We start from the raw sequence: 72089 nt of genomic DNA, 5'->3' as shown, positions 1-72089 counted from the left end.
CCGCCCTTTGATAGCACACACGGTCGGCAACTACGGCGTGGCATGACAAAACTACTCTTGGAAAACACACACGGTGGGCAACGTCGGGAATGGAATGATATCACCGCCCTTGGACAGCACACACGATCAAACGATGTCGAGCGTGGCATGACATCACCGCCCTTGGACTGCACGCACGGTCGAACGTCGTCGGGCGTGGCACGATATCAACGCCCTTGGATTGAACACACCGTCAGCAACGTGGAGTGTGGAATGACATCACCTACACTGCACGCACGATTAGACTACGTCGGGAGTGGCATTCAATTATCTCCTATGGGCAGCACACACGGTGGAACGACATCGGGAATGGCATGCCATCATAGCCCTTGGACGGCAAACACGGTCGAACGACGTCAGAAGTGACATGCCATCATCGCCTTTGGACAGCACACACGATCGAACGACGTCGGGCGTGGGATGACATCCACCGCCTTTGGACAGCACACATGATAGAACGACGTCGGGCATGACATGCCACCACTGCCTTTAGAAAGTACACACGGTCGAACGAAGTCAACTGTGGCATGCCAATTTCGCGTTTAGGCAGAACACACTCGAACGACGTCGGGCGTGGCATGCCATCATCGCCTTTGGGCAGCACAAACAGTCGAACGACGTCGTGCGTGTCATGACATCACCGCCCTTTGACAGCACACATGGTCGAACAACGTAGGGCGTGGCATGACATCACCGCCCTTGTACAGCACACATGGTCGAACGACATAGGGCGTGGCATGACATCACCGCCTTGGACTGCACGCACAGTTGAAAAACGTCGGGCGTGGCATGACATCACCGCCCTTGGACAGCTCACACGGTCGTCAACGCTGGGCGTGGATGACATCACCGCCTTTAGACAACACACATAGTCGGCAACGTCGGGCGTGGCATGACATCACCGCCCTTGGACAGCACACACGATCGAATGACGTTGCGCGTGAAATGACATCCACCGCCTTTGGACAGCACACACGGTAGAACGACATCAGACGTGGCATGCCATCATCATCTTTAGGCAGCAAACACGATCGAATGACGTCGGGCATGGCATGCCATCATTAGCTTTGAGCAGCACAAACGGTAAAATGACGTCAGGTGTAGCATGACATCACCGCCTTTGGAAAGCACACACGGTCGAACGACGTCAGGCGTGACATGCCACCACCGCCTTTGGACAGTACACAAGGTCGAACGACGTCGAGTGTGGCATGTCATCATCTTGTTTGGGCAGCATACACGATCAAACGACATTGAGCGTGGCATGTCATCATCACCTTTGGGCAGCACAAACGGTCGAACGACGTTGGGCGTGGCATGACATCACCACCCTTGGACAGCACGCACGGTCGAATGACGTAGGTCGTGGCATGACATCACCGCCCTTGGACTGCACGCACGGTTGGAAAATGTCGGGCGTGGCATGACATCACCGCACTTGGACAGCACACACGGTCAGTAACGTCGGGCGTGGCATGACATCACCGCCCTTGGACAGCACACACAGTCTGAAACGTCGGGCGTGGCATGACATCAACCCCCTTGGACAGCACACACGGTCAGACGACGTCGGGCGTGGCATGAAATCACCGCTCTTGGGTAGCACACACGGTAAGACTACATCGTGCGTGGCATGACATCACACCCTTTGGACAGCACACACAGTCGATTGACGTCGGGTGTGGCGTGACATCATCGCCATTGGGCAGCACACACGATCGAACGACGTTGGGCGTGGCATGACATCACCGCCTTAGGACAGCACACACGGTCCAACGACGTCGGGCGTGACATGCCATCACCGTCTTTGGATAGCACACACGGTCAGACTACGTAGTGCATGGCATGACATCACCGCCGTGGGACCGCACACGGTCGAACGACGTCGGGCGTGGAATGCTATCATAGCTCTTAGACGGCAAACACGGTCGAACGACGTCGGGCGTGGCATGCCATCATCGCCTTTGGGCAGCACACACGGTCGAACGACGTCGGGCGTGGCATGGCATCATAGCCCTTGGACGGCAAATACGGTCGAACGACGTCAGGCATGACATGCCATCACAGCCTTTGGACAACACACACAGTCGAACGACACCGGGCGTTGCATGCCATCATCACCTTTGGGAATTACACACGGTCAAAAGACGTCGGGCGTGGCATGACATCACTTCGTTAGGACATCAAACACGGTCCAACAACGTCGGGCGTGACATGACATCACCGCCTTTGGACAGCACACATGGTCAAACGACGTTGGCCGTGGCATGCCATCATCACCTTTGGGAAGCACAAACGGTCGAACGACATCAGGCGTGGCATGCCATCATCACCCTTTGACGGCAAACACGGTCGGACGACGTCGGACATTGCAAGTTATGACCGCCATTGGACAGCACACACGGTTGGATGACATCGGGCATGGCATGCCATCACCGCCCTTGGACAGCACAAACGATCGGACGACGTCGGGCGTGGCATGAAATCACCTCCCTTGGACTACACGCATGGTCTGATGACGTCGAGTGTGGCATGAAATCACCGCCCTTGGACTGCACGCATAGTTACAAAACGTCGTGCGTGGCATGACATCACCGCCCTTGGACAGCACACACAGTCAGCAACGTCGGGCGTGGAATGACATCACCGCCCTTGGACAACACAAACAGTCGGCAACGTCGGGCGTGGCATGACATCACTGCCCTTGGACAGCACACACGGTCAAACGATGTCGGGCGTGGCATGACATCACCGCCCTTGGGCAACACACATGTTCAGACTACGTCGGGCGTGGCATGACATCTCCGCCTTTGGACAACACGTACGGTCGAACGACATCGTGCGCGGCATGCCATCATCGCCTTTTGGAAGCACACACCGTCGGCAACTTCGGGCGTGGCATGACATCACCCCATTTGGACAGCACACATGATCGGCCAACGTCAGACATGGCATCACATTACCGCCCTTGGGCAGCATACACGGTCGGCAACGTCAGGCGTGGAATGACAACACCGCCTTTGGTCAGCACACACGGTCGAACGACGTCGGGTGTGGCATGCCATCATCGCCCTTGGGAACACACACGGTCAAACGACGTTTGGCGTGGCATGCCATCATAGCCCTTGGACAGCAAACACGGTCGAACGACGTCAAGCGTGACATGCCATCACCACCATTGGACAGCACACACGGTAGAACAATGTCGGGCGTGGCATGCCATCATCGCCTTTGGGCAGCACGCACGGTAGAAAGACATCGGGTGTGTCATGATATCACCGCCTTTGGACAGCACACAAGGTCGGACGGCGTTGGGCATTAAAAGCCATCACTGCCTTTGGACAGCACACACTGTCAAACGACATCGGGAGTGGCATGCCATCATCGCCCTTGGATGGCCAACATGGTCAAACGATGTCTGGCGTGACATGCCATCATCGCCTTTGGGCAGCACACACGGTCGAATGACGTCAGGTGTGGAATGACTTCGGCGCCCTAGGACTGCATGCACGATAGGACGACGTCGAGCATGGCATGACATCACCGCCGTTGGACAGCAAACATAGTCGGCAACATCGGGCATGGCATGACATCACCGCCCTTGGACAGCACACACGGTCAGACGACGTCGAGCGTGGCATGACATCACCTCCTTTGGAAAACACACATGGTCGAACAACTTTGGGCGTGGAATGACATCACCGCCCTTGGATTGCACACATAGTCGGATGACGTCGGGCGTGGCATGACATCACTGCCCTTGGGCAGCACACACAGTCGGCAACGTCGAGCATGGCATGACATCACCGCCTTTGGACAGCACACAGGGTTAAACGACGTCGGGCGTGGCATGCCATCATCGCTTTTGGGAAGCACACACGGTCGAACATCGTCGGGCGTGGCATGTCATCATAGCCCTTGGATGGCAAACACGGTCGAACGACGCCAGGCGTGACATGCCATCACCGCATTTGGACAGCGCACACAGTCGTATGACGTCGGACATGGCATGCCATCATCGCCTTTGGGCAGCACACACGGTCGAACGACGTCGGGCTTGGGATGCCATCATCGCCTTTGGGCACTACACCCGATAGAACGACGTCGGGCGTGGCATGCCATCATCGCCTTTGGGCAGCACAAACGGTCGAACGACGTCGGGCGTGACATGACATCACCGGCCTAGAACTGCATGCACGGTCGGACGATGTCAGGCGTGGCATGACTTCACCGCCCTTGGAGAGAACACACGGTTGAATGACGTCGGGCGTGGCATGACATCATCACCCTTGGACGGCACAGCAGGTTAGACGACGTCGGGCATGGCATGATATCACCGTCTTTGGACAGTACACACGGTTGAACGATGTTGTGCGTGGCATGCCATCATTGCCTTTGGGCAGCACACACGATCGAATGACGTCGGGCGTGGCATGACATCACCGTCCTTGGACAGCACACAAGGTCGAACAACGTCACGCGTGGAATGACATCACCGCCCTAAGACTGCACGCACAGTCGGACGACGTCGGGCATGGCATGACATCACCGACCTATGACAGCACACACGGTCAGCAATGTCGGGCGTGGCATTACATCACCGACCTTGGAAAGCACACACGGTCGGCAACATCGGTGTGGCATGACATCACCGCCCTTGGACTGCAGAAACGGTCGGACGACGTCAGGCGTGACATGCCATCACCACCCTTGGACTGCACGAATGATCAGACGATGCCGAGCGTGGCATGTCATCACCTCCCTTGGGCAGCACACACGGTCGGACTACGTCGGGCGTGGCATGACATCACTGCCTTTGGACAGCACAAACGGTCCAACAACGTCGGGCGTGGCATGCCATCATCGCCTTTGGGAAGCACACACAGTCAGACGACGTCGGGCGTGGCATGATATCACCTCCCTTGGACATCCCTTGGACATCACACATGGTCTAACAACGTCGGGCGTGGCATGACATCATCGCCCTTGGACGGTACACAAGGTCGGACGACGTTAGGCATGGCATGACATCACCACCTTTGGGAAGCACACCCGGTCAAACGACGTCGGGCGTGGCATGCCATCATCGCCTTTGGAAAGCACAAACGGCCGAACGGCATCGAGCATGACATGACATCACCGCCCTAGGACTGCATTCACGATCGAACGACGTCGGGCGTGACATGACATCACTGCCCTCGGACTGCATGCACAGTCGAACGACGTCGGGCGTGGCATGACATCACCGCCCTAGGACTGCATTCACGGTCGAACGACGTCGGGCATGGCATGCTTTCATCGCCTTTCAGCAACACACACGATCGAATTACGTCGGGCATGGCATGCGATCATCGCCTTTTGGCAGCACACACGGTCGAACTACGTCGGGCGTGGCATGACATCACCTCCCTTGGGCAGCACACACGGTCGGACTACGTCGGGCGTGGCATAACATCACCGCCCTTGGACTGCACGCACGGTCAAACGACGTCGGGCATGGTATGAAATCACCTCCCTTGGACAACACACACGGTCTAACGACGTCTGGCGTGGCATGACATCACCTCCCTTGGATAGCAAACACGGTCGAATGACGTCAGGCGTGACATGTCATCACCGCCTTTGGACATAACACACAGTCAAACAACATCGGGTGTTTCATGCCATCATCGCCTTAGGGCAGCACACACGGTAGAATGACGTCGGGCGTAGCATGACATAACCACCTTTGGACAGCATACACGGTCGAACGACGTCTGCATGACATGCAATCACTGCCTTTGGACAGCATACACTGTCCAACGACATCAGGTGTGGCATACCATCATCGCCTTTGGGCAGCACACACGATCGACAACGTTGGGCGTGGTATGCCATCGTAGCCCTTGGACGGCAAACACGATCGAACAACATCAGGCGTGACATGCCATCACCGCCTTTTGACAACACACACGGTTGAACGACGTTGGGCGTGGCATGCCATCATCACCTTTGGGAAGCACAAATGGTCCAACGACGTCAGGCGTGGAATGACATCACCGCCCTTGGACTGCACGCACGATCGGACTATGTCGTGCGTGGCATTCAATCATCGCCTTTGGGCAGCACACACGATCGAACGACGTCGGGCGTGGCATGACATCACCGCCTTAGGATAGCACACATGGTCCAACGACGTCGGGTGTTGCATGACATCACCGCCACTTGACAGCACACACGGTCGGATGACGTCGGGCATGGCATGCCATCACCGCCCTTGGACAGCACATACAATCGGACGACGTCAGGCGTGGCAGGACATCACCTCCCTTGGACCATAAGCATGGTCGGACGACGTCGGGCGTGGCATAACATCACCGCCCTTGGACTGCACGCATAGTTGGAAAACGTCGAGCGTGGCATGACATCACCGCCCTTGGACAGCACACAAAGTCGGCAACATCGGGCGTGGCATGACATCACCGCCCTTGGATAACACAAACAGTCGGCCACGTCGGGCGTGACATGACATCACTGCCCTTGGACTACACACACGGTCCGACGATGTCGGGTGTGGCATGACATCACCGCCCTTGGGCAACACACATGTTCAGACTACGTCGGGCGTGGCATGACATCACCGCCTTTGGACAACACATATGGTCGAACGACATCGTGCGCGGCATGCCATCATTGCCTTTAGAAAGCACACACGGTCGGCAACGTCGGGCGTGGCATGACATCACCCCATTTGGACAGCACACACGATCGAACAACGTCAGACATGGCATCACATCACCGCCCTTGGGTAGCACACACGGTCGGCAACGTCAGGCGTGGCATGACAACACCGCCTTTGGTCAGCAAATTTAAATAAAGAAGAACTTACAGAAATTTTCAAAGTTGCTTACAGAAATCTTAGAGGACCTTTATTTTATACAAAGAATAATGTTTACATAAAGAGAGAGCATTCAAAAAATTGTTCTGGTGAAGAATTTTCGATGCTTAAGCTGAAAAACTAAAATGCCTTTTATAGGCAAAGCTGAGAGACAAAGAGATTTTGAAAATCTAAAAGCTAATCTTCTGATTGGCCCTTGATTCTCATCCGTTGCTTTTGGTTAAAGCAAAAGTAAAGTGGTTGTCATCTTCTTCTTTTTGAAAAGCAAAGATGTCTGACTTAAAGTTGTTTGTCATCTTCTTCTTTTTGAATAGTGAAGATGCCTGACTTTGTCAGCCATGATGTGGGCCTTTGATAGCGAATTCCTTTCGTCGTGACTGAGTCAGCAAAAGATTCCGTCTTCTTTGAAGCTCCATTTTCTTCTTCCTTGGTAATTCTGATTCTATGAATCTCTACCTGGAAGACTAATTATTCTGGCTTTTAATAGCCTCAATTAGGACTCTTCAGTCAAAAGGATTTAGATAAGATCTGGCTAATGCTTTTGGATTAAGCATGTCGCCATTGTCATCACTTTGTGATGAGGCCTCATCAAGTAGCTGGTTAATAGCAGCTTCATCTGGATTTTCGTCAAGTTCTGAGAGAGCCTTTTCAAGTCTCTTTTTTAAGTCACACTTTGAAGGTGACGCCTGAGATATTTCCTTTCCCTTTGAAGGAGATGGATTGCCTTTTCTGGTGGGAGACCATCCTTTAATTCAGATTTCTTTGGACAAGAATTTGATCCTGTCAAACTCTGCAATAACAAACGTCCACGATAAAATATAAAATAAACGTCTTTTTATAAAGTACTTACAGAGCTTGATGTGCTCTGGGAGGGTTGATATGCCTTCTTCATCCTGGAATTGCGGATAATTTTCTAAAAATTGACGAGGCATCACTTGCTTATTTCCACAAAAAAGGCTCCACCATTCATAGAACCATCTTGGTATGATTGAGGCTGATACCTCTGGACAATATTTGATAAACCACCTTCTTGCTTAACCACATCCTTACTTGCGATAGCTTCAAGGATGTTGTTCCTGTTAGTTTCTGTAAGATAATTGTCCCACCAGTTTCTTAGCGTACCGGTGAAACCTGCAACTATCTTGTTAGCTGCTTGTTTATCAGTGCTTCCTTTCCACTTATAAGCTGTAACATTCATTCCCATTTCTTGGAGCTTGTTATAGATTTGACCATCCGCCATTCCGTCAATGTTCCATTCTGTTATACCAGTACCATCTGCAACACCTTGTGGATGCATATGGTTTTCTTCAAACTGGACGTCTGGAAAGGAAGGTCTGGGATAAAAGTTTTTGGAATGTGGAAGCCTATCTTTGATGGTTACAACTTTATCAACTTTATCTCCTTGAGAGATCTTGATTCTCTTAAGTTGTTCATTTATCCTTTCAAGGATTTCTGGGGTATTGCTAAACTCAGAGGTTGGTTTGGGAAAGTCTTCTGGGGAAAATTTATGGATTTTAAATATTGGATTAGTTTCAAGATTGAAACCTGATTTAGAAGAACAGGGTTTGCTGGCAATTTTGCTGGTGCCACTGTGATTATACGTAGATTCTTCAATCTGTTTAGAAACAATATGAAGCGCTTGGTTAGTATAATTATTCTGTTCGAATACCTTATTTATGTCTTCGACAGTCACTATAGAAGTTTCTTTGTGGACAGAAGGCCTTTTTAAAGGAGTTGCTTTAATGATCTCTTTTCGGTAAGGGATATCCATTTTCTTAATTGCGGAATTTAAATAAAGAACTTACAGAAATTTTCAAAGTTGCTTACAGAAATCTTAGAGGACCTTTATTTCATACAAAGCATAATGTTTACATAAAGAGAGAGCATTCAAAAAATTGTTCTTGTGAAGAATTTTTGATGTTTAAGCTGAAAAACTAAAATGCCTTTTATAGGCAAAGCTGAGAGACAAAGAGATTTTGAAAATCTAAAAGCTAATCTTCTGATTAGCCCTTGATTCTCGTCCGTTGCTTTTGGTTAAAGCAAAATTAAAGTGGTTGTCATCTTCTTCTTTTTGAAAAGCAAAGATGCCTGACTTAAAGTTGTTTGTCATCTTCTTCTTTTTGAATAGTGAAGATGCCTGACTTTGTCTGCCATGATGTGGGCCTTTGATAGCGAATTCCTTTCGTCGTGACTGAGTCAGCAAAAGATTCCGTCTTCTTTGAAGCTCCATTTTCTTCTTCCTTGGTAATTCTGATTCTATGAATCTCTACCTGGAAGACTAATTATTCTGGCTTTTAATAGCCTCAATTAGGACTCTTCAGTCAAAAGGATTTAGATAAGATCTGGCTAATGCTTTTGGATTAAGCATGTCGCCATTGTCATCACTTTGTGATGAGGCCTTATCAAGTAGCTGGTTAATAGCAGCTTCATCTGGATTTTCGTCAAGTTCTGAGAGAGCCTTTTCAAGTCTCTTTTTTAAGTCACACTTTGAAGGTGACGCCTGAGATATTTCCTTTCCCTTTGAAGGAGATGGATTGCCTTTTCTGGCGGGAGACCATCCTTTAATTCAGATTTCTTTGGACAAGAATTTGATCCTGTCAAAATCTGCAATAACAAACGTCCATGATAAAATATAAAATAAACGGTTTTTTTATAAAGTACTTACAGAGCTTGATGTGCTCTGGGAGGGTTGATATGCCTTCTTCAGCCTGGAATTGCGGATAATTTTCTAAAAACTGACGAGGCATCACTTGCTTATTTCCACAAAAAAGGCTCCACCATTCATAGAAACATCTTGGTATGATTGAGGCTGATACCTCTGGACAATATTTGATAAACCACTTGTGGGTGGTTGGCCTGACATACATGAAATTCATCCAAGCATTTTTATAATCAAACCAGTTGTAGGTTTGAGGGTTGAATCTCTTGGATAGATTGATCGGAGTTTGTAGATGGTCTACAGGCCAGTTATACGGAGATAAGATCTTTTTGATCGTCAATTTTGAATAGGCGATGCTTTCCGGGTCAGATTTATCTACCAATTCATATTCTATTTCTAGTGATCCGGTATCAATGAGAATAAACTCAAAGTACCTTCTGGTTTTTAAGGAATTGTCTGTCTCGATGTAATTCCTGTTGGTGTAGATAGGCTTCAAGAGATGTTTGACCTCATAGCCTTCATATTCCTTGTCGAGTGCAAGGATTGGGATGATATTTAGAGAAATCATTTCAAATTTCTCTTTCTCTCTTGGAGTCGTCTGGGAGCTACTTGGAGTAACTGCTTCTGCAAAACTTTGAGGCTGCTTCATTGTGTAGCAGTCACTTGTCTGTTTCTGAGAGAATCTAAGTTCTCCGCTTGGTGATGAAGAGGTGCTGGCTTCTTGATCCTTTGTAAAAGGTTTCTTTAATACCAGCATTCTGGTTAGTCGACTCTGTGGTAGTACTGTTTGATTAATGGGTGGCAAACTTGCCAAAGCTGAGTACCTGTTTACATCAGGTCTTGCTGGGTTAATTTCAGGCCTCCTTGCAAAGGGACCTGTACTGGCTGGTTCATTAGGATTGGTCCTAACTGGTTGTTTGCCTTCCATTGGCCTGATTTATGGTCTCATGTTTACCCTGCAAAAATTCTCTCGTTAGATAATCAGGCAAAGAAATATTTTCACCTTTAATGAATTCGATTTGAAAATCGAAGCTGGATAATAAAGCTTGCCATCTAGCAAAAATCTGTTTAGAAACAATATTTTTGACATCCTTTTGAAGGATTTCTTTAGCAGATTTACAGTCCACTCTAAGAAGAAATTCTTTGTTAACTAGATCATCTTGGAACTTGGTTATGCAAAGAACAATAGCTAGGACTTCCTTTTTGATCGTGCTATAATTCTTTTGGGTAGAATTCCAGGTTCCTGAATAATAATGGACCAGCTGCTCCGTAGATTTGGGGTCTTTTCTTTGATTAAGAATTCCATCATATCCGATGTCAGAAGCATCAGTCTACACAATCATAAAAAAGTCTGGGTTAGAGATACCTAAGCAAGGAAGGTTCTTAACCATATCTTTAAGTAGAACAACTGCCTTAGTATGATCGTTACCCCAGGGTGAAGGATTCTTCTTTAACCTGTCAAAGAGGGGCTTGCAAAAACGTCTAACTTTAGGAATAAAGTCAGCTACATAGTTAAGACTCCCGAGAAATCTCTGTAGTTGAGTTTTATCCAAGATGACATCTGGGAAATTATTTGAAAACTCAATAGACCTGCAAATTGGTTTATAGGTGCCTTGATAAAGATCATGCCCTAAAAATCTGATTTTTGTCTGAAATAATTTTTTTTTCTTAGCACTAATGACAAGACCATTGTGCTTAACAATTTTAAAGAAAATATTCAAATGTTTAAAATGAGAATCAATGTCTTCAGAAAAGATTAAAACATCGTCAATATAAATTATTGACATCTGGCTAATATGATTAAAGATGGAGTTCAAAATGTTTTGAAATTCTGATGGGGCATTTTTAAGCCCAAAAGGCATGACATTCCATTCATATTGTCCAAACGGGACATTGAAAGCTGTTTTATATTTATCTTTTTCGGCAACTTGAATTTGCCAAAAACCTGATTTCAAATCAAATTTGCTGTAGACATTTTCTTTAAAGGTTCGTTTTAAAAGATCCCTTTTGTTGGGAATCGGATAACAAATCCATTTTAAAACAGAGTTTAAAGGTTTATAATTAATCACCAATCTAGGTGACCCTCGTTCTTGTTCAGCTGCATTGTTTACATAAAATGCTGAACAACTCCAAGGTGACTTAGATGGGCGAATAATCTTACTTTTTAAAAGAGTAGTAATCTCTTTTTTACAGATTTCCATCAATTCATGATTCATTTGAGTAGGTCTAGCTTTTGTAGAGATAGCCTTTTCATTGAATCCATCAATGTATGGTAAATCAATAATATGAGATTTTCTCTCCCAAAAACTGTTTGGAAATTCAGAGCAAATTTCTTCTTCAAATTTCTTTTGAAGATTGTTAATTTTAGCAACCATAACCGGAGTTTTTAAAATTTGCTCAATTTTCTTAATTTGAATATCATCTTTCAAAAAACTAATTTGGTTTATTTTGGAAGCAGTTTGTTGACGTAAAAATTTATTTTCTTCAAGAGAAAGCGTGTTGATAAACGGGAAGGAAATTTGTTTTCCTAAAATTTTTGTTTTGATTGAATCAAAATCAGAAATATAAGGTTTTATCTGGGTAATAAAAGGTATACCAAAAATAATTTGTTCATTAATGTTTTTTGTTATGGCAAAATCATTAGCAAGGCATATACCGTCATTGAAGATATGAGCATTAGAAAGCTTATAATTTATACAGATACGCTCACCAGTCGCGCTGTATAGCTTGGTAGAACCCTTTTGGAGGTACTTGGTTGGGATAAGACCTTCTATTATGCAGTTACGATCCGCACCACTACCTAACAAAGCAATTTTGTTAAGTACAAAATTAGGACTAATTACAAGCTTAATCATAATGTGAGAACTCTGAGGTCTTACCTTAATGATCATGCTAATACCTGCGTTGTTTATACCTTTAGGAGATGAAGGGGCTGATTGATCTGAAGATTCTTCGTCTTCGGAGGTAGCAGTATCTTTTCCTTTAAGAGAAACCTTATTTTCTTCAAGAAATTGCTTTGCAAGCGCATCAATATCTATTTTGTGAAGTCTTGATTTAACTTCACGAACTTCTTCTTTTAGGAGTTTAACTTCTCCTCGAAGATCACTGATAGAAGGTTCTTCTTTTTTATTAGTGTACCTTTGCATGATTTGTTTCATGCTGAAGGGGGTTACATTCCTTGTAACTTCTTTATCCTTTTGCTTAAGGACCAGTTTTTGAAGTTCAAGGAGATAGTTCCTCCGAGCCTCATCATCTTTGATGTGCTCAATAGTTGAAAAAAGGATTTCGGCTGAGTCTTCAGAGAGTACTCTTATTGAATGATTGCCACAATAGCAAACTGCTCCTTCGCAGTTACAGCTATCTGAATCATTTTGAGCTACGTTGAGGAATTCTTCTTCCTCTGTTTCACTTTTTTCTGATGATTCTGATTCTGATTCAGACTCTGATTCAGATTCTTCTTCATTCAGGATAGCAAGAAACTTTTCTTTAGTTTCTTCGTCTACTTGAAGAAGGCTGATTTTCTTTCCTTTTTTCTTATTTCTTGGACAATCAGGAGCTCTATGTCCTGTTTTTCCACAAGTCCAACATTCATCGGAAGATTTGCGAGAAGTCCTTTTGCTTCTCTTATTTTTGGAAGTTCTTTCCCTTTTGGGAGACTTCTTCTTTGGAGACGATTTTTCTGATCGTTCATCCTTTTTAAGCTTCTTTGCTGAAGGTGGCTTAAGACTAGGAAATCCAAAGTCTTGGCAAAAACTTCCGAGTTAGTTACTCGAAAACTTTTGATCTTTCTTAAGCTGTTCTTTTAGCTTAAGGTCTGTGCATAACTCCATGGCTACAAAATGAATTAAACTTGTGTGATCACCATAAGTCATATCTGAGTATGGGATCTTTCCTTCACATCGATCTCTTATCTTAGATCGAACCTTTTCTGCAAAATGAGGGGGTAAACCACTGAGAAATTTTTCTTTCCAGTAATCATTATTGCAGTCATCTCTTAGCATGAATTTGGTTATAAACATATCCTTATACCATCTGAAGTCAGTTAACTTCTTGCAATAAAGATTGTTTAGAATTTCTAGACTCCTATCCTGGATAAGTCGTGGCTCTCCCACGAAATGCTTTGCTATGCTGTATAAAAGAGTAGCAGTAGCATCTTCAACTATTTCCCTTGTAGTGGTGGTTTGACCACCTTCTTACTTAACCACAGCCTTACTTGCGATAGCTTCAAGGATGTTGTTCCTGTTAGTTTCTGTAAGATAATTGTCCCACCAGTTTCTTAGCGTACCGGTGAAACCTGCAACTATCTTGTTAGCTGCTTGTTTATCAGTGCTTCCTTTCCACTTATAAGCTGTAACACTCATTCCCATTTCTTGGAGCTTGTTATAGATTTGACCATCGGCCATTCCGTCAATGTTCCATTCTGTTATACCAGTACCATCTGCAACACCTTGTGGATGCATATGGTTTTCTTCAAACTGGACGTCTGGAAAGTAAGGTCTGGGATAAAAGTTTTTGGAATGTGGAAGCCTATCTTTGATGGTTACAACTTTATCAATTTTATCTCCTTGAGAGATCTTGATTCTCTTAAGTTGTTCATTTATCCTTTCAAGAATTTCTGGGGTATTGCTAAACTCAGAGGTTGGTTTGGGAAAGTCTTTTGGGGAAAATTTATGGATTTCAAATATTGGATTAGTTTCAAGATTGAAACCTGATTTAGAAGAACAGGGTTTGCTGGCAATTTTGCTGGTGCCACTGTGATTATACGTAGATTCTTCAATCTGTTTAGAAACAATATGAAGCACTTGGTTAGTATAATTATTCTGTTCGAATACCTTAATTATGTCTTCGAAAGTCACTATAGAAGCTTCTTTGTGGATAGAAGGCCTTTTGAAAGGAGCTGCTTTAATGATCTCTTTTCGGTAAGGGATATCCATTTTCTTAATTGCGGAATTTAAATAAAGAAGAACTTACAGAAATTTTCAAAGTTGCTTACAGAAATCTTAAAGGACCTTTATTTCATACAAAGCATAATGTTTACATAAAGAGAGAGCATTCAAAAAATTGTTCTGGTGAAGAATTTTTGATGCTTAAGCTTAAAAACTAAAAGGCCTTTTATAGGCAAAGCTGAGAGACAAAGAGATTTTGAAAATCTAAAAGCTAATCTTCTGATTGGCCCTTGATTCTCGTCCGTTGCTTTTGGTTAAAGCAAAAGTAAAGTGGTTGTCATCTTCTTCTTTTTGAAAAGCAAAGATGCCTGACTTAAAGTTGTTTGTCATCTTCTTCTTTTTGAATAGTGAAGATGCCTGACTTTGTCTGCCATGATGTGGGCCTTTGATAGCGAATTCCTTTCGTCGTGACTGAGTCAGCAAAAGATTCCGTCTTCTTTGAAGCTCCATTTGCTTCTTCCTTGGTAATTCTGATTCTATGAATCTCTACCTGGAAGACTAATTATTCTGGCTTTTAATAGCCTCAATTAGGACTCTTCAGTCAAAAGGATTTAGATAGGATCTGGCTAATGCTTTTGGATTAAGCATGTCGCCATTGTCATCACTTTGTGATGAGGCCTCATGATGTAGCTGGTTAATAGCAGCTTCATCTGGATTTTTCGTCAAGTTCTGAGAGAGCCTTTTCAAGTCTCCTTTTTAAGTCACTCTTTGAAGGTGACGCCTGAGATATTTCCTTTCCCTTTGAAGGAGATGGATTGCCTTTTCTGGCGGGACACCATCCTTTAATTAAGATTTCTTTGGACAAGAATTTTATCCTGTGAAAATCTGCAATAACAAACGTCCATGATAAAATATAAAATAAACGTCTTTTTATAAAGTACTTACAGATCTTGATGTGCTCTGGCAGGGTTGATATGCCTTCTTCAGCCTGGAATGGCGGATAATTTTGTAAAAACTGACGAGGCATCACTTGCTTATTTCCACCAAAAAGGCTCCACCATTCATAGAACCATCTTGGTATGATTGAGGCTGATACCTCTGGACAATATTTGATAAACCACGTGTGGGTGGTTGGCCTGGCATACATGAAATTCATCCAAGCGTTTTTATAATCAAACCAGTTGTAGGTTTGAGGGTTGAATCTCTTGGATAGATTGATCGGAGTTTGTAAATGGTCTACAGGCAAGTTATACGGAGATAAGATCTTTTTGATCGTCAATTTTGAATAGGCGATGCTTTCTGGGTCAGATTTATCTGCCAATTCAAGTTCTATTTCTAGTGATCTGGTATCAATGAGAATAAACTCAAAGTACCTTTTGATTTTTAAGGAAATGTCTATCTCGACGTAATTCCTGTTGGTGTAGATAGGCTTCAAGAGATGTTTGACCTCATAACCTTCATATTCCTTGTCGAGTGCAAGGATTGGGATGATATTCATAGAAATCATTTCAAATTTCTCTTTCTCTCTTGGAGTCATCTGGGAGCTACTTGGAGTAACTGCTTCTGCAAAACTTTGAGGCTGCTTCATTGTGTAGCAGTCACTTGTCTGTTTCTGAGAGAATCTAAGTTCTCCGCTTGGTGATGAAGAGGTGCTGGCTTCTTGATCCTTTGCAAAAGGTTTCTTTAATACCAGCATTCCGGTTGGTCGACTCTGTGGGAGTACTGTTGGATTAATGGGTGGCAAACTTGCCAAAGCTGAGTACCTATTTACATCAGGTCTTGCTGGGTTAATTTCAGGCCTCCTTGCAAAGGGACCTGTACTGGCTGGTTCATTAGGATTGGTCCTAACTGGTTGTTTGCCTGCCATTGGCCTGATTTGTGGTCTCATGTTTACCCTGCAAAAATTCTCTCGTTAGATAATCAGGCAAAGAGTTATTTTCACCTTTAATGAATTCGATTTGAAAATCGAAGCTGGATAAAAAAGCTTGCCATCTAGCAAAAATCTGTTTAGAAACAATATTTTTGACATTCTTTTGAAGGATTTCTTTAGCAGATTTACAGTCCACTCTAAGCAGAAATTCTTTGTTAACTAGATCATCTTGGAACTTGGTTATGCAAAGAACAATAGCTAGGACTTCCTTTTTGATCGTGCTATAATTCTTTTGGGCAGAATTCCAGGTTCCTGAATAATAACGGACCAGCTGCTCCGTAGATTTGGGGTCTTTTCTTTGTTTAAGAATGCCACCATATCCGATGTCAGAAGCATCAGTCTCAACAATCATAAAAAAGTTTGGGTTAGAGATACCTAAGCAAGGAAGGTTCTTAACTATATCTTTAAGTAGAACAACTGCCTTAGTATGATCGTTACCCCAGGGTGAGGGATTCTTCTTTAACCTGTCAAAGAGGGGCTTGCAAATATGTCTAACTTTAGGAATAAAGTCAGCTACATAGTTAAGACTCCCGAGAAATCTCTGTAGTTGAGTTTTATCCAAGATGAGATCTGGGAAATTATTTGAAAACTCAATAGACCTGCAAATTGGTTTATAGGTGCCTTGATAAAGATCATGCCCTAAAAATCTGATTTTTGTTTGAAATAATTTTATTTTCTTAGAACTAATGACAAGACCATTGTGCTTAACAATTTTAAAGAAAATATTCAAATGTTTAAAATGAGAATCAATGTCTTCAGAAAAGATTAAAACATCGTCAATATAAATTATTGACATCTGGCTAATATGATTAAAGATGGAGTTCAAAATGTTTTGAAATTCTGATGGGGCATTTTTAAGCCCAAAAGGCATGACATTCCATTCATATTGTCCAAACGGGACATTGAAAGCTGTTTTATATTTATCTTTTTCGGCAACTTGAATTTGTCAAAAACCTGATTTCAAATCAAATTTGCTGTAGACATTTGCTTTAAAGGTTCGTTTTAAAAGATCCCTTTTGTTGGGAATCGGATAACAAATCCATTTTAAAACAGAGTTTAAAGGTTTATAATTAATCACCAGTCTAGGTGACCCTCGTTCTTGTTCAGCTGCATTGTTTACATAAAATGCTGAACAACTCCAAGGTGACTTAGATGGGCGAATAATCTTATTTTTTAAAAGAGTATTAATCTCTTTTTTACTAATTTCCATCAATTCATGATTCATTTGAATAGGTCTAGCTTTTGTAGAGATAGCCTTTTCATTGAATCCATCAATGTATGGTAAATCAATAATACGAGATTTTCTCTCCCAAAAAGTGTTTGGAAATTCAGAGTAAATTTCTTCTTCAAATTTCTTTTAAAGATTGTTAATTTTAGCAACCATAACCGGGGTTTTTAAAATTTGCTCAATTTTCTTAATTTTAATATCATCTTTCAAAAAACTAATTTGGTTTATTTTGAAAGCAGTTTGTTCACGAAAAAATTTACTTTCTTCAAGAGAAAGCGTGTTGATAAACGGGAAGGAAATTTGTTTTCCTAAAATTTTTGTTTTGATTGAATCAAAATCAGAAATATAAGGTTTTATCTGGGTAATAAAAGGTATACCAAAAATAATTTCTTCATTAATGTTTTTTGTTATGACAAAATCATTAGCAAGGCATATACCGTCATTGCAGATATGAGCATTAGAAAACTTATAATTTATACAAATACGCTCACCAGTCGCGCTGTATAGCTTGGTAGAACCCTTTTGGAGGTACTTGGTTGGGATAAGACCTTCTATTATGCAGTTACGATCCGCACCACTGTCTAACAAAGCAATTTTGTTAAGTACAAAATTAGGACTAATTACAAGCCTAATCATAATGTGAGAACTCTGAGGTCTTACCTTAGTGATCATGCTAATACCTGCGTCGTTTATACCTTTAGGAGATAAAGGGGCTGATTGATCTGAAGATTCTTCGTCTTCGGAGGTAGCAGTCTCTTTTCCTTTAAGAGAAACCTTATTTTCTTCAAGAAATTGCTTTGCAAGGGCATCAATTTCTATTTTGTGAAGTCTTGATTTAACTTCAGAACTTCTTCTTTTAGGAGTTTAACTTCTCCTCGAAGATCACTGATAGAAGGTTCTTCTTTTTTATCAGTGTACCTTTGCATGATTTGTTTCATGCTGAAGGGGGTTACATTCCTTGTAACTTCTTTATCCTTTTGCTTAAGGACCAGTTTTTGAAGTTCAAGGAGATAGTTCCTCCGAGCCTCATCATCTTTGATGTGCTCAATAGTTGAAAAAAGGATTTCGGCTGAGTCTTCAGAGAGTACTCTTATTGAATGATTGCCACAATAGCAAACTGCTCCTTCGCAGTTACAGCTATCTGAATCATTTTGAGCTACATTGAGGAATTCTTCTTCCTCTGTTTCACTTTTTTCTGATGATTCTGATTCTGATTCAGACTCTTATTCAGATTCTTCTTCATTCAGGATAGCAAGAAACTTTTCTTTAGTTTCTTCGTCTACTTGAAGAAGGCTGATTTTCTTTCCTTTTTTCTTATTTCTTTGACAATCAGGAGCTCTATGTCCTGTTTTGCAACAAGTCCAACATTCATCGGAAGATTTGCGAGAAGTCCTTTTGCTTCTCTTATTTTTGGAAGTTCTTTCCCTTTTGGGAGACTTCTTCTTTGGAGACGATTTTTCTGATTGTTCATCCTTTTTTTAGCTTCTTTGCTGAAGGTGGCTTAAGACTAGGAAATCCAAAGTCTTGGCAAAAACTTCCGAGTTCGTTACTCGAAAACTTTTGATCTTTCTTAAGCTGTTCTTTTAGCAGAAGGTCTGTGCATAACTCCATGGCTACAAAATGAATTAAACTTGTGTGATCACCATAAGTCATATATGAGTATGGGATCTTTTCTTCACATCGATCTCTTATCTTAGATCGAACCTTTTCTGCAAAATGAGGGGGTAAACCACTGAAGCTTCAAACCATTTGAAGAATTCAATTTCTATTTTGAATCTCTTCATATCTTTAAACCATTTGTCTTTGAACAAGACTCTTTGTTCTTTTGGGTATGTATCCACATACCAAGCTCTTTTTAGAGCATGCTTTGGGCTAACCCACCATTTGTTTATTTTCTTTAAGTCAGGAATAAACTTGTCGACTGACTTAATGGTTCCAATTGAATCTTTCCTTTTGTGAGAAGGAGCTTTCATCTCGCTGGGAGTGGGGCTACCTGTAAAAGAGGATTCATAATAGACCTTGGGGATAGTCTGGATGAAGTCTACCCCTCTGAACTTACCATGCTGTTCTGAAACTTCCTCAGTTTCATACAGGTGCTCATCTCCCTCCCGGGTTTTTGAAGTAGAAGGTCTTGAGGTGGACAACCTTCTGCTGAATGACTCAGGATTGGAAGAACTGGACCTGAGGAACTTTAGGTTCACCGATCCATCTGAAAACTGAAAGGTACTCTCTATGGAGGATCTATTGGGTTGAATAGGAAGTGGCTCCGTTATGGATTCAAACTTCCAACTTTCATCGGAAAGAATCTCATCCCACTTTAACATTCTAGGCACAAAAGTAGTGCTATGCTCTTGGTGTGATTCCATAAGCATAGTAACACCTTTGGTACTAGAGTTAATTGCCTTTGGGGCAATTGTGGTCTTCATTAGCTTATAATATATCCTGTATATTACTGCTAGATCTCTGGTTCCTAATTTGCTGTTCATGTTCTTGGTCTTGATGTTGAGGGTCAAGGTGTCAAGAATATGAGGATCTTCTATTTCTATAGAAAAGTTTGGATAACAATTAAAGTAAACTGGCCCATGAGCAAGATTACTCTCTAAGATTCCTAGTAAGGAGTCTTCGACATTGAGAAGTCTAGCATCTCTAAGCATAAGACAGATAGGAATATTTAGACCTTTTCGGAATAGAGGTTTAACAACAATCTGAACAAGACCAATGTGAAGGAATTTGAATTCCTTTTTGTACCTGTCAATGTCAGCTGCAACGAGCAATTTGATATATTCTAAAGAATTATTAATTGCAGAGGTTGATTCACAAGTTTTTATATTAAAACTTTTAAACATGCTAAAATTACCTATTTGGTAGATCTTATTAACAGGTTCTTTTGGAATACTCCAATTTTGTAAACGCATATCTTCTTTAGATATAGAGCAATTAACAGAGTTAACAATATTATTGTTATTCATGATAGTTAAACAGTTGTCTTTGGCCTGAAAGAATATCAAGGATAAGCAAGTTGGTAGAAATAATTTTAACAGAGATTATCTAAACTATAAAAAACTTATAATTGAAGTTTAGATTTATAAAATGAACTTAGAACTTAACTTGTAAGATTAACAAGATTAATAATGACTTAATAATCAGGCGAATAAATAATTAATATCTCACATATTGGATCTTACGTGTCTTTGGCAAGTCTTATTGTAGAACGGAACACCATACAGATCGGCGGCCTGCCTCTCACTAGGACTTACTGGACTTACAATGATCCATCTTTTAGGCTTATCCAAATTCTAAAGCCGGAAATTAATCGGCATAATGTTTACATAAAGAGAGAGCATTCAAAAAATTGTTCTGGGGAAGAATTTTCGATGCTTAAGCTGAAAAACTAAAATGCCTTTTATAGGCAAAGCTGAGAGACAAAGAGATTTTGAAAATCTAAAAGCTAATCTTCTGATTGGCCCTTGATTCTCGTCCGTTGCTTTTGGTTAAAGCAAAAGTAAAGTGGTTGTCATCTTCTTCTTTTTGAAAAGCAAAGATGCCTGACTTAAAGTTGTTTGTCATCTTCTTCTTTTTTAATAGTGAAGATGCCTGACTTTGTCTGCCATGATGTGGGCCTTTGATAGCGAATTCCTTTCGTCGTGACTGAGTCAGCAAAAGATTCCGTCTTCTTTGAAGCTCCATTTGCTTCTTCCTTGGTAATTCTGATTCTATGAATCTCTACCTGGAAGACTAATTATTCTGGCTTTTAATAGCCCCAATTAGGACTCTTCAGTCAAAAGGATTTAGATAAGATCTGGCTAATGCTTTTGGATTAAGCATGTCGCCATTGTCATCACTTTGTGATGAGGCCTCATCAAGTAGCTGGTTAATAGCAGCTTCATCTGGATTTTCGTCAAGTTCTGAGAGAGCCTTTTCAAGTCTCTTTTTTAAGTCACTCTTTGAAGGTGACGCCTGAGATATTTCCTTTCCCTTTGAAGGAGATGGATTGCCTTTTCTGGCGGGAGACCATCCTTTAATTCGGATTTCTTTGGACAAGAATTTGATCCTGTCAAAATCTGCAATAACAAACGTCCATGATAAAATATAAAATAAACGTCTTTTTATAAAGTACTTACAGAGCTTGATGTGCTCTGGGAGGGTTGATATGCCTTCTTCAGCTTGGAATTGCGGATAATTTTCTAAAAACTGACGAGGCATCACTTGCTTATTTCCACCAAAAAGGCTCCACCATTCATAGAACCATCTTGGTATGATTGAGGCTGATACCTCTGGACAATATTTGATAAACCACGTGTGGGTGGTTGGCCTGACATACATTAAATTCATCCAAGCGTTTTTATAATCAAACCAGTTGTAGGTTTGAGGGTTGAATCTCTTGGATAGATTGATCGGAGTTTGTAGATGGTCTACAGGCCAGTGATACGGAGATAAGATCTTTTTGATCGTCAATTTTGAATTGGCGATGCTTTCCGGGTCAGATTTATCTGCCAATTCATGTTCTATTTCTAGTGATCCGGTATCAATGAGAATAAAGTCAAAGTACCTTCTTGTTTTTAAGGAATTGTCTGTCTCGACGTAATTCCTGTTGGTGTAGATAGGATTCAAGAGATGTTTGACCTCATAATCTTCATATTCCTTGTCGAGTGCAATGATTGGGATGATATTCAGAGAAATCATTTCAAATTTCTCTTTCTCTCTTGGAGTCGTCTGGGAGCTACTTGATACCAATGGAGGGGGTGGAAGCGGATTTATAAATTGAGAGTAGAGAGTAGAGAGAAGATTGTTAGATGAAGGATTGATAATTTTATTTATGAGGGGAAACCCTCTATTTATACACAAAAATTACAGACTTTTGGCCAAAAATGGCCGACACATACTTTACACTTGGCCTCTTTATATTCGACCGACACAAGAAGACAAAATACTTACTATTACTACTTTACATAATGGCCTCTTCTTTATTTATGGCCGACATACACACTATTTTCTTTATGACTTTTACAATTGGCTTTTTAGAGCCGACAGAACACGACAAAAATAAAAACTATCACTTTTTACATATGGCTGATATTCAGCCGACACAAAATTTTAACAAAATACAAAATACAAAATACTCTTTTTTTTATTCGATTTGAACGTCTGGTATGACATTATCTTCTCCTTGACATTTTGAACATATATGGTCGGGGTATTTTTGTCCAATAATTTTGTAATATCTGGTCAATAATTCTTCCGAAATAAACCCTTTTCTTAATGCTCTTGTTGTTGGTTTTTGCTCTGGCTTGAGTAGACTAAGTATCCATTGGCGTATCTCTTCCATATCTTGTTCTCTGGTTTCTTTAGAATTTGAATATATCATAACTTGTTCTCGTACATAATAGCTCCATACTGAATTTTCGTTTAAATAATTGTTAGTTAGTTCATTAAGGATAGTTGCTATTCCTATAACTCTTTTGTTGGCGTAGAATTCTGGTATCTCAATCTTTTGTATTTCTTGTTGTATTCCGATATTTTTTGGAATTATCATATCTCTGGTCAAACCAATTTTTATAACTTGTATAATTGGTTTTATCTCATCAAATAATATCTCTGCTGGTGCTGAATAAAACTTTATATAAAACAATGTTCCTTTAGTAATTCTTTTATAGTTCATAAAGGCTTTGTATAGCTCTGGTATGGTAGATATTTCATCTCCTGTTTGGGTATAAACTGTATTAAGTAATCCATAACTATAACATGTTTTTACTAGATTTGCATTGGTGCCTGGTTGCGCTATTAACTTATTATATTCTTGTAGCTTTTGGGTTATAAAATCAGTATTAGGGTCTTTGGTAGTTGGAGATCTAGGTGTTGAGTTTAAATAATTTTGGATTTTATAAAGGTTTTCAATATATGAGCGGGTTATGTGGTTGTAGGCTTTTTTATCTTGGTTTAAACTTTCTGAGTAAGTATGTATTTGTGGTGGTATAAATAATGAGTCTTTTTGGTTCTTTGGAATAAATGGTTTATCGAAGATTTTGTTCATATTTAAATTTGTATATCTTATTCCACTGGCTCCTTTTGTTGTAGATGTGCTTGCTGTAGCTGCATTTAAACAAACATTGTCATGGGTTTTATGGAGTTTCCCAACGTCTCCTTCTAGTTCTGGCTTTTTACCGTCCGCCGAACGACGTAGCTCCGCATTTTTAGAGTCATGCTGCTGACTGTTAGCTTTCAGATTTTGTAACTCTTTTCCCATACTGTCCACCTTCGTAGAAAGTGTAGTAATTGCTTTGAGTATTTCTTCTATTGTATCTTGTTCAGTTTGAGTTCTTTTTTCTTGATAGGTAGTCTGCAACAAGGTTCTTGTCAGTCTTAATTACTTTAATTGTAAATGTAAAATTTAATATATTCAATACTAATCTCCTTATTTCTTTTGTTGTAACTGAATCTTCTAATTTTTTTGTTATCCACCATTTTACCTGTGTGTTATCTGTTCTTACAATAAATTTATTGTAAACAATATATGGTTCAAATGCTAATAAACATTTATATAATGCGAATAATTCTTTTCTATTTATTTCCTATTTTATTTGTGCTTCTGTATAAGATCCTGAATAATATCTACAATGGTGTTCTATTTTTTCTTTTTCATATTTGTATTTTAAAACTCCTCCGTAACTATGATCACTCGAATCTGTTTCAACAATGTAAGTAAATGTTTTATTTTCATCAGGAAAATATAGTTTTGGTAATTTTTTACATAGATTCTTAATAATTTTTATATGTTTTTTATCTTTATTATCAAAATGATATTCTACATCTTTTTTAAGTTTTTTATGTAATGGTTTTAAATGTTCTGCTAATTTTGGTATATATTCTCTTACCTGGTTTACTAATCCTAGAAAGGATTGTAATTTCTTTTTTGTATCTATATTTTCATCAATATTAATTATTTTTTGTACTATATGAGTTTGCATTTTTATTCCATTTTTATCTATTTGTATTCCTAGAAATTCTATTTGTGATTTCATAATTTCTACTTTTCTTTACTCAAACTTATACCTATATTTTTTACTATATGTATAAATTTTTCCAATAATCTTATATGTTCATCTTGTGTTCTAGAATATAACAATATGTCATCTATATATACAATACAGTTTTCTAGTTGGTTAAAACAGTTATCCATAAAATGTTGGAATCTACCTGGTGCATTTTTATATCCAAAAGGTAAAACATTCCATTCATAGAAACCTTGCGGTACTGTGAATGCTGTTAATTGTTTGGATTCTTCTTCTAGTTTTAGGTGGTAAAATCCTGATTTGCAGTCAAATTTGCTAAAATAATTATATCCTTGTATTTGTCTTATTTTTAGTATTTTGTTTGGTATCGGATAATTGTATGTTTTAGTTTTAGCATTTAGATTACGATAATCTATGACCATTCTACTTTTACCTCTTTTTTGTTCGCTGTGTTTTATTACTATAAATGCTGGACTTGCTATTGCTTTTTTGTATGTAATTATTTTCTAACAATTCATTTATATGTATTTTAAATTCTTCTAGATCATCAAAGTTATATTTTAATGGTTTCTGTGTTATTATACTATTTTCATCTATTAATTCAATTTTTACTTTTGTCTTATGTTTTTCCCATCCTTGTAATGGATCTTCACTATATAATTGTTCTAGTTGTTCATTAATTAATTTGACTTTGTCTATAGCAAATATAATAATTTCTAATTGCGTTATTTGTTTATTATTTATATTTTCCATTTCTTGGTTTATCTTTTCACTTCCTTTTATCCATTCCATAGGTTTTCGTTGTTTATTATTTACTCTTTTTGCTCCTATCTTATTTCCGCATGGTGTAGTAAGCCACCAATGTGTTTTTGTTATTATGTGTGGATAATATCTATCTAGAAATGACATTCCTAATAACATATCTTTTGTAGTAAATTCAAAATTATACATTTCTTCTATTGTTAGTATTTTATCCCATATTTGTATTTTTATATTTTTTACTTTGTATTTAATCATACTTCCTTCATTGTTAAATCCCGTTACTACCATAGGTGTTTTTAATTTTTCCCATTTATCTTCTGGTTAGCAATTATATTTACATATATTCGCTTCTGCTCCTGTATGTATCATAGGGGTATAATATCTGTTGTGATATCCTTCTACTTTAATTTTTGCAAGTATAAATATTTTCATTAATCATTTTGTCCTTTTTATAATTATTTTCTTATTTTGACAAGTTATTGTTAATTGTTCATTTTCTATATTGTATGGTTTAACTTTTTCTAACCATTTTATTCCTAATGTAATATTATGATTTCCTTGGTATATTTTAAATTGTATTACTAAGGGTATTCCTCCTATAATTATTTCTTTTTCTGTTGTTTCTTCATTCGTGTTCACTATCTCACTAGGTAGTCCAGGCATGTATGTCCTGTTCTTATAATTTCTTCTTCTAATACTAACTCTCTTGTTATATAATTTTCTTCTTGTCTTGTATTTATTAATATTTTATATTTTCTTTGGTCTATTATTCCTGTTATGAAATAATGATATGGTGTTTTTTCTTCTCTATCTAATAAGCTTTGTGGAATTTCATATTTTTTTTAGATGGACTCATCCTTGATGAGGTAGCTCTTGTCAATGTATTTGGTACGCTTGAAGTGCTTAATCTTTCTTTTACTATCCCTAAATCTTCTTCTATATCAATTTCTTTATAGCTATAGTCATTATTGTCTATTACAGTAATTATTCTTTCAAAAGGATTTTCTATTTTTATTTTATTTATTTTATTTCTTGCTGTTATTTTATGCTTTGTTGTTAATATATATAAATTTTTACATCTTGCTGTAAATAATTTGCTCCCTGGTGCTAGTTCTATTCCAGACATTTTCTAATATAGAACTAATGATCTATCTATATTTTTATCTGTTAATGATACTGTATAATTAGCACTTATTGTAAACTTAAATTTTTGATATATTAAGTTTCCTTTTACCACACTAATTATGCTTTTTTCTATAGGGTGTACAATTCTATCATCTACTAAATATATTTCTATAGGTGTATCTATTCCTTCGCTAAAGCAGACTTTTATTAATATTTCTGTTCCTCCAAAATGTACATATTTTATTGGTGTTTTAGCTTTTATATCTTGTATTTCTTTGTTTATCATTCTTTTATTTATTATAGGTATATATGCTTTTCCTCTTGTGTATTTACAATCTATGATATGTTCTTTTTGACTAACTACATAGTATTCTTCTTTTTGTCTTTTAAACCAATTTCTTAAAATAGGTATTTCTAGTACTTTTTCAACACTTAAATCTAATTCTTTTCCTTTTATTTGTTCAAATATTGTATTATCAAATATAATTTTCTGTTCTGATGATTCTTCATCTTGATATTCTTCCTTAGATATTATTTTTATTTCATTTTCAGACATTATATTTCTTCATCTGTTTCGTTATTATCTATGTCAATATTTTCTTCTTCATTCTCAGTTTCTATGTCTGATACTTCATATATACTATCATTTTCACATAATTCATAATCTATGTACTCTATTTGCATATATTTTTCATTGTCTATTATTAATTCTGCTATTTGTTTTCTTTTTGGATTTTTGGGTAATTTGCAATCTTTAGCTATGTGTCCTATCTTTCCACAATTATAACAAGTACATTGGGATATTTTTCTTTTTGGTCTGTATGGTCTTTTTTTTTAATGATTTTTTACATAATACCTTCGTCTTGGTTGTTTATATTTATATATAGTTTTGTTTTTTCTATAATTTTTATATCTTTTAGATTTTTGTTTTTTTAGTTGTGCATCCAAATTGTGGTGCCATTTTATTTTTGCAACATGATAAATTTTTATTTAATACTTTTTCCATTTTTAATTTTTCTTTTTGGTTTTCACATAGTTGTATTAACCATTGATTTAAAAATTTTATTATGGATCCTAAAGTATCTACCATTCCTTCATTATTCCAATCCTTTATTACGTTTGTACTAAATGGTTCTGGTAATTTTGTATAATATTGTTTTCTTATTTCCTTTGCTTCGTCTAAATTGTATTTAGCTTTGTAATAATATTCTTTAAGTGCGCAAGTATATTCTTCTAAGTAACACATTTTACATATAGCTAATTTTGTCATAAGTTGTCTATTTATTATTTTTTTCTCTATTTTGTTCTCTTATATCTGTAGTCATGCCTCCAAATTCATTTCTTATTGCTGATTCATATTTATCTAGTATATCTATATTTGTTGCTGATGCGGATCCATCCATTTTCTTATCATTCCTAAGTACTTCTAAACTTTCCCAGGGTAGATTTTCTATCCATAATTTTGTTGTTCCTACGAATGTTCTTTCTACGTATCTTGGTGTTTTCGCTGTTTCTATTTTGTTATCTATTAACTGTTTAGACATATTTCCTATCCATAACAATATTGCTTTATTTATATCTGCGACACAATCTAAATCTAAGAAATTGTATTGTTCATTTGCTGGTTTAGGTGTCCAATTTTTATTTAGTCTACTGTTCCATATTGCATTATTTCTGTCTGATTGTTGATAGCTTTTTGTATAATAAGTTTGTGGTGTTCTCCTAGGACTAACTTTAGGACTATTTTTGGGACTATTATATGGGGTTTTAACTCTTGACGTACTAGGTCTATTCATATCTCCTGTGTTTATTTCTAATTTTTTTGGTTTATTTATCTGTTCTAGAATTTCTGTATATGTTTCACTTATATCACTTATTTCTGATTGTTGGTCATTTTCATTTTCGTCTATTTCATTTACTTCAATATCTTCATTTAGATCTTTTAGATCTTCATTTAGCTTCTGTTCCATTTGTTTTATTTCATTTGTTAATTCTAGCTCTTTATCTTTTTGTTTTTGTTTATTTTCATATAATAATTTTAACCTAGCTAATTCTTTTTCTAATTCACTTATTCTTGTATTTTTTATTTCTTCTAAATTTTGTACTTCTTGTTTTGCTTGTGTTTTTATTTTTTCAATTTCTCTTGATTTATATATTTCTTCATTTTCTTTTGTTATTCTTACCATAGCTGTTAAGCTATCTTCTAATTTTGCTGTTTCTTTTTCTAGCATTAAGTATAAGTTATTTCCTATTCTCTTGTATCGTCTTCCTAAATTTGAAAATACTATTTTTATTATCATTTCATCTTGGTTTTCATATGTTTTTTCGTCTACTACAAATTCTTATTTATTCATTATGATATCAATTGATTTTTTCTATCATTATCTGTTTTGACTAGTTGTGATAGTTCATATTCTATATATAAAGATCTTAATTTTTTCCATATTTTTCTTACCTTTTTATCTATCTTAGTTCTTTTTATTTTAATATTTTTATTTTTATTCATCATAACCTTTTATATAATATTTTAAAAAGCTTACTTAATTTATCTGGATATGTAATCTTTTTTAATCTGTAATTTCTACCATATCGCCTTAGCCAATATTCAGTCATATTTAATCTCCACTATCTAAATAATCATATAAATCATACATGTCATAATAAAGCTCATCTTGTATACTTTGTATAGCTCTGGTATGGTAGATATTTCATCTCCTGTTTGGGTATAAACTGTATTAAGTAATCCATAACTATAACATGTTTTTACTAGATTTGCATTGGTGCCTGGTTGCGCTATTAACTTATTATATCCTTGTAGCTTTTGGGTTATAAAATCAGTATTAGGGTCTTTGGTAGCTGGAGATCTAGGTGTTGAGTTTAAATAATTTTGGATTTTATAAAGGTTTTCAATATATGAGCGGGTTATGTGGTTGTAGGCTTTTTTATCTTGGTTTAAACTTTCTGAGTAAGTATGTATTTGTGGTGGTATAAATAATGAGTCTTTTTGGTTCTTTGGAATAAATGGTTTATCGAAGATTTTGTTCATATTTAAATTTGTATATCTTATTCCACTGGCTCCTTTTGTTGTAGATGTGCTTGCTGTAGCTGCATTTAAACAAACATTGTCATGGGTTTTATGGAGTTTCCCAACGTCTCCTTCTAGTTCTGGCTTTTTACCGTCCGCCGAATGACGTAGCTCCGCATTTTTAGAGTCATGCTGCTGACTGTTAACTTTCAGTAACTCTTCCCATACTGTCCACCTTCGTAGAAAGTGTAGTAATTGCTTTGAGTATTTCTTCTATTGTATCTTGTTCAGTTTGAGTTCCTTTTTCTTGATAGGTAGTCTGCAACAAGGTTCTTGTCAGTCTTAATTACTTCAATTGTAAATGTAAAATTTAATATATTCAATACTAATCTCCTTATTTCTTTTGTTGTAACTGAATCTTCTAATTTTTTTTGTTATCCGCCATTTTACCTGTGTTATCTGTTCTTACAATAAATTTATTGTAAACAATATATGGTTCAAATGCTAATAAACATTTATATAATGCGAATAATTCTTTTCTATTTATTTCCCATTTTATTTGTGCTTCTGTATAAGATCCTGAATAATATCTACAATGGTGTTCTATTTTTTCTTTTTCATATTTGTATTTTAAAACTCCTCCGTAACTATGATCACTCGAATCTGTTTCAACAATGTAAGTAAATGTTTTATTTTCATCAGGAAAATATAATTTTGGTAATTTTTTACATAGATTCTTAATAATTTTTATATGTTTTTTATCTTTATTATCAAAATGATATTCTACATCTTTTTTAAGTTTTTTATGTAATGGTTTTAAATGTTCTGCTAATTTTGGTATATATTCTCTTACCTGGTTTACTAATCCTAGAAAGGATTGTAATTTCTTTTTTGTATCTATATTTTCATCAATATTAATTATTTTTTGTACTATATGAGTTTGCATTTTTATTCCATTTTTATCTATTTGTATTCCTAGAAATTCTATTTGTGATTTCATAATTTCTACTTTTCTTTTACTCAAACTTATACCTATATTTTTTACTATATGTATAAATTTTTTCAATAATCTTATATGTTCATCTTGTGTTCTAGAATATAACAATATGTCATCTATATATACAATACAGTTTTCTAGTTGGTTTAAACAGTTATCCATAAAATGTTGGAATCTACCTGGTGCATTTTTATATCCAAAAGGTAAAACATTCCATTCATAGAAACCTTGTGGTACTGTGAATGCTGTTAATTGTTTGGATTCTTCTTCAAGTTTTAGGTGGTAAAATCCTGATTTGCAGTCAAATTTGCTAAAATAATTATTTCTTTCTCTGTTGTTTCTTCATTCGTGTTCACTATCTCACTAGGTAGTCCAGGGCATGTATGTCCTGTTCTTATAATTTCTTCTTCTAATACTAATTCTCTTGTTATATAATTTTCTTCTTGTCCTGTATTTATTAATATTTTATATTTTCTTTGGTCTATTATTCCTGTTATGAAATAATGATATGGTGTTTTTTCTTCTTTATCTAATAAGCTTTATGGAATTTCATATTTTCTTTTAGATGTACTCATCCTTGATGAGGTAGCTCTTGTCAATGTATTTGGTACGCTTGAAGTGCTTAATCTTTCTTTTACTATCTCTAAATCTTCTTCTATATCAATTTCTTTATAGCTATAGTCATTATTGTCTATTACAGTAATTATTCTTTCAAAAGGATTTTCTTTTCTTATTTTATTAATTTTATTTCTTGCTGTTATTTTATGCTTTGTTGTTAATATATATAAATTTTTACATCTTGCTGTAAATAATTTGCTCCCTGGTGCTAGTTCTATTCCAGACATTTTCCAATATAGAACTAATGATCTATCTATATTTTTATCTGTGAATGATACTGTATAATTAGCACTTATTGTAAACTTAAATTTTTGATATATTAAGTTTCCTTTTACTGCACTAATTATGCTTTTTTCTATAGGGTGTACAATTCTATCATCTGCTAAATATATTTCTATAGGTGTATCTATTCCTTCTCTAAAGCAGGCTTTTATTAATATTTCTGTTCCTCCTAAATGTACATATTTTATTGGTGTTTTAGCTTTTATATCTTGTATTTCTTTGTTTATCATTCTTTTATTTATTATAGGTATATATGCTTTTCCTCTTGTGTATTTACAATCTATGATATGTTCTTTTTGACTAACTACATAGTATTCTTCTTTTTGTCTTTTAAACCAATTTCTTAAAATAGGTATTTCTAGTACTTTTTCAACACTTAAATCTAATTCTTTTCCTTTTATTTGTTCAAATATCGTATTATCAAATATAATTTTCTGTTCTGATGATTCTTCATCTTGATATTCTTCCTTAGATATTATTTTTATTTCATTTTCAGACATTATATTTCTTCATCTGTTTCGTTATTATCTATGTTAATATTTTCTACTTCATTCTCAGTTTCTATGTCTGATACTTCATATATACTATCATTTTCACTTAATTCATAATCTATGTACTCTATTTGCATATATTTTTCATTGTCTATTATTAATTCTGCTATTTGTTTTCTTTTTGGATTTTTGGGTAATTTGCAATCTTTAGCTACGTGTCCTATCTTTCCACAATTATAACAAGTACATTGGGATATTTTTCTTTTTGGTCTGTATGGTCTTTTTATTTTATGATTTTTTACATAATACCTTCGTCTTGGTTGTTTATATTTATATATAGTTTTGTTTTTTCTATAATTTTTATATTTTTTATATTTTTGTTTTTTAGTTGTGCATCCAAATTGTGGTGCCATATTGCATTATTTCTGTCTGATTGTTGATAGCTTTCTGTATAATAAGTTGGTGGTGTTCTCTTAGGACTAACTTTAGGACTATTTCTGTGACTATTATCTGGGGTTTTAACTCTTGACGTATTAGGTCTATTCATATCTCCTGTGTTTATTTCTAATTTTTTGGTTTATTTATCTGTTCTAGAATTTCTGTATATGTTTCACTTATATCACTTATTTCTGATTGTTGGTCATTTTCATTTCCGTCTATTTCATTTACTTCAATATCTTCATTTAGATCTTTTAGATCTTCATTTAGTTTCTGTTCCATTTGTTTTATTTCATTTGTTAATTCTAGCTCTTTATCTTTTTGTTTTTGTTTATTTTCATATAATAATTTTAACCTAGCTAATTTTTTTTTCTAATTCACTTATTCTTGAATTTTTTTATTTCTTCTAAATTTTGTACTTCTTTTTTTGCTTGTGTTTTTATTTTTTCAATTTCTCTTGATTTATCTATTTCTTCATTTTCTTTTGTTATTCTTACCATAGCTGTTAAGTTATCTTCTAATTTTGCTGTTTCTTTTTCTAGCATTAAGTATAAGTTATTTCCTATTCTCTTGTATCTTCTTCCTAAATTTGAAAATACTATTTTTATTATCATTCCATCTTGGTTTTCATATTTTTTTTCGTCTACTGCAAATTCTTCTTTATTCATTATGATATCAATTGATTTTTTCTATCATTATCTGTTTTGACTAGTTGTGATAGTTCATATTCTATATATAAAGATCTTAATTTTTTCCATATTTTTCTTACCTTTTTATCTATCTTAGTTCTTTTTATTTTAATATTTTTATTTTTATTCATCATAACCTTTTATATAATATTTTTAAAAGCTTACTTAATTTATCTGGATACCTAATCTTTTTTAATCTGTAATTTCTACCATATCGCCTTAGCCAATATTCAGTCATATTTAATCTCCAATATCTAAATCATCATACAAATCTACCCTCGGAAAGTTTAGAAGTACTTAGGAATGATAAGAAAATGGATGGATCCGCATCAGCAACAAATATAGATATACTAGATAAATATGAATCAGCAATAAGAAATGAATTTGGAGGCATGACTTCAGATATAAGAGAACAAAATAGAGAAAAAATAATAAATAGACAACTTATGACAAAAACTTTCTAAAGATGGTAATTATAACATTATTCAAACATGATAAACAATTATAATTAACAAGAGATTTTCAGGAATAAATTAATTTAGCTACTCATGAGCAAGATTACTCTCTAAGATTCCTAGTATGTGGATACATACCCAAAAGAACAAAGAGTCTTGTTCAAAGACAAATGGTTTAAAGATATGAAGAGATTCAAAACAGAAATTGAATTCTTCAAATGGTTTGAAGCTACAGGACAAATCGGTGAAAATAGCTCGTCACTTCAAGTCTTGGTCAACAAATGGCACACCAAAGACAAGGTTGTCGAGAGTATCACTCCACCTCTTGAAGGTTTGAATATCCCTTACCGAAAAGAGATCATTAAAGCAGCTCCTTTCAAAAGGCCTTCTGTCCACAAAGAAACTTCTATAGTGACTGTCGAAGACATAAATAAGGTATTCGAACAAAATAATTATACTAACCAAGCGCTTCATATTGTTTCTAAACAGATTGAAGAATCTACGTATAATCACAGCGGCACCAGCAAAATTGCCAGCAAACCCTGTTCTTCTAAATCAGGTTTCAATCTTGAAACTAATCCAATATTTAAAATCCATAAAGTTTCCCCAGAAGACTTTCCCAAACCAACCTATAAGTTTAGCAATACCCCAGAAATCCTTGAAAGGATAAATGAACAACTTAAGAGAATCAAGATCTCTCAAGGAGATAAAGTTGATAAAGTTGTAACCATCAAAGATAGGCTTCCACATTCCAAAAACTTTTATCCCAGACCTTCCTTTCCAGACGTCCAGTTTGAAGAAAACCATATGCATCCACAAGGTGTTGCAGATGGTACTGGTATAACAGAATGGAACATTAACGGAATGGCCGATGGTCAAATCTATAACAAGCTCCAAGAAATGGGAATGAATGTTACAGCTTATAAGTGGAAAGGAAGCACTGATAAACAAGCAGCTAACAAGATAGTTGCAGGTTTCACCGGTACACTAAGAAACTGGTGGGACAATTATCTTACAGAAACTAACAGGAACAACATCCTTGAAGCTATCGCAACTGAGGATGTGGTTAAGCAAGAAGGTGGTCAAACCACCACTACAACGGAAATAGTTGAAGATGCTTCTGCTTCTCTTTTATACAGCATAGCAAAGCATTTCGTGGGAGAGCCACGACTTTTCCAGGATAGGAGTCTAGAAATTCTAAACAATCTTTATTGCAAGAAGTTAACTGACTTCAGATGGTATAAGGATATGTTTATAACCAAAGTCATGCTAAGAGATGACTGCAATAATGATTACTGGAAAGAAAGATTTCTCAGTGGTTTACCCCCTCATTTTGCAGAAAAGGTTCGATCAAAGATAAGAGATCGATGTGAAGGAAAGATCCCATACTCAGATATGACTTATGGTGATCTCACAAGTTTAATTCATTTTGTAGCCATGGAGTTATGCACAGACCTTAAGCTAAAAGAACAGCTTAAGAAAGATCAAAAGTTTTCGAGTAACGAACTCGGAAGTTTTTGCCAAGACTTTGGATTTCCTAGTTTTAAGCCACCTTCAGCACAGAAGCTTAAAAAGGATGAACGATTAGAAAAATCGTCTCCAAAGAAGAAGTCTCCCAAAAGGGAAAGAACTTCCAAAAATAAGAGAAGCAAAAGGACTTCTCGCAAATCTTCCGATGAATGTTGGACTTGTGGCAAAACAGGACATAGAGCTCCTGATTGTCCAAAAAATAAGAAAAAAGGAAAGAAAATCAGCCTTGTTCAAGTAGACGAAGAAACTAAAGAAAAGTTTCTTGCTATCCTGAATGAAGAAGAATCTGAATCAGAGTCTGAATCAGAATCAGAATCATCAGAAAAAAGTGAAACAGAGGAAGAACAATTTCTCAACGTAGCAGTTTGCTATTGTGGCAATCATTCAATAAGAGTACTCTCTGAAGACTCAGCCGAAATCCTTTTTTCAACTATTGAGCACATCAAAGATGATGAGGCTCGGAGGAACTATCTCCTTGCACTTCAAAAACTGGTCCTTAAGCAAAAGGATAAAGAAGTTACAAGGAATGTAACCCCCTTCAACATGAAACAAATCATGCAAAGGTACACTGATAAAAAAGAAGAACCTTCTATCAGTGATCTTCGAGGAGAAGTTAAACTCCTAAAAGAAGAAGTTCGTGAAGTTAAATCAAGACTTCACAAAATAGAAATTGATGCCCTTGCAAAGCAATTTCTTGAAGAAAATAAGGTTTCTCTTAAAGGAAAAGAGACTGCTACCTCCGAAGACGAAGAATCTTCAGATCAATCAGCCCCTTCATCTCCTAAAGGTATAAACAACGCAGGTATTAGCATGATCATTAAGGTAAGACCTCCAAAAGGGTTCTACCAAGCTATACAACGCGACTGGTGAGCGTATCTGTATAAATTATAAGCTTTCTAATGCTCATATCTGCAATGACGGTATATGCCTTGCTAATGATTTTTTCATAACAAAAAACATTAATGAAGAAATTATTTTGGGTATACCTTTTATTACCCAGATAAAACCTTATATTTCTGATTTTGATTCAATCAAAACAAAAATTTTAGGAAAACAAATTTCCTTACCGTTTATCAAGACGCTTTCTCTTGAAGAAAGTAAATTTTTACGTCAACAAACTGCTTTCAAAATAAACCAAATTAGTTTTTTGAAAGATGATATTAAAATTAAGAAAATTGAGCAAATTTTAAAAACCCCGGTTATGGTTGCTAAAATTAACAATCTTCAAAAGAAATTTGAAGAAGAAATTTGCTTTGAATTTCCAAACACTTTTTTGGAGAGAAAATCTCATATTATTGATTTACCACACATTGATGGATTCAATGAAAAGGCTATCTCTACAAAAGCTAGACCTATTCAAATGAATCATGAATTGATGGTAATCTGTAAAAAAAAGATTAATACTCTTTTAAAAAATAAGATTATTCGCCCATCTAAGTCACCTTGGAGTTGTTCAGCATTTTATGTAAACAATGCAGCTGAACAAGAACGAGGGTCACCTAGACTGGTGATTAATTATAAACCTTTAAAATCTATTTTAAAATGGATTCGTTATCCGATTCCAAACAAAAGGGATCTTTTAAAACGAACCTTTAAAGCAAATGTCTACAACAAATTTGATTTGAAATCAGGTTTTTGGCAAATTCAAGTTGCCGAAAAAGATAAATACAAAACAACTTTCAATGTCCCGTTTGGACAATATGAATGGAATGTCATGCCTTTTGGGCTTAAAAATGCACCATCAGAATTTCAAAACATCATGAACTCCATCTTTAATCATATTAGCCAGATGTCAATAATTTATATTGACGATGTTTTAATCTTTTCTGAAGACATTGATTCTCATTTTAAACATTTGAATATTTTCTTTAAAATTGTTAAGCACAATGGTCTTGTCATTAGTGCTAAGAAAATAAAATTATTTCAGACAAAAATCAGATTTTTAGGGCATGATCTTTATCAAGGCACCTATAAACCAATTTGCAGGTCTATTGAGTTTTCAAATAATTTCCCAGATGTCATCTTGGATAAAACTCAACTACAGAGATTTCTCGGGAGTCTTAACTATGTAGCTGACTTTATTCCTAAAGTTAGACATATTTGCAAGCCCCTCTTTGACAGGTTAAAGAAGAATCTTTCACCCTGGGGTAACGATCATACTAAGGCAGTTGTTCTACTTAAAGTTATGGTTAAGAACCTTCCTTGCTTAGGTATCTCTAACCCAGACTTTTTTATGATTGTTGAGACTGATGCTTCTGACATCGGATATGGTGGCATTCTTAAACAAAGAAAAGACCCCAAATCTACGAAGCAGCTGGTCCGTTATTATTCAGGAACCTGGAATTATGCCCAAAAGAAGTATAGCACGATCAAAAAGGAAGTCCTAGCTATTGTTCTTTGCATAACCAAGTTCCAAGATGATCTAGTTAACAAAGAATTTCTGCTTAGAGTGGACTGTAAATCTGCTAAAGAAATCCTTCAAAAGGATGTCAAAAATATTGTTTCTAAACAGATTTTTGCTAGATGGCAAGCTTTATTATCCAGCTTCGATTTTCAAATCGAATTCATTAAAGGTGAAAGTAACTCTTTGCCTGATTATTTAACGAGAGGATTTTTGCAGGGTAAACATGAGACCACAAATCAGGCCAATGGTAGGCAAACAACCAGTTAGGACCAATCCTAATGAACCAGCCAGTACAGGTCCCTTTGCAAGGAGGCCTGAAATTAACCTAGCAAGACCTGATGTAAACAGGTACTCAGCTTTGGCAAGTTTGCCACCCATTAATACAACAGTACTCCTACAGAGTCGACCAACCGGAACTCTGGTATTAAAGAAACCTTTTGCAAAGGATCAAGAAGCCAGCACCTCTTCATCACCAAGCAGAGAACTTAGATTCTCTCAGAAACAGACAAGTGACTGCTACACAATGAAGCAGCCTCAAAGTTTTGCAGAAGCAGTTACTCCAAGTAGCTCCCAGACGACTCCAAGAGAGAAAGAGAAATTTGAAATGATTTCTCTGAATATCATCCCAATCCTTGCACTCGACAAGGAATATGAAGGTTATGAGGTCAAACATCTCTTGAAGCCTATCTACACCAACAGGAATTACGTCGAGAAAGACAATTCCTTAAAAACCAGAAGGTACTTTGAGTTTATTCTCATTGATACCGGATCACTAGAAATAGAACATGAATTGGCAGATAAATCTGACCCGGAAAGCATCGCCTATTCAAAATTGACGATAAAAAAGATCTTATCTCCGTATAACTGGCCTGTAGACCATCTACAAACTCCGATCAATCTATCCAAGAGATTCAACCCTCAAACCTACAACTGGTTTGATTATAAAAACGCTTGGATGAATTTCATGTATGTCAGGCCAACCACCCACACGTGGTTTATCAAATATTGTCCAGAGGTATCAGCCTCAATCATACCAAGATGGTTCTATGAATGGTGGAGCCTTTTTGGTGGAAATAAGCATGTGATGCCTCGTCAGTTTTTAGAAAATTATCCGCAATTCCAGGCTGAAGAAGGCATATCAACCCTCCCAGAGCACATCAAGCTCTGTAAGTACTTTATAAAAAGACGTTTATTTTATATTTTATTATGGACGTTTGTTATTGTAGATTTTGACAGGATCAAATTCTTGTCCAAAGAAATCCGAATTAAAGGATGGTCTCCCGCCAGAAAAGGCAATCCATCTCCTTCAAAGGGAAAGGAAATATCTCAGGCGTTACCTTCAAAGAGTGACTTAAAAAAGAGAGTTGAAAAGGCTCTCTCAGAACTTGACGAAAATCCAGATGAAGCTGCTATTAACCAGCTACTTGATGAGGCCTCATCACAAAGTGATGACAATGGCGACATGCTTAATCCAAAAGCATTAGCCAGATCTTATCTAAATCCTTTTGACTGAAGAGTCCTAATTGAGGCTATTAAAAGCCAGAATAATTAGTCTTCCAGGTAGAGATTCATAGAATCACAATTACCAAGGAAGAAGCAAATGGAGCTTCAAAGAAGACAGAATCTTTTGCTGACTCAGTCACGACGAAAGGAATTCGCTATCAAAGGCCCACATCATGGCATACAAAGTCAGGCATCTTCACTATTCAAAAAGAAGAAGATGACAAACAACTTTAAGTCAGGCATCTTTGCTTTTCAAAAAGAAAAAGATGACAACCACTTTACTTTTGCTTTAACCAAAAGAAAAGGACGAGAATCAAGGGCCAATCAGAAGATTAGCTTTTAGATTTTCAAAATCTGTTTGTCTCTCAGCTTTGCCTATAAAAGGCATTTTAGTTTTTCAGCTTAAGCATCGAAAATTCTTCACCAGAACAATTTTTTGAATGCTCTCTCTTTATGTAAACATTATGCTTTGTATGAAATAAAGTTCCTCTAAGATTTCTGTAAGCAACTTTGAAAATTTCTGTAAGTTCTTCTTTATTTAAATTCCGCAATTTTTCTTATAGGATTAATTTAGAATTTATTTTGGAAGTTAAACTAAGTTAATTCCGACTATTTAATCTTGTGAAAAATAATTTTATCTTGTTGAGGTTGTGTCTCTGCATAAGTCTGAGTATGCCGATTCATTTCCGGCTTTAGAATTTGGATAAGCCTAAAAGACGGATCATTGTAAGTCCGTAAGTCCTAGTGAGAGGCAGGCCGCCGATCTGTATGGTGTTCCGTTCTACAATAAGACTTGCCAAAGACACGTAAGATCCAATATGTGAGATATTAATTATTTATTCACCTGATTATTAAGTCATTATTAATCTTGTTAATCTTACAAGTTAAGTTCTAAGTTCATTTTATAAATATAAACTTCAATTATAAGTTTTTTATAGTTTAGATAATCTCTGTTAAAATTATTTCTACCAACTTGCTTATCCTTGATATTCTTTCAGGCCAAAGACAACTGTTTAACTATCATGAATAACAATAATATTGTTAACTCTGTTAATTGATCTATATCTAAAGAAGATATGCGTTTACAAAATTGGAGTATTCCAAAAGAACCTGTTAATAAGATCTACCAAATAGGTAATTTCAGCATGTTTAAAAGTTTTAATATAAAAACTTGTGAATCAACCTCTACAATTAATAATTCTTTAGAATATATCAAATTGCTCGTTGCAGCTGACATTGACAGGTACAAGAAGGAATTCAAATTCCTTCACATTGGTCTTGTTCAGATTGCTGTTAAACCTCTATTCCGAAAAGGTCTAAATATTCCTATCTGTCTTATGCTTAGAGATGCTAGACTTCTCAATGTCGAAGACTTCTTACTAGAAATCTTAGAGTGTAATCTTGCTCATGGGCCAGTTTACTTTAATTGTTATCCAAACTTTTCTATAGAAATAGAAGATCCTCATATTCTTGACACCTTGACCCTCCACATCAAGACCAAGATGTTGCTCTCCATCATCGCCCTTTGACGAAAAATACGGTCGAACAACGTTGGGCGTGGCATGCTATCATCTCCTTGGGCAGCACACACGGTCGAACGACGTCGGGCGTGGCATCACATCACCGCCTTTTGACAGCACACATGGTAGAACGACGTCGGGTGTGGCATGCCATCATCGCGTTTGGGCAGCACACACGATCGAACGACGTTGGGCGTGGCATGCCATTATATCCCTTGGACAGCAAACACGGTCGAACGACGTCGGGCGTGGCATCCATCATCGCCTTTGGGCAGCACAAATGGTGGAACGACATCAGGCATGGCATCCCATCATCGCCTTTAGACAGCATGCACGATTGGACGATGTCGGGCATGGCATGCCATCATCGCCATTGGGCAGCACAAACGGTCGAACGACGTTTGGCGTGGCATGCCATCACCTCCCTTAGACTGCACGCACGGTCGAACGACATCGCGCGTGGCATGACATCATCGTTCTTGGACAGCACACACACTCAGATGACGTCAGACATGGCATGACATCACCGCCCTTGGATAGCACACACGATTGGCAATGTCAGGCGTGGCATGACATCACCGCCCTTGGACAGCACACATGGTCGGCAATGTCAGGCGTGGCATGACATCATGGCCGTTGGACAACACACACGGTCGAACGACATTTGGTGTGGCAAGCCATCATCGCCTCTAGGTAGCACACACGGGTCGAACGACATTGGGCGTGGCACGCCATCATAGCCCTTGGACGACAAACACGATCGAACAACGTCGGGCGTGGCATGCCATCACCGACTTTGGACAACATACACGATCGAACGACGTCGGGCGTGGCATGCCATCATGGCCCTTGGACAGCACACACGGTCGAATGACGTCGGGCGTTGCATGCCATCATAGCCCTTGGACGACAATCACGGTCAAAAGACGTTGTACGAGGCATACCATCATCGCCCTTGGACGGAAAACACGGTCGAACGACATCGGGCGTGGCATAACATCACCGCCCTTGGACTGCACGCACGGTCGGATGATGTCGGGCGTGGCATGACATCACCTCCCTTGGACAACACACACGGTCTAACGACGTCTGGCGTGGCATGACATCACCTCCCTTGGACGGCAAACACGGTCAAACGACGTCAGGCGTGACACCATCACCGCCTTTGGACATAACACACGGTCAAACGACACCGGGTGTTTCATGCCATCATCGCCTTAGGGCATCACACACGGTCAAATGACGTCGGGCGTCGCATGACATCACCGCCTTTGGACAGCACACACGGTCCAACGACATCTGGCATGACATGCAATCACTGCCTTTGGACAGCATACACAGTCGAACGACATTAGGTGTGGCATGCCATCATCGCCTTTGGGCAGCACACACGATCGACAACGTCGGGCTTGGTATGCCATCATAGCCCTTGGATGGCAAACACGGTCGAACGACGTCAGGCGTGACATGCCATCACCGCGTTTCGACAACACACACGGTTGAACGACATTGGGCGTGGCATGCCATCATCGCCTTTGGGAAGCACAAATGGTCCAACAACGTCAGGCGTGGAATGACATCACCGCCCTTGGACTGCACGCACGGTCGAACTACGTCGTGCGTGGCATTAAATCATCGCCTTTGGGCAGCACACACGATCGATCGACGTCGGGCGTGGCACGACATCACCGTCTTAGGACAGCACACACGGTCCAACGATGTCGGGCGTGACATGCCATAACCGCCTTTAGAAAAAACACACGGTCAGACTACGTCGTGCGTGGCATGACATCACCGTCGTTGGACAGCACACGGTCGAACAACGTCGGGCGTGGAATGCCATCATAGCCCTTGGACGGCAAGCACGATCGAACGACGTCGAGCGTGGCATGCCATCATCCCCTTTGGGAAGCATACACGGTCGAATGACGCCGGGCGTGGCATTCCATCATAGCCCTTGGACGGCAAACACGGTCGAACGACGTCAGGCATGATATGCCATCACTGCCTTTGGACAACACACACAGTCGAACAACGTCGGACGTTGCATGCCATCATCACCATTGGGAATCACACACGGTCAAAAGACGTCGGGCGTGGCATGACATCACTGCCTTAGGACAGCAAACACGATCCAACGACGTTGGGTGTGACATGAAATCACTACCTTTGGACAGCACACACGGTCGAACGACGTTGGGCGTGGCATGCCATCATCAACTTTGGGCAGCACAAACGGTCGAACGACATCAGGTGTGGCATGCCATCATCTCCCTTAGACGGCAAACACGGTCGGACGACGTTGGGCGTTGCATGCCATCACTACCATTGGACAGCACACACGGTCGGATGACGTCGGGCATGGCATGCCATCACCGCCCTTGGACAGCACATACGATCATACGACGTCGGGCTTGGGATGACATCACCTCCCTTGGACTACACGCATGGTCGGACAACGTCGGGCGTGGCATGACATCACCGCCTCTGGACTGCACGCATAGTTGGAAAACGACGGGCGTGGCATGACATCACCGCCCTTGGACAACACACACAGTCGGCAACGTCGGGCGTGGCATGACATCACCGCCCTTGGACAACACAAACAGTCGGCAACGTCGGGCGTGGCATGACATCACTGCCTTTGGACAGCATACACGGTCGAACGACATCAGGTGTGGCATGCCATCATCGCGTTTGGGCAGCACAAACTATCAAACGACGTCAATGTGACATGACATCACCGCCCTTGGACAGCACACACGGTTTGCAACGTTAGGTGTGGCATGACATCACCGGCCTTCAACAACACACACGATCGTACGACATTAGGCATGGCATGACATCACCACGCTTGGGCAGCACGCACGGTTAGACAACGTCAGGCACGACATGACATCACTGCCTTTGGACAACATCAGGCGTGGCATTACATCACCGCCCTAGGGCAACACACACGGTCGGCAAAGTCGGGCGTGGCATGACATCACAATATTTGGACAACACACACAGTCAAACGATGTCGGGCGTGGCACAAACGGTTGAACAACGTCAAGCGTTGAATGACATCACCGCCCTTGCACTGCACGCACGGTCGAACTTCATCGGGCGTGGCATTCAATCATCGCCTTTGGGCAGCACACACGGTCGAAAGACGTCAAGCGTGGAATGACATCACCGCCCTTGAGCTGCACGCACGGTCAGACTTCGTCGGGCGTGGCATTCAATCATCGCCTTGAGGCAGCACACACGGCCGAACGACGTCTGGCGTGGCATGATATCACCGCCCTTGGACAACACGTATGGTCAAAAACCGTCGAGCGTGGCATGACATCATCGCCTTTGGGCAATACACACGGTGGAACCACGTCGGGCATGGCATGTTATCATAGCCCTTAGACGGCAAACACGGTCGAACAACTTCAGGCGTGACATGCCATCACCTCCTTTGGACAGCTCACACAGTCAAACGACGTCGGGCGTGGCACGCCTACATCGCCTTTGCGCAGCACACACGGTCGAATGACATCGAGCGTGGCATGACATCACCGCCCTTGGACTGCACGCACGGTTTGACGACTTCGGGTGTGGCATGACATCACCGCCCTTGGCCAGCACACACGGTCGGCAACGTCGGGCGTGGCATGACATCAGGGCCTTTGGACAGCACACACGGTCGGCAACGTCAGGCGTTGCATGACATCACCGCCCTTGGACAACACACACGGTCGGCAACGTAGGGCGTGACATGACATAACTTCCCTTGGACAGCACACACGGTATGACGACGTCGAGTGTGGCATGACATAACCTCCCTTGGGTAGCACACACGGTCAGACTACGTCAGGCGTGGCATGACATCACAGCCTTTGGACAGTACACACGGTCGAACAACGTCGGGCGTGGCATGCCATCATCGCCTTTGGGCAGCACACACGGTGGATCAACGTCGGGGGTGGCATGCCATCATAGCCCTTGGACGGTAAGCACGGTCGAACAACGTCAAGCGTGACATGCCATCACCGCCTTTGGACAGCACACACTGTCGAACGACGTTGGGCGTGACATGCCATCACCGCCTTGGATAGCACACACGATCGAACGACGTCGGGCGTGGCATGTTATCATCGCCTTAGGACAGCACACACGGTCGGACGACCATTTTCTTAATTGCGGAATTTAAATAAAGAAGAACTTATATAAATTTTCAAAGTTGCTTACAGAAATCTTAGAGGACCTTTATTTCATACAAAGCATAATGTTTACATAAAGAGAGAGCATTCAAAAAATTGTTCTGGTGAAGAATTTTTGATGCTTAAGCTGAAAAACTAAAATGCCTTTTATAGGCAAAGCTGAGAGACAAAGAGATTTTGAAAATCTAAAAGCTAATCTTCTGATTGGCCCTTGATTCTCGTCCGTTGCTTTTGGTTAAAGCAAAAGTAAAGTGGTTGTCATCTTCTTCTTTTTGAAAAGCAAAGATGCCTGACTTAAAGTTGTTTGTCATCTTCTTATTTTTGAATAGTGAAGATGCCTGACTTTGTCTGCATGATGTGGGCCTTTGATAGCGAATTCCTTTCGTCGTGACTGAGTCAGCAAAAGATTCCGTCTTCTTTGAAGCTCCATTTGCTTCTTCCTTGGTAATTCTGATTCTATGAATCTCTACCTGGAAGACTAATTATTCTGGCTTTTAATAGCCTCAATTAGGACTCTTCAGTCAAAAGGATTTAGATAAGATCTGGCTAATGCTTTTGGATTAAGCATGTCGCCATTGTCATCACTTTGTGATGAGGCCTCATCAAGTAGCTGGTTAATAGCAGCTTCATCTGGATTTTCGTCAAGTTCTGAGAGAGCCTTTTCAAGTCTCTTTTTTAAGTCACTCTTTGAAGGAGACGCCTGAGATATTTCCTTTCCCTTTGAAGGAGATGGATTGCCTTTTCTGGCGGGAGACCATCCTTTAATTCGGATTTCTTTGGACAAGAATTTGATCCTGTCAAAATCTGCAATAACAAACGTCCATGATAAAATATAAAATAAACGTCTTTTTATAAAGTACTTACAGAGCTTGATGTGCTCTGGGAGGGTTGATATGCCTTCTTCAGCCTAGAATTGTGGATAATTTTCTAAAAACTGACGAGGCATCACTTGCTTATTTCCACCAAAAAGGCTCCACCATTCATAGAACCATCTTGGTATGATTGAGGCTGATACCTCTGGACAATATTTGATAAACCACGTGTGGGTGGTTGGACTGATATACATGAAATTCATCCAAGCGTTTTTATAATCAAACCAGTTGTAGGTTTGAGGGTTGAATCTCTTGGATAGATTGATCGGAGTTTGTATATGGTCTACAGGCTAGTTATACGGAGATAAGATCTTTTTGATCGTCAATTTTGAATAGGCGATGCTTTCCGGGTCAGATTTATCTGCCAATTCATGTTCTATTTCTAGTGATCCGGTATCAATGAGAATAAACATAAAGTACCTTCTGGTTTTTAAGGAATTGTCTGTCTCGACGTAATTCCTGTTGGTGTAGATAGGCTTCAAGAGATGTTTGACCTCATAACCTTCATATTCCTTGTCGAGTGCAAGGATTGGGATGATATTCAAAGAAATCATTTCAAATTTCTCTTTCTCTCTTGGAGTCGTCTGGGAGCTACTTGGAGTAACAGCTTCTGCAAAACTTTGAGGCTGCTTCATTGTGTAGCAGTCACTTGTCTGTTTCTGAGAGAATCTAAGTTCTCCGCTTGGTGATGAAGAGGTGCTGGCTTCTTGATCCTTTGCAAAAGGTTTCTTTAATACCAGCATTCCGGTTTGTCGACTCTGTGGGAGTACTGTTGGATTAATGGGTGACAAACTTGCCAAAGCTGAGTACCTGTTTACATCAGGTCTTGCTGGGTTAATTTCAGGCCTCCTTGCAAAGGGACCTGTACTGGCTGGTTCATTAGGATTGGTCCTAACTGGTTGTTTGCCTGCCATTGGCCTGATTTGTGGTCTCGTGTTTACCCTGCAAAAATCCTCTCGTTAGATAATCAGGCAAAGAGTTATTTTCACCTTTAATGAATTCGATTTGAAAATCGAAGCTGGATAATAAAGCTTGCCATCTAGCAAAAATCTGTTTAGAAACAATATTTTTGACATCCTTTTGAAGGATTTCTTTAGCAGATTTACAGTCCACTCTAAGCAGAAATTCTTTGTTAACTAGATCATCTTGGAACTTGGTTATGCAAAGAACAATAGCTAGGACTTCCTTTTTGATCGTGCTATAATTCTTTTGGGCAGAATTCCAGGTTCCTGAATAATAACGGACCAGCTGCTCCGTAGATTTGGGGTCTTTTCTTTGTTTAAGAATACCACCATATCCGATGTCGGAAGCATCAGTCTCAACAATCATAAAAAGTCTGGGTTAGAGATACCTAAGCAAGGAAGGTTCTTAACCATATCTTTAAGTAGAACAACTGCCTTAGTATGATCGTTACCCCAGGGTGAAAGATTCTTCTTTAACCTGTCAAAGAGGGGCTTGCAAATATGTCTAACTTTAGGAATAAAGTCAGCTACATAGTTAAGACTCCCGAGAAATCTCTGTAGTTGAGTTTTATCCAAGATGACATCTGGGAAATTATTTGAAAACTCAATAGACCTGCAAATTGGTTTATAGGTGCCTTGATAAAGATCATGCCCTAAAAATCTGATTTTTGTCTGAAATAATTTTATTTTCTTAGCACTAATGACAAGACCATTGTGCTTAACAATTTTAAAGAAAATATTCAAATGTTTAAAATGAGAATCAATGTATTCAGAAAAGATTAAAACATCGTCAATATAAATTATTGACATCTGGCTAATGTGATTAAAGATGGAGTTCATGATGTTTTGAAATTCTGATGGGGCATTTTTAATTCCAAAAGGCATGACATTCCATTCATATTGTCCAAACGGGACATTGAAAGCTGTTTTGTATTTATCTTTTTCGGCAACTTGAATTTGCCAAAAACCTGATTTCAAATCAAATTTGCTGTAGACATTTGCTTTAAAGGTTCGTTTTAAAAGATCCCTTTTGTTGGGAATGGGATAACGAATCCATTTTAAAACAGAGTTTAAAGGTTTATAATTAATCACCAGTCTAGGTGACCCTCGTTCTTGTTCAGCTGCATTGTTTACATAAAATGATGAACAACTCCAAGGTGACTTAGATGGGCGAATAATCTTATTTTTTAAAAGAGTATTAATCTCTTTTTTACAGATTTCCATCAATTCATGATTCATTTGAATAGGTCTAGATTTTGTAGAGATAGTTTTTTCATTGAATCCATCAATGTATGGTAAATCAATAATATGAGATTTTCTCTCCCAAAAAGTGTTTGGAAATTCAGAGCAAATTTCTTCTTCAAATTTCTTTTGAAGATTGTTAATTTTAGCAACCATAACCGGGGTTTTTAAAATTTGCTCAATTTTCTTAATTTTAATATCATCTTTCAAAAAACTAATTTGGTTTATTTTGAAAGCAGTTTGTTGACATAAAAATTTACTTTCTTCAAGAGAAAGCGTCTTGATAAACGGGAAGGAAATTTGTTTTCCTAAAAATTTTGTTTTGATTGAATCAAAATTAGAAATATAAGGTTTTATCTGGGTAATAAAAGGTATACCCAAAATAATTTCTTCATTAATGTTTTTTGTTATGACAAAATCATTAGCAAGGCATATACCGTCATTGCAGATATGAGCATTAGAAAGCTTATAATTTATACAGATATGCTCACCAGTTGCGTTGTATAGCTTAGTAGAACCCTTTTGGAGGTACTTGGTTGGGATAAGACCTTCTATTATGCAGTTACGATCCGCACTACTGTCTAACAAAGCAATTTTGTTAAGTACAAAATTAGGACTAATTACAAGCTTAATCATAATGTGAGAACTCTGAGGTCTTACCTTAGTGATCATGCTAATACCTGCGTCGTTTATACCTTTAGGAGATGAAGGGGCTGATTGATCTAAAGATTCTTCGTCTTCGGAGGTAGCAGTCTATTTTCCTTTAAGAGAAACCTTATTTTCTTCAAGAAATTGCTTTGCAAGGGCATCAATTTCTATTTTGTGAAGTATTGATTTAACTTCATGAACTTCTTCTTTTGGGAGTTTAACTTCTCATCGAAGATCACTGATAGAAGGTTCTTCTTTTTTATCAGTGTACCTTTGCATGATTTGTTTCATGCTGAAGGGGGTTACATTCCTTGTAACTTCTTTATCCTTTTGCTTAAGGACTAGTTTTTGAAGTTCAAGGAGATAGTTCCTCCGAGCCTCATCATCTTTGATGTGCTCAATAGTTGAAAAAAGGATTTCGGCTGAGTCTTCAGAGAGTACTCTTATTGAATGATTGCCACAATAGCAAACTGCTCCTTCGCAGTTACAGCTATCTGAATCATTTTGAGCTACGTTGAGGAATTCTTTTTCCTCTGTTTCACTTTTTTCTGATGATTCTGATTCTGATTCAGACTCTGATTTAGATTCTTCTTCATTCAGGATAGCAAGAAACTTTTCTTTAGTTTCTTCGTCTACTTGAAGAAGGCTGATTTTCTTTCCTTTTTTCTTATTTCTTGGACAATCAAGAGCTCTATGTCCTGTTTTGCCACAAGTCCAACATTCATCGGAAGATTTGCGAGAAGTCCTTTTGCTTCTCTTATTTTTGGAAATTCTTTCCCTTTTGGGAGACTTCTTCTTTGGAGAAGATTTTTCTGATCGTTCATCCTTTTTAAGCTTCTTTGCTGAAGGTGGCTTAAGACTAGGAAATCCAAAGTCTTGGCAAAAACTTCCGAGTTCGTTACTCGAAAACTTTTGTTCTTTCTTAAGCTGTTCTTGTAGCTTAAGGTCTGTGCATAACTCCATGGCTACAAAATGAATTAAACTTGTGAGATCACCATAAGTCATATCTGAGTATGGGATCTTTCCTTCACATCGATCTCTTATCTTAGATCGAACCTTTTCTGCAAAATGAGGGGGTAAACCACTGAGAAATCTTTCTTTCCAGTAATCATTATTGCAGTCATCTCTTAGAATGACTTTGGTTATAAACATATCCTTATACCATCTGAAGTCAGTTAACTTCTTGCAATAAAGATTGTTTAGAATTTCTAGACTCCTATCCTGGAAAAGTCGTGGCTCTCCCACGAAATGCTTTGCTATGCTGTATAAAAGAGTAGCAGTAGCATCTTCAACTATTTCCATTGTAGTGGTGGTTTGACCACCTTCTTGCTTAACCACATCCTTACTTGCGATAGCTTCAAGGATGTTGTTCCTGTTATTTTCTGTAAGATAATTGTCCCACCAGTTTCTTAGCGTACCGGTGAAACCTGCAACTATCTTGTTAGCTGCTTTTTTATCAGTGCTTCCTTTCCACTTATAAGTTGTAACATTCATTCCCATTTCTTGGAGCTTGTTATAGATTTGACCATCGGCCATTCCGTCAATGTTCCATTCTGTTATACTAGTACCATCTGCAACACCTTGTGGATGCATATGGTTTTCTTCAAACTGGACGTCTGGAAAGGAAGGTCTGGGATAAAAGTTTTTGGAATGTGGAAGCCTATCTTTGATGGTTACAACTTTATCAACTTTATCTCCTTGCGAGATCTTGATTCTCTTAAGTTGTTCATTTATCCTTTCAAGGATTTCTGGGGTATTGCTAAACTCAGAGGTTGGTTTGGGAAAGTCTTCTGGGGAAAATTTATGGATTTTAAATATTGGATTAGTTTCAAGATTGAAACCTGATTTAGAAGAACAGGGTTTTCTGGCAATTTTGCTGGTGCCGCTGTGATTATACGTAGATTCTTCAATCTGTTTAGAAACAATATGAAGCGCTTGGTTAGTATAATTATTCTGTTCGAATACCTTATTTATGTCTTCGACAGTCACTATAGAAGTTTCTTTGTGGACAGAAGGCCTTTTGAAAGGAGCTGCTTTAATGATCTCTTTTCGGTAAGGGATATTCAAACCTTCAAGAGGTGGAGTGATACTCTCGACAACCTTGTCTTTGGTGTGCCATTTGTTGATAAAGACTTGAAGTGACGAGCTATCTTCACCGATTTGTCCTGTAGCTTCAAACAATTTGAAGAATTCAATTTCTGTTTTGAATCTCTTTATATCTTTAAATCATTTCTCTTTGAACAAGACTCTTTGTTCTTTTGGGTATGTATCCACATACCAAGCTCTTTTTAGAGCATGCTATGGGCTAACCCACCATTTGTTTATTTTCTTTAAGTCAGGAATAAACTTGTCGACTGACTTAATGGTTCCAATTAAATCTTTCCTTTTGTGAGAAGGAGCTTTCATCTCGTTGGGAGTGGGGCTACCTGTAAAAAGAATTAGCTAGGTTAAAATTATTATATGAAAATAAACAAAAACAAAAAGTAAAGAGCTAGAATTAACAAATGAAATAAAACAAATGGAACAGAAACTAAATGAAGATCTAAAAGATCTAAATGAAGATATTGAAGTAAATGAAATAGACGGAAATCAAAATGACCAACAATCAGAAATAAGTGATATAAGTGAAACATATACAGAAATTCTAGAACAGATAAATAAACCAAAAAAATTAGAAATAAACACAGGAGATATGAATAGACCTAGTACGTCAAGAGTAAAACCCCCAGATAATACTCCCAGAAATAGCCCTAGATGTAGTCCTAGGTGGACACCACCAACTTATTATACAGAAAGCTACCAACAATCAGACAAAAATAATGCAATATGAAACAGTAGACTAAATAAAAATTGGACACCTAAACCAGCAAATGAACAATACAATTTCTTAGATTTAGATTGTGTCGCAGATATAAATAAAGCAATATTGTTATGGATAGAAAATATGTCTAAACAGTTAATAGAAAACAAAATAGAAACAGCAAAAACACCAAGATACGTAGAAAGAACATTCGTAGGAACAACAAAATTATGGATAGAAAATCTACCCTCGGAAAGTTTAAAAGTACTTAGGAATGATTAAAAAAATGGATGGATCCGCATCAGCAACAAATATAGATATACTAGATAAATATGAATCAGCAATAAGAAATGAATTTGGAGGCATGACTACAGATATAAGAGAACAAAATAGAGAAAAAATAATAAATAGACAACTTATGATAAAATTAGCTATATGTAAAATGTGTTACTTAGAAGAATATACTTGCGCATTTAAAGAATATTATTACAAAGCTAAAAACAATTTAGACGAAGCAAAAGAAATAAGAAGACAATATTATACAAAATTACCAGAACCATTTAGTACAAACGTAATAAAAGATTGGAATAATGAAGGAATGGTAGATACTTTAGGATCTAGAATAAAATTTTTAAATTAATGGTTCATACAACTATGTGAAAACCAAAAAGAAAAATTAAAAATGGAAAAAGTATTAAATAAAAATTTATCATGTTGCAAAAATAAAATGGCACCACAATTTGGATGCACAACTAAAAAACAAAAATCTAAAAGATATAAAAATTATAGAAAAAACAAAACCATATATAAATATAAACAACCAAGACGGAGGTATTATGTAAAAAATCATAAAATAAAAAGACCATACAGACCAAAAAGAAAAATATCCCAATGTACTTGTTATAATTGTGGAAAGATAGGACACATAGCTAAAGATTGTAAATTACCCAAAAATCCAAAAAGAAAACAAATAGCAGAATTAATAATAGACAATAAAAAATATATGCAAATAGAGTACATAGATTATGAATTAAGTGAAAATGATAGTATATATGAAGTATCAGACATAGAAACTGACAATGAAGAAGAAAATATTAACATAGATAATAACGAAACAGATGAAGAAATATAATGTCTGAAAATGAAATAAAAATAATATCTAAAGAAGAAACTTTGATGATCTAGAAGAATTTAAAATACATATAAATGAATTGTTAGAAAATAATTACATACAAAAAAGCAATAGTAAACGTACAAGTCCAGCATTTATAGTAATAAAACACAGCGAACAAAAAAGAGGTAAAAGTAGAATGGTCATAGATTATCGTAATCTAAATGCTAAAACTAAAACATACAATTATCCGATACAAAACAAAATACTAAAAATAAGACAAATACAAGGATATAATTATTTTAGCAAATTTGACTGCAAATCAGGATTTTACCACCTAAAACTAGAAGAAGAATCCAAGCAATTAACAGCATTCACAGTACCGCAAGGTTTCTATGAATGGAATGTTTTACCTTTTGGATATAAAAATGCACCAGGTAGATTCCAACATTTTATGGATAACTGTTTTAACCAACTAAAAAACTGTATTGTATATATAGATGACATATTGTTATATTCTAGAACACAAGATGAACATATAAGATTATTGGAAAAATTTATACATATAGTAAAAAATACAGGTATAAGTTTGAGTAAAAGAAAAGCAGAAATTATGAAATCACAAATAGAATTTCTAGGAATACAAATAGATAAAAATGGAATAAAAATGCAAACTCATATAGTACAAAAAATAATTTATATTGATGAAAATATAGATACAAAAAAGAAATTACAATCCTTTCTAGGATTAGTAAACCAGGTAAGAGAATATATACCAAAATTAGCAGAACATTTAAAACCGTTACATAAAAAACTTTAAAAAGATGTAGAATATCATTTTGATAATAAAGATAAAAAACATATAAAAATTATTAAAGATCTATGTAAAAAATTACCAAAACTATATTTTCCTGATGAAAATAAAACATTTACTTACATTGTTGAAACAGATTCGAGTGATCATAGTTACGGGGGAGTTTTAAAATACAAATATGAAAAAGAAAAAATAGAACACCATTGTAGATATTATTCAGGATCTTATACAGAAGCACAAACAAAATGGGAAATAAATAGAAAAGAATTATTCGCATTATATAAATGTTTGTTAGCATTTGAGCGATATATTGTTTACAATAAATTTATTGTAAGAACAGATAACACACAAGAAAAATAGTGGATAACGAAAAAGTTAGATGATTCAGTTACAACAAAGGAAATAAGAAGATTGGTATTGAATATATTAAATTTTACATTTACGATTGAGGTAATAAAAAGTGACAAAAATATGATTGCAGACTACTTATCAAGACAGAGTTACACAGCCAGGACAAGATAATCTTATGGAAAACATACTCAAAACCCTAACTACACTTTGTACAAAAGTGGATAGTATGGGCTTGAGAATCCAAAAGCTAGAAGAAAATGTAGAATCTACAAGTCAGCAGCATGACTATAAACATGCGGAGCTACGTCGTTCGGCAGACGAAAAACAGCCAGAGCTAGAAGGAGAAGTTGGGAAACTCCGGAAAATCCATAACAATGTTTGTTCAGATACAGCTGCAGGTACAAGTAAAAGAACTAGTGAAAAACCAAAAAACACAAACTTAAACCAGTTATTTGCAAAACCATTTACCCAAAAACCACAAATGCAGATACCAGCAGAACCACAAACATCAACCTATGCAGTAAGCCTACAAAACGACAAAAAAAGATATAACTATATTACCCAATCTTACATTGAAAACATATACAAAATCCAAACATACCTAAACCTAAACCCAAGATCTATACAAAAAAAATCCCGAAGAAGATTATATAACCCAGAAACTACAAGGATATAACAAACTTATTGCACAACCTAAGACCAACCCCAACCTAGTAAAAACATCTTATAACTACGGACTACTAAATACAGTATACACATATACCGGAGAAGAGATAGTAGGAATACCAGAATTACATAGAGCATTTCTAACATATAAAAGAATTACCAAAGGAAATTTATTCTATATAAAATGTTATACAGCACCAGCAGAGATATTATACGAAGAGATAAAATCACCAATACAGGTGGTAAAGATAGGATCAACAAAAGATATAATTATTCGAGAAGAGATAGAAAAACAAAATGAGATACCAAAAGTAGAAATACCTATTTTTTATGCAAATAAAAGAATAATTGGTATAGCTACGATTATACAAGAGCTAGCAAACAATTATTTAAATGGCAATGCTATTTGGAGCTATTATGCAAGAGATCAGGTAATGATATATGCAAAGTCCAAAGAACTAAGAAAATCAGATATGGACGAAGTTCAAAGATGGATTTTGTCATTGTTACAACCAGAAGAACAACCATCTACGAGAGCTTTGAAGAAAGGATTTATTTCAGAAGAATTATTAGTAAGGTATTGCAAACTTATCAGCAACAAATATCCAAACCACAAATGCTCCAAATGCAACGGAAAAGACAATGTGATACCTACAGTTGATTTAGAATAAAGATAAAAAAAATTATTGTTGGCTGAATAATAGCCATATGTATAAAGTATTATATGTATTATTGTGTCGGCTGAATATCAGCCATATGTATAAAGTAAGAGTGTTTTTATTTTTGTCGTCTTGCGTCGGCTGAGAAAAGCCAAATGTACAAAAGTTGTAAAGTAAATAGTTTGTCGGCCAATCATGCAAAAAGTTTGTCGGCCAATTATGTTAAGTAAATAGTATTTATGTGTAATTTATGTGTATAAATAGAGGAACTTTCCTCATAAATAAAACACTCCTTCATCCTTACATCTCTCTTCTTTCTGAATACTCTCTCTTTACACTTCCACCCAAAATTGGTATCAGAGCTAGTTAAACAAATAATTATGGAAAAGAAACCAACTATGTCGGAAGATCTACAAAAATAGGTATACCATTTTATATTCATGAGTAGCTAAATTAATTTATTCCTGAAAATCTCTTGTTAATTATAATTGTTTATCATGTTTGAATAATGTTGTAATAACCATCTTTAGAAAGTTTGCTACAGAAATATTCTTCGAATAAGTATGCCCAGACTATGCCATCCTAAGGTTGAAACCGGTAGGCAGAGAAGGTCGTTTAGGGGAGTAAACAAAGTTGATGTGCTGTTAGGGTAACTAATCAAAGAAGAAAGCTGTAGTAGTGACCAGACGAGATGATTATTAAATTATTATTTTTGCAGAATAAACAAGTATAATTTATTAAGAGGTTGGAAGGAATAAAATTTTAGTGAAAAATGAAAATAATAAAAATGGAAACATACCTATTAGACGATAATGTTGATTATAAGATATTACTACTCTATATACTAAAAAATTTGAATACTGATATAAAAAGAGAAATTTATAATAAATTATTAATATATGAGATAATAGAAATAACAACCCAAGAATGGACAGAGTTAACCATACAAAGTATACAAGATGAGCTTTATTATGACATGTATGATTTATATGATGATTTAGATATTTGAGATTAAATATGACTGAATACTGGCTAAGGTGATATGGTAGAAATTACAGGTTAAAAAAGATAAAAAAAAATTTATTGTTGGCTGAATAATAGCCATATGTATAAAGTATTATATGTATTATTGTGTCGGCAGAATATCAGCCATATGTATAAAGTAAGAGTCTTTTTATTTTTGTCGTCTTGCGTCGGCTGAAAAAAGCCAAATGTACAAAAGTCGTAAAGTAAATAGTTTGTCGGCCAATCATGTAAAAAGTTTGTCGGCCAATTATGTAAAGTAAATAGTATTTATGTGTAATTTATGTGTATAAATAGAGGAACAACCTTATGCTGAATGACTCAGGATTGGAAGAACTGGACCTGAGGAACTTTAGGTTCACCGATCCATCTGAAAACTGAAGGATACTCTCTATGGAGGATCTACTGGGTTGAATAGGAAGTGGCTCTGTTATGGATTCAAACTTCCAACTTTCGTCGGAAAGAATCTCATCCCACTTTAACATTCTAGGAAAAAAAGTAGTGCTATGCTCTTGGTGTGATTCCATAAGCATAGTAACACCTTTGGACTTGTGGCAAAACAGGACATAGAGCTCCTGATTGTCCAAGAAATAAGAAAAAAGGAAAGAAAATCAGCCTTCTTCAAGTAGACGAAGAAACTAAAGAAAAGTTTCTTGCTACCCTGAATGAAGAAGAATCTGAATCAGAGTCTGAATCAGAATCAGAATCATCAGAAAAAAGTGAAACAGAGGAAGAATAATTCCTCAACGTAGCTCAAAATGATTCAGATAGCTGTAACTGCGAAGGAGCAGTTTGCTATTGTGGCAATCATTCAATAAGAGTACTCTATGAAGACTCAGCCGAAATCCTTTTTTCAACTATTGAGCACATCAAAGATGATGAGGCTCGGAGGAACTATCTCCTTGAACTTCAAAAACTGGTCCTTAAGCAAAAGGATAAAGAAGTTACAAGGAATGTAACCCCCTTCAGCATGAAACAAATCATGCAAAGGTACACTGATAAAAAAGAAGAACCTTCTATCAGTGATCTTCGAGGAGAATTTAAACTCCTAAAAGAAGAAGTTCGTGAAGTTAAATCAAGACTTCACAAAATAGAAATTGATGCCCTTGCAAATCAATTTCTTGAAGAAAATAAGGTTTCTCTTAAAGGAAAAGAGACTGCTACCTCCGAAGACGAAGAATCTTCAGATCAATCAGCCCCTTTATCTCCTAAAGGTATAAACAACGCAGGTATTAGCATGATCACTAAGGTAAGACCTCAGAGTTCTCACATTATGATTAAGCTTGTAATTAGTACTAATTTTGTACTTAACAAAATTGCTTTGTTAGACAGTGGTGCGGATCGTAACTGCATAATAGAAGGTCTTATCCCAACCAAGTACCTCCAAAAGGGTTCTACCAAGCTATACAGCGCGACTAGTGAGCGTATCACTAAAAATTATAAGCTTTCTAATGCCCATATCTGCAATGACGGTATATGCCTTGCTAATGATTTTGTCATAACAAAAAACATTAATGAAGAAATTATTTTGGGTATACCTTTTATTACCCAGATAAAACCTTATATTTCTGATTTTGATTCAATCAAAAAAAAATTTTAAGAAAACAAATTTTCTTCCCGTTTATCAAGACGCTTTCTCTTGAAGAAAGTAAATTTTTACGTCAACAAACTGCTTTCAAAATAAACCAAATTAGTTTTTTGAAAGATGATATTAAAATTAAGAAAATTGAGCAAATTTTAAAAACCCCGGTTATGGTTGCTAAAATTAACAATCTTCAAAAGAAATTTGAAGAAGAAATTTGCTCTGAATTTCCAAACACTTTTTGGGAGAGAAAATCTCATATTATTGATTTACCATACATTGATGGATTCAATGAAAAGGCCATCTCTACAAAAGCTAGACCTATTCAAATGAATCATAAATTGATGGAAATCTGTAAAAAAGAGATTAATACTCTTTTAAAAAATAAGATTATTCGCCCATCTAAGTCACCTTGGAGTTGTTCAGCATTTTATGTAAACAATGCAGCTGAACAAGAACGAGGGTCACCTAGACTGGTGATTAATTATAAACCTTTAAACTCTGTTTTAAAATGGATTCGTTATCCATTTCCCAACAAAAGGGATCTTTTAAAACGAACCTTTAAAGCAAATGTCTACAGCAAATTTGATTTGAAATCAGGTTTTTGGCAAATTCAAGTTGCCGAAAAAGATAAATACAAAACAGCTTTCAATGTCCCGTTTGGATAATATGAATGGAATGTCATGCCTTTTGGGCTTAAAAATGCCCCATCAGAATTTCAAAACATCATGAACTCCATCTTTAATCATATTAGCCAGATGTCAATAATTTATATTGACGATGTTTTAATCTTTTCTGAATACATTGATTCTCATTTTAAACATTTGAATATTTTCTTTAAAATTGTTAAGCACAATGGTCTTGTCATTAGTGCTAAGAAAATAAAATTATTTCAGACAAAAATCAGATTTTTAGGGCATGATCTTTATCAAGGCACCTATAAACAAATTTGCAGGTCTATTGAGTTTTCAAATAATTTCCTAGATGTCATCTTGGATAAAACTCAACTACAGAGATTTCTCGGGAGTCTTAACTATGTAGCTGACTTTATTCCTAAAGTTAGACATATTTGCAAGCCCCTCTTTGACAGGTTAAAGAAGAATCCTTCACCCTGGGGTAACGATCATACTAAGGTAGTTGTTCTACTTAAAGATATGGTTAAGAACCTTCCTTGCTTAGGTGTCTCTAACCCAGATTTTTTTATGATTGTTGAGACTGATGCTTCTGACATCGGATATGGTGGCATTCTTAAACAAAGAAAAGACCCCAAATCTACGGAGCAGCTGGTCCGTTATTATTCAGGAACCTGGAATTCTGCCCAAAAGAATTATAGCACGATAAAAAAGGAAGTCCTAGCTATTGTTCTTTGCATAACCAAGTTCCAAGATGATCTAGTTAATAAAGAATTTCTTCTTAGAGTGGACTGCAAATCTGCTAAAGAAATCCTTCAAAAGGATGTCAAAAATATTGTTTCTAAACAGATTTTTGCTAGATGGCAAGCTTTATTATCCAGCTTTGATTTTCAAATCGAATTCATTAAAGGTGAAAATAACTCTTTGCCTGATTATCTAACGAGAGAATTTTTGCAGGGTAAACATGAGACCACAAATCAGGCCAATGGCAGGCAAACAACCAGTTAGGACCAATCCTAATGAACCAGCCAGTACAGGTCCCTTTGCAAGGAGGCCTGAAATTAACCCAGCAAGACCTGATGTAAACAGGTACTCAGCTTTGGCAAGTTTGCCACCCATTAATCCAACAGTACTCCCACAGAGTCGACCAACCGAAATGATGGTATTAAAGAAACCTTTTTCAAAGGATCAAGAAGCCAACACCTCTTGATCACCAAGCGGAGAACTTAGATTCTCTCAGAAACAGACAAGTGACTGCTACACAATGAAGCAGCCTCAAAGTTTTGCAGAAGCAGTTACTCCAAGTAGCTCCCAGACAAACTCCAAAAGAGAAAGAGAAATTTGAAATGATTTCTCTGAATATCATCCCAATCCTTGCACTCGACAAGAAATATGAAGGTTATGAGGTCAAACATCTCTTGAAGCCTATCTACACCAACAGGAATTACGTCGAGACAGACAATTCCTTAAAAACCAGAAGGTACTTTATGTTTATTCTCATTGATACCGGATCAGTAGAAATAGAACATGAATTGGCAGATAAATCTTACTCGGAAAGCATCGCCTATTCAAAATTGACGATCAAAAAGATCTTATCTCCGTATAACTGGACTGTAGACCATCTACAAACTCCGATCAATCTATCCAAGAGATTCAACCCTCAAACCTACAACTGGTTTGATTATAAAAACGCTTGGATGAATTTCATGTACGTCAGGCCAACCACCCGCACGTGGTTTATCAAATATTGTCCAGAGGTATCAGCCTCAATCATACCAAGATGGTTCTATGAATGGTGGAGCCTTTTTGGTGGAAATAAGCAAGTCATGCCTCGTCAGTTTTTAGAAAATTATCCGCAATTCCAGGCTGAAGAAGGCATATCAACCCTCCCAGAGCACATCAAGCTCTGTAAGTACTTTATAAAAAGACGTTTATTTTATATTTTATCATAGACGTTTGTTATTGCAGATTTTGACAGGATCAAATTCTTGTCCAAAGAAATCCGAATTAAAGGATGGTCTCCTGCCAGAAAAGGCAATCCATCTCCTTCAAAGGGAAAGGAAATATCTCAGGCGTCACCTTCAAAGAGTGACTTAAAAAAGAGACTTGAAAAGGCTCTCTCAGAACTTGACGAAAATCCAGATGAAGCTGCTATTAACCAGCTACTTGATGAGGCCTCATCACAAAGTGATGACAATGGCGACATGCTTAATCCAAAAGCATTAGCCAAATCTTATCTAAATCCTTTTGACTGAAGAGTCCTAATTGAGGCTATTAAAAGCAAGAATAATTAGTCTTCCAGGTAGAGATTCATAGAATCAGAATTACCAAGGAAGTAGCAAATGGAGTTTCAAAGAAGACTGAATCTTTTGCTGACTCTGTCACGACGAAAGGAATTCGCTATCAAAGGCCCACATCATGGCAGACAAAGTCAGGCATCTTCACTATTCAAAAAGAAGAAGATGACAAACAACTTGAAGTCAGGCATCTTTGCTTTTCAAAAAGAAGAAGATGACAACCACTTTATTTTTGCTTTAACCAAAAGCAACGGACGAGAATCAAGGGCCAATCAGAAGATTAGCTTTTAGATTTTCAAAATCTCTTTGTCTCTCAGCTTTGCCTATAAAAGGCATTTTAGTTTTTCATCTTAAGCATCAAAAATTCTTCACAAGAACAATTTTTTGAATGCTCTCTCTTTATGTAAACATTATGCTTTGTATGAAATAAAGGTCCTCTAAGATTTCTGTAAGCAACTTTGAAAATTTCTGTAAGTTCTTCTTTATTTAAATTCCGACACCGTCCGACTGTGTGAGCTAGTCCAACGGCGATGATGGCATGCCACGCCAGACGTCGTTCGACCATTTGTGCTGCCCAAAGGCGATGATGGCATGTCATGCCCGACGTAGTTCGACCGTGTGTGCTGCCTAAAGGCGATGATAGCATACCACGCCCGAAGTCGTTCGACCGTGTGTACTGTCCAAAGGTGATGATGGCATGACACACCTGACGTCGTTTGACCGTGTGTGCTGTCCAATGGCGGAAATGTCATGCCAGACTCGACGTCGTCCGACTGTATGTGCTGTCCAACGGCGGTGATGTCATCCTACGCTCGACGTTGCCGACCGTGTGTGCTGTCCAAGGGCAGTGATGTCATGCCACGCCCGATGTTGCCGACCGTGTGTGCTATCCAAGGGCAGTGATGTCATGCCATGCTCGGCGTTGCTGACGGTGTGTGCTATCCAAGGGGGTTGATACCATGCCATGCCTTACGACGTCTGACCGTGCGTGAAGTCCAAGGGCGGTGATGTCATGCCACGCTCAACATCGTTTGATCGTGTGTGCTTTCCAAGGGCGGTGATATCATGCCATTCCCGACGTTGCCGATCGTGTGTTTTGTCCAAGAGCAGTGTTGTCATGCCACGCCGTAGTTGTCGACCGTGTGTGATATCCAAGGGCGGTGATGTCATGCCACGCCCGACGTCGTCCGACTATGCGTGTAGTGGAAGGGCGGTGATGTCATGCCACGCCTGACGTTGTTTGACCGTGTGTACTGTCCAAGGGCGGTGATGTCATGCCACGCCCGATGTCATCTTACCGTTCGTGCAGTCCAAGGGCGGTGTTGGCATGCTAGGCCTGACGCTGTTTGACCGTTTGTGCTACCCAAAGGCGATGATGGCATATCACGCTCGACGTTGTTCGACCATATGTGCTGCCCAAATGCAATGATGGCATGCCATGCCCAAAGTCATTTGACCGTGTGTGTTGTCCAAAGGCAGTGATGTCATGCCACGCCCGACATTGCTGGCCGTGTGTGCTGTATAAGGGCGGTGATATCATGCCACGCTTGACGTAGTTCAACTGTGTGTTGTCTAAGGGTCGTGATGTCATGCCACGCCCGACGTCGTCTAACCGTGCGTGTAGTCCAAGGGCGGTGATGGCATGCCACCCCCAACGTTGTTTGACCGTTTGTGCCGCCCAAAGGTGATGGTGGCCTGCCGCGCCCGACGTCATTTGATCGTGTGTGCTGCCCAAAGGCAATGATGGCATACCACGCCCGACGTTGTTCGACCGTGTGTGCTGTGCAAAGGCGGTGATGGCATATCATGCCTGACGTCGTTCAACTGTATGTGTTGTCCAAAGGCAGTGATGTCATGCCAGGCCCGACATCGTTCGACCGTGTTAGCCGTCCAAGGGCTATGATGGCATGCCATGTCCAACGACATCTGACTGCGTGAGCTAGTCCAAAGGCGATTATGTCATGCCACGCTTGACGTCGTTCGACTGTTTGTGCTGCCCAAAGGAGATGATGGCATGCCACACCCGACGTTGTTCGACCATGTGTGCTGTCCAAAGGCGATGATGGCATGCCACGCCCGACGTCGTTCGACCGTGTGTGCTGTCCAAAGGCGGTGATGTCATGCCACGCTCGACGCTGTCTGACTTGTGTGCTGCATAATGGCGGTGATGTCATGCCACGCCCGACGTTGCCTACCCTGTGTGCTGTACAAGGGTGGTGATGTCATGCCACGCCCGACGTTGCTGACCGTGTGTGTTGTCCAATGGCGGTGATGTCATGCCATGCCCGACGTCATTTTACCATGCGTGTAGTCCAAGGGCGGTGATGGCGTGCCACCCCCGACGTGTGTACTGTCCAATGGTAGTGATGGCATGCCACGCCCGACGTCGTTCGACCATGTTTGCCGTCCAAGGGATATGATGGCATGCAATGCCTAACGTCGTTCGACCGTGTGTGCTGTCCAAAGGCGTTGATGTGATGCCACGCCCGACGTTGTTCGACCGTGTGTGCTGCCCAAAGGCAATGATGGCATACCACGGCCAACGTTGTTCGACCGTGTGTGCTGTCCAAATGCGATGATAGCATGCCATGCCTGACGTCGTTCGACCGTGTGTACTGTCCAAGGTCGGTGATGTCATGCCACGCCCGATGTCGTCTGACCGTGCATGCAATCCAAGGGCGGTGATGGCATGCCTCGCCTGACGTCGTTCGACCGTTTGTGCTGCCCAAAGGCGATGATGGCAGACCATGCCCGACGTTGTTCGACCGTGTGAATGCTGCCCAAATGCGATGATGGCATGCGACGCCCAAAGTCATTTGACCGTTTGTGTTGTCCAAAGGCGGTGATGTCATGCCACGCTCGACGTCGTCCAACCGTGTGTGCTGTCCAACGGCGGTGATGTCATGAAACGCTCGACATTGCCGACCGTGTGTGCTGTACAAGGGCGGTGATATCATGTCACGGCCGACGTCGTTCGACCGTTTGTGCTGCCCAAAGGCCATGATGGCATCCCAAGCCCGATGTCATTCGACCGTGTATGCTTCCCAAAGGCGATGATGGCATGCCACGCCTGACGACGTTCAACTGTGTGTGTTGTCCAAAGGCGGTGATGTCATGCAATGCCTGATGATACCGACCGTGCGTGCCGTCCAAGGGCGGTGATGTCATCCCACGCCAGACTTCGTTAGATCGTGTGTGTTGTCCAATAGCTGTAAAGTCATGCCACGCAGGACGTTGTTCGACCATTTGTGCTGCCCAAAGGCGATGATCGCATGCCACGCTCGACGTCGTTCGACTGGGGGTGCTGCCCAAAGGCGATGATGGCTTGCCACGCCCGTCGTCGTTCGACCGTATGTGCTGTCCAAAGGCGGTGATGGCATGTCATGCCCAACATCGTTCGACCGTGTGTGCTGTCCTAAGGTGGTATTGTCATGCCATGCCCGACGTTGCCGACCGTGTGTGTTGCCCAAGGGCGGTGATGTCATGCCACGCCCGACGTCGTTCGACCGTGTATGTTGTCTTAGGGAGGTGATGTCAAGCCACGCCCGACGTTGTTTGACTGTGTGTGCTGTCCAAGGGCTATGATGTCATGCCACGCCCAACGTCGTCCGACCGTGCGTGCAGTCCTAGAGCGGTGATATCATTCCACGCCCGACGTTATTCGACAGTGGGTGTTGTCCAAGGGCGGTGATATCATGCCACGGTACACGTCATTCGACCGTGTGTGCTGCCCAAAGGCGATGATGGCATGCCACGCCCGACATCGTTCAACAATGTGTGCTGCCCAAAGGCGGTGATGTCATGCCATGCCCGACGTCGTCTGACCTTGCGTGCAGTCCAAGGGTGGTGATGTCATGCAACGCCCGACGTCGTTCGACCGTGTGTGCTGTCCAAGGGCGGTATAGTCATGCCATGCCAGCCATTGTCCGACCGTGCATGCAGTTCTAGAGTGGTGATATCATGCCACGCCCAATGTCGATCGACCGTTTGTGCTGCCCAAAGGCGATGATGGCATGCGACGCCCGACGTTGTTCGACCAGGTGTGCTGCCTAAAGGTGATGATGGCATGCCAATCACGATGTCGTTCGACCGTGTGTGCTGCCCAAAGGCGGTGATGCATGTCACACCTGACGTCGTTCCGTCGTGTGTGATGTCCAAATGCGGTGATGGCATGTCACGCCTGACGTCGTTCGATCGTGTTTGCCGTCCAAGGGCTATGATGGCATGCCACGCTCGACGTTGTTTGATCGTGTGTGCTTCCCAAAGGCGATGATCGCATGCCACGCTCGATGTTACTGACTATGTGTGCTGCCCAAGGGTGGTGATGTCATGCCACGCCCGACGTTGTTCGACCGTGTGTGTTGTCCAAGGGAGGTGATGTCATGCCACGCTCGACGTCGTCCGACCGTGTGTGCTGTCCAAGGAAGGTGATGTCATGCCATGCCCGATGTTGCCGACCGTGTGTTCTTTCAAAGGGAGGTGTTGTCAAGCCACGCCCGACGTCGTCTGACTGTGCGTGCCGTCCAAGGGCGGTGATGTCATGCCACGCCCGTTGTCTTCTGGCCATGAGTGTTGTCCAAGGGTTGTGATGTCATGTTACGCTCGACGTCGTCCGATCGTGCGTGCAGTCTAAGGGCTGTGATGGAATGGAATGCCCGTCGTCGTCCGACCGTGTGTGCTGTTTAAGGGCGGTGATGTCATGACACGGACGACCGTCTGTGCTGTCCAAGGGCGGTGATGTAATGCCACGCCCGATGTGTTGATCGTGTGTGCTGTCCAATGGCGATGATGTCATGCCACGCTCGGTGTTGCCGACCGTGTGTGCTTTCCAAGGGCGGTGATGTCATGCCACACCTGAAGTTGTCCGACCATGCGTGCCGTCCAAGGGCGGTGATGTCATGCCACGCCCGACGTCGTCGGATCGTGTGTGCTGTCCAAGAGCTTTGATGTCATGCCACGGCCGACATCGTTCGATCGTGCGTGTAGTCCAAGGGTAGTGATGCCATGGCACGCCCAACATCGTCCGACCATGTGTGATATCAAAGGGCGGTGATGTCATGCCATGCCCGACGTTACTGATCGTGTGTGCTATCTAAGGGTGGTGATGTAATGCCACGCCCGACGTGACAGTCCGTGTGTGCTATCCAAGGTCAGTGATGTCATGCCACGCCCGACATCGTTCGACCGTGCGTGTACTCCAAGGGAGGTGATGTCATGTCACGCCCGATGTCATTCAACCGTGTGTGCTGCCAAAACGCGATGATGGCAAGCCACGCCCGACATCGTTCAATCATGTGTGTTGTCCAAAGGTAGTGATGTCATGCCATGCCCGACGTCGTCCGACCATGCATGACATCCAAGGGCGGTGATGTCATGGCACGCCCTACGTCATTCGATCGTCTGTGTTGTTCAAGGGCGGTGATGTCATGCCACGACCGACATCGTCCGACCTAGCGTACAGTCCTAGGAAGGTGATGTCATGCCACGCCCAACGTCGTTCGACCGTTTGTGCTGTCCAAAGGCGATGATGGCATGCCATGCCCGATGTCGTTCGACCGGGTGTGCTTCCCAAAGGTGATGATGGCATGTAACGCCCGACATCGTTCGACCGTGTGTGCTGTCTTATGACGGTGATGGCATGTCACGCCCGACGTCGTCCGACCGTGTGTGGTGTCCTAGGGAGGTGATGTCATGCCACGCCCGACGTTGCCGATCGTGTGTGCTGTCCAAGGGTGGTGATGTAATGCCACGCCCGACTTTGCCGACCGTGTGTGCTGTCCAAGGTCGGTGATGTCATGCCAAGCCCAACATCGTCTAACCGTGCGTGTAGTCCAAGGGCGGTGATGGCATGCCACCCCTGACGTTGTTCGACCATTTGTGCTACCCAAAGGCGATGGTGGCCTGCCACGCCCGACGTCATTTGATCGTGTCTGCTGCCCAAAGGCGATGATGGCATACCACGCTCGACGTCTTTCGACCGTGTGTGTTGTGCAAAGGCGGTGATGGCATGTCATGCCCGACGTCGTTCGACCGTGTGTGTTGTCCAAAGGAGTGATGTCATGCCACGCCTGACGTCGTTTGATCGTGTTAGCCGTCCAAGGGCTATGATGGCATGCCACGCCCAACATCGTTTGATCGTGTGTGCTTTCCAAAGGCGATGATGACATGCCACGCCTGTCGTCGTTCGACCGTGTGTGCTGTCCAAAGGTGGTGATGTGATGTTATGCCCGACGTCGTTCGACCGTGTGTGCTGCCCAAAGGCGATGATGGCATACGACGCCCAACATCGTTCGACCGCGTTTTTCATCCAAAGAGGATGATGGCATGCCATGATGGACGTCGTTCGACCGTTTGTGCTGCCCAAAGGCGATGATAGCATGCCACGCCGGACGTCATTCGACCGTGTGTGCTGCTTAAAGGCGATGGTGGCTTGCCACGCCCGACGTCGTTTGACCGTGTGTGTTGTCCAAAAGTGATGATGGCTTGCCACGCTCGATGTTGTTTGACAGTGTGTGATGTTGAAAGGCGGTGATGTCATATCACGCTCGACGTCATCCTACCGTGTGCTGTCCTACAATGGTGATGTCATGCCACGCTCGACGTTGCCGATCGTGCGTGCTGCCCAAGGGCAGTGATGTCATGCCACGCCCGACGTCATTTGAGCGTTTGTGCTGCCCAAAGGCGATGATGGCATGCCAAGCCCGACGTCGTTCGACTGTGTTTGCTGTCCAAGGGCGATGATTGCATGCCAGGCCCGACACCGTCCGACTGTGTGAGCTAGTCCAACGGCGATGATGGCATGCCATGCCGGACGTCGTTCGACCGTTTATGTGCCCAAAAGCGATGATGGCATGTCATGCCCGACGTCGTTCGATCGTGTGTGCTGCCCAAAGGCGATGATAGCATGCCACGCCCGAAGTCATTCGACCGTGTGTGCTGTCCAAAGGTGATGATGGCATGACACACCTGACGTCATTTGATCGTGTGGGCAGTCTGATGGCGGAAATGTCATGCCACGCTCGACGTCGTCCGATTGTGTGTGCTATCCAACGGTGGTAGTGTCATCCCACGCCTGACGTTGCCGACCGTGTGTGCTGTCCAAGGGCGGTGATGTCATGCCGCGCCCGACATTGCCGACCGTGTGTGCTATCCAAGGGCAGTGATGTCATGCCACGCTCGACATCGTTTGACCGTGTGTGCTGTCCAAGGGTGGTGAAATCATGCCATTCCCGACGTTGCCGACCGTGTGTGCCGTCCAAGAGCGGTGCTGTCATGCTACGCCGTAGTTGCCGACCGTGTGTGCTATCTAGGGGCCGTGATGTCATGACACACCCGAAGTCGTTCGACTGTGCGTGCAGTGGAAGGGTGGTGATGTCATGCCACGCCTGACGTCATTCGTTCGTGTGTACTGTCCAAGGTTGGTGATGTCATGCTGTGCCCGATGTCGTCTGACCGTGCGTGCAGTCCAAGGGCAGTGATGGCATGCCACGCCTGACGTCGTTCGACCGTTTGTGCTGCCCAAAGGCGATGATGGCATACCCAACGTTGTTTGACCGTGTGTGCTGCCCGAATGCGATGATGGCATGCCACGCCCAAAGTTTTTTGACCGTGTGTACTGTCCAAAAACGGTGATGTCATGCCATGCTCGACGTCGTCCGAACGTGTGTGCTGTCCAACGGCGGTGATGTGATGCCACGCTCGACATTGCCGACCGTGTGTGTTGTACAAGGGCGGTGATATCATGTCAGGCCTTACATTGCCGACCGTGTGTGCTGTACAAGGGCGGTGATATCATGAGACGCTTCACGTCATTCGACTATGTGTGTTGTCCAAGGGTCATGATGTCATGCCACGCCCAACGTCGTCAAACCGTGCGTGTAGTCCAAGGGCGGTGATGGTATGCCACCCCCGATGTCGTTCGACCGTTTGTGCTGCCCAAAGGCGATGGTGGCCTGCCACGCCCGACGTCATTTGATCGTGTGTTCTGCCCAAATGCGATGATGGCATACCATGCCCGACGTCGTTTGACCATGTGTGTTGTGCAAAGGCGGTGATGGTATGTCATCCCCGACGTCGTTCGACCATATGTGTTGTCCAAAGGCATTAATGTCATGCCATGCCCGACGACGTTCGATCGTGTTAGTCATCCAAGGGCTATGATGGCATGCCACGCCCAACATCGTTCGATCGTGTGTGCTTTCCAAAGGCGATGATGACATGCCACGCCCATCGTCGTTCGACCGTGTGTGCTGTCCAAATGGGGTGATGTGATGTTACGCCCGACGTCGTTCGACCGTGTGTGCTGCCCAAAGGCGATAATGGCATGCGATGCCCAACATCGTTCGACCGCATTTTTCGTCCTAAGAGGATGATGGCATGCCATGCTGGACATTTTTCGAATGTTTGTGCTGCCCAAAGCCGATGATGTCATGCCACGCAGGACGTCGTTCAACCGTGTGTGCTGCCCTAAAGGCGATGATGGCATGCCCCGCCCGACGTCGTTTGACCGTGTGTGCTGTCCAAAGGCGATGATGGCTTGCCACGCCCGACATTGTTTGACCGTGCGTGATGTCAAAAGGCGGTGACATCATGCCATGCTCGACGTCATCCTACCATGTGCTGTACTGCGACGGTGATGTCATGCCACGCTCGATGTCGCCGATCATGTGTGCTGCAGAAGGGCGGTGATGTCATGCCACGCCCGATTTCGTTCGAGCGTTTGTGCTGTCGAAAGGCGATGATGGCATGGCAAGCCCGACGTCATTCGATTGTGTTTGCTTTTCAAGGGCGATGATGGCATGCCACGCCTGACACCGTCCGACTGTGTGAGCTAGTCAACGGCGATGATGGCATACCACGCCGGACGTCGTTCGACCGTTTGTGTTGCCCAAATGCGATGATGGCATGCCATGCCCGACGTCGTTCGACCGTGTGTGCTACCCAAAGGCGATGATAGCATGCCAAGCCCGAAGTCATTCGACCGTGTGTGCTGTCCAAAAGCGAGATGGCATGACACACCTGACGTCGTTTGACCGTGTGTGCTTTCCAATGGCGGAAATGTCATGCCACGCTCGATGTCGTCCGACCGTGTGTGGTGTCCAACGGCGATAATGTCATCCCACGCCCGATGTTGCCGACTGTGTGTGCTGTCTAAGGGAGGTGATGTCATGCAACGCCCGACGTTGCCGACTGTGTGTGTTAACCAAGGGCGGTGATGTCATACCACGCTCGACGTTGCTGACGGTGTGTGCTATCCAAGAACGTTGATATCATGCCACGCCCGACGTTGCCGACCGTGTGTGCTTTCCAAGGGCGGTGATGTCATGCCACGCCCGACGTTGCCGACCGTGTGTGTTATCCAAGGGTGGTGATGTCATGCCACGCCCGACGTTGCCGACCGTGTGTGTTATCCAAGTGCGGTGATGTCATGCCACGCCCGACGTTGCCGACCGTGTGTGTTATCCAAGGGCTGCGATGTCATGCCACGCCTGACGTTGCTGACGGTGTGTGCTATCCAAGGGCGTTGATATCATGCCACGCCCGACATCATCCGACTGTGTGGTCTGTCCAAGGGCATCTATGCATGCCACGCCCGACATAATTAGACTGTGCGTGCAGTCCAAAGGCGGTGATGTTATGCCATGCCCGACGTCGTTCGACCATTTAGCTTCCCAAAGGCGATGATGACAAGCCATGCCCGACGTCGTTCGACCGTGTGTGCTACCCATAGGGGATGATGGCATGCCACGCCCAACGTCATCCAACCGTGTGTGCTAACCAAAGGCGGTGATGTCTTGCCACCCCGAGGTTGTTCAACCGTGTGTGCTGCCCAAAGGCAATGATGGCATGCCATGCCCGACGTTGTTCGACCGTGTGTGCTGTCCAAATGCGGTGATGGCAGGCCACGCCCGACGTCATCCAACCGTGTGTACTGTCCAAAGGCGGTGATGTCATGGCATGCCCGACGTTGTCCGACCGTGTGTGCTGTCCAAAGAAGGGGATGTCATGCCACGCGCGACGTCGTTCGACCGTGTGTGCTTTCCAAAGGCGGTGATGGCATGCCACGCCCGATGTAGTCTTACCATGTGTGCTGCCCAAGGGAAGTGATGTCATGCCACGCCCGACGTCGTTCAACCGTGTGTGCTAACTAAAGGCGGTGATGTCTTGCCACCACGACGTCGTTCAACCGTGTGTGCTGTCCAAAGGTGGTGACGTCATGCCACGCCCGACGTAGTCTGACCGTGTGGGCTGCGCAAGGGAGGTGATGTGATGCCTCGCCCAACGTCGTTCGACCGTGTGTGTTGTCAAAAGGCGGTGATGTCATGCCATGCCCGACGTTGTCCGACCGTGCGTGCCGTACAAGGGAGGTAATGTTATGCCACGCACAACGTCATCCGACAGTGTGTGCTGTCCAAGGGCGTTGATGGCATGCCATGCCCGACATCGTTCGACTGTGCTTGAAGTCCAAGGGCTGTAATGTTATGCCACGCCCGACGTCGTTCGATCGTTTAGTTTCCCAAAGGCGATGATGGCATGCCATGCGCGATGTCGTTCGACCGTGTGTGCTGCCCATAGGCGATGACGGCATGCCACGCCCGACGTCGTCCGACAGTGTGTGCTTTCCAAGGGCGTTGATGGCATGCCACGCCCGACATCGTTTGACCGTGCTTGCAGTCCAAGGGAGGTGATGTCATGCCATGCCCGACGTCGTTCGATCTTTTAGCTTCCCAAAGGCGATGATGGCATGCCATGCGCGACGTCGTTCGACCGTGTGTGCTGCCCATAGGCTATGATGGCATGCCACGCCTGACGTCGTCCCACAGTGTGTGCTGTCCAGGGGCGTTGATGGCATGCCATGCCCAACATCGTTCGACCGTGCTTGCAGTCAAAGGGCAGTGATGTCATGCCACCCCGAGGTCGTTCGACCGAGTGTGCTGCCCAAAGGCGATGATGGCATGCCATGCCCGACGACGTTCGACCTTGTGTGCTGTCCAAAGATTGTGATGGCATGCCATGCCCGACCTCGTTCAACCGTGTGTGCTGTCCAAAGGCGGTGATGTCATGGCATGCCCGACGTCGTCCGACCGTATGTGCTGTCCAAGGGAGGGGATGTCATGCCACGCGCGATGTCGTTCGACCGTGTGTGCTATCCAAAGGCGGTGATGGCATGCGACGCCCGATAGAGTCGGACCGTGTGTGCTGCCCAAGGGAGGTGATGTCATGCCTTGCCCGACGTCGTTCAACTCTATGTGCAAACCAAAGGTGGTGATGTCTTGCCACCCCGAGGTCGTTCGACCGTGTGTGCTGCCCAAAGGCGATTATGGCATGCCATGCCCGACGTCGTTCAACCGTGTGTGCTGTCCAAAGGTGGTGACGTCATGCCACGCCCGACGTAGGCTGACCGTGTGTGCTGCCCAAGGGAGGTGATGTCATGCCTCGCCCGACATCATTCGACCGTGCGTGCTGTCAAAAGGCGGTGATGGCATGCCACGCCCGACGTCGTTCAACCGTGTGAGCTGTCCAAATGCGGTGATGTCATGCCATGCCCGACATTTTCCGACCGTGCGTGCCGTCCAAGGGAGGTGATGTTATGCCAAGCACGACGTCGTTTGACCGTGGGTGCTGTCCAAGGGCGGTGATGTCATGCCACGCCCGATGTCATACGACCATGGGTGCTATCCAAGTCGGTGATGTCATGCCACGCCTGACGTCATCCGACAGTGTGTGCTGTCCAAGGGCGTTGATGGCACGCCACGCCCAACATCGTTC

At 40.4% G+C, this 72089-nt stretch overlaps 1 protein-coding gene and 2 pseudogenes across 1 annotated transcript; 1 reads left to right on the top strand and 2 right to left on the bottom strand.

Moving 5' to 3' along the window:
* Positions 1–20762: 20762 nt before the first annotated feature.
* Positions 20763–28178, bottom strand: LOC138349208 (uncharacterized). Its single transcript, XM_069299539.1, has 2 exons — positions 28171–28178; positions 20763–23978 (listed from the first exon to the last, which is right to left on the bottom strand). The coding sequence occupies exons 1-2, from the start codon at positions 28176–28178 to the stop codon at positions 22748–22750; spliced, it is 1239 nt and encodes a 412-aa protein (XP_069155640.1). The 3' UTR covers positions 20763–22747.
* A 2588-nt stretch (positions 28179–30766) lies between these two features.
* Positions 30767–32050, bottom strand: LOC138349110 (uncharacterized; annotated as a pseudogene).
* A 21535-nt stretch (positions 32051–53585) lies between these two features.
* LOC109118908 (uncharacterized) lies at positions 53586–54798 on the top strand (annotated as a pseudogene).
* The last annotated feature ends 17291 nt before the right edge of the window (positions 54799–72089 follow it).

The sequence above is a fragment of the Solanum lycopersicum genome, chromosome 6 (genome assembly GCF_036512215.1).
Source record: "Solanum lycopersicum chromosome 6, SLM_r2.1".
NCBI lineage: Eukaryota > Viridiplantae > Streptophyta > Magnoliopsida > Solanales > Solanaceae > Solanum > Solanum lycopersicum.
Note: the sequence above shows the minus strand (reverse complement) of the source record. Positions and strands in the feature narration are given on the sequence as shown.